The 72,089-nt window shown below is 43.2% G+C and overlaps 1 long non-coding RNA gene across 1 annotated transcript; it reads right to left on the bottom strand.

Annotated features, from left to right (window-relative positions):
• Positions 1–35,301: 35,301 nt before the first annotated feature.
• On the bottom strand, positions 35,302–51,991 carry LOC134357612 (uncharacterized). Its single transcript, XR_010020680.1, has 3 exons — positions 51,931–51,991; positions 51,410–51,467; positions 35,302–35,445 (listed from the first exon to the last, which is right to left on the bottom strand). It is a non-coding gene; the product is annotated as an uncharacterized LOC134357612 (long non-coding RNA).
• Between the last annotated feature and the right edge of the window lie 20,098 nt (positions 51,992–72,089).

The following is a 72,089-nucleotide window of genomic DNA, read 5'->3' as shown; positions in this document are numbered from 1 at the left end:
ACATTCCAGCTTACCCATTTACCTCTAAACACATTATTTACAAAGGAATATTTTAAATCATAAAATAGAGTGTGCAGCATCACATAAAGTGACTGCAGAAGTAGCTTTCATTTGCTGGACTGAGTTAGACTATCTTTATTATGTGCATGCTGATTCCAAGACTCTACTATCTGTTTGTTTAAACTACTAAACCTATAGCACTGTTTAATTGATCTCACTCATTGCGTGACAGTAGGGCTCAAGGCCAATATCCCAGCGAAAGAGAGAAATAAAAAGGGAACTGCTTATTGGACATTAACACTTCCACATAAATCAAAGCTCTAGGCACTTTTCATTATGAAAGCAAAGTATTTATCAATCGTCAATTGACACAAAAGCCATAATATCTTGTTCAACTTCAATGAATGGTTTATTTGTACAGTATAATGAACATTATAGGACGGGTTACACTTAAATCCTAGGGGGACCAATATCCTGGCAGGGAGATTAGCGGGGGCTACTGAGGTGACTTTAAACTAGAATGGTTGGGGGGTGGGAATCAAATTAAAGCGGCTAGGTGTGAGGAGGTTAGTTCACAACAGAGGGATGGGAACCAGTGCAGAGAGACAGAGGGGTGTAAAGTGAGCGTAGAAGCAAAAAGTACAAAGGGGAAAAGTAAAAGTGGCAGGCCGACAAATCCAGGGCAAGCATTAAAAAGGGCTAAGAGAGTTGTAAAAGAGCGCCTGAAGGCTTTATGTGTCAATGCAAGGAGCATTCGTAATAAGGTGGATGAATTGAAAGTGCAGATTGTTATTAATGATTATGATATAGTTGGGATCACAGAGACATGGCTCCAGGGTGACCAGGGATGGGAGCTCAACGTTCAGGGATATTCAATATTCAGGAGGGATAGACATGAAGGAAGGGGAGGTGGGGTGGCGTTGCTGGTTAAAAAAGAGATTAACGCAATAGAAAGGAAGGACATAAGCCGGGAAGATGTGGAATCGATATGGGTAGAGCTGCGTAACACTAAGGGGCAGAAGACGCTGCTGGGAGTTGTGTACAGGCCACCTAACAGTAGTAGTGAGGTCGGAGATGGTATTAAACAGGAAATTAGAAATGTGTGCAATAAAGGAACAGCAGTTATAATGGGTGACTTCAATCTACATGTAGACTGGGTGAACCAAATTGGTAAAGGTGCTGAGGAAGAGGATTTCTTGGAATGTATGCGGGATGGTTTTTTGAACCAACATGTCGAGGAACCGACTAGAGAGCAGGCTATTCTGGACTGGGTTTTGAGCAATGAGGAAGGGTTAATTAGCGATCTTGTCGTGAGAGGCCCCTTGGGTAAGAGTGACCATAATATGGTGGAATTCTTCATTAACATGGAGAGTGACGTAGTTAATTCAGAAACAAAGGTTCTGAACTTAAAGAGGGGTAACTTTGAAGGTATGAGACATGAATTAGCTAAGATAGACTGGCAAATGACACTTCAAGGATTGACGGTGGATATGCAATGGCAGGCATTTAAAGGTTGCATGGATGAACTACAACAATTGTTCATCCCAGTTTGGCAAAAGAATAAATCAAGGAAGGTAGTGCACCCGTGGCTGACAAGAGAAATTAGGGATAGTATCAATTCCAAAGAAGTAGCATACAAATTAGCCAGAGAAAGTGGCTCACCTGAGGACTGGGAGAAATTCAGAGTTCAGCAGAGGAGGACAAAGGGCTTAATTAGGAAGGGGAAAAAAGATTATGAGAGAAAACTGGCAGAGAACATAAAAACGGACTGTAAAAGCTTTTATAGATATGTAAAAAGGAAAAGACTGATAAAGACAAATGTAGGTCCCCTGCAAACAGAAACAGGTGAATTGATTATGGGGAGCAAGGACATGGCAGACCAATTGAATAATTACTTTGGTTCTGTCTTCACTAAGGAGGACATAAATAATCTTCCAGAAATAGTAAGGGACAGAGGGTCCAGTGAGATGGAGGAACTGAGCGAAATACATGTTAGTAGGGAAGTGGTGTTAGGTAAATTGAAGGGATTGAAGGCAGATAAATCCCCAGGGCCAGATGGTCTGCATCCCAGAGTGCTTAAGGAAGTGGCCCAAGAAATAGTGGATGCATTAGTGATAATTTTTCAAAACTCGTTAGATTCTGGACTAGTTCTTGAGGATTGGAGGGTGGCTAATGTAACCCCACTTTTTAAAAAAGGAGGGAGAGAGAAACCGGGGAATTATAGGCCGGTTAGCCTAACGTCGGTGGTGGGGAAACTGCTGGAGTCAGTTATCAAGGATGTGATAACAGCACATTTGGAAAGCGGTGAAATGATCGGACAAAGTCAGCATGGATTTGTGGAAGGAAAATCATGTCTGACGAATCTCATAGAATTTTTTGAGGATGTAACTAGTAGAGTGGATAGGGGAGAACCAGTGGATGTGGTATATTTGGATTTTCAAAAGGCTTTTGACAAGGTCCCACACGGGAGATTAGTGTGCAAACTTAAAGCACATGGTATTGGGGGTAAGGTATTGGTGTGGGTGGAGAATTGGTTAGCAGACAGGAAGCAAAGAGTGGGAATAAACGGGACCTTTTCAGAATGGCAGGCGGTGACTAGTGGGGTACCGCAAGGCTCAGTGCTGGGACCCCAGTTGTTTACAATATATATTAATGACTTGGATGAGGGAATTAAATGCAGCATCTCCAAGTTTGCGGATGACACGAAGCTGGGTGGCAGTGTTAGCAGTGAGGAGGATGCTAAGAGGATGCAGGGTGACTTGGATAGGTTGGGTGAGTGGGCAAACTCATGGCAGATGCAATTTAATGTGGATAAATGTGAAGTTATCCACTTTGGTGGCAAAAATAGGAAAACAGATTATTATCTGAATGGTGGCCGATTAGGAAAAGGGGAGGTGCAACGAGACCTGGGTGTCATTATACACCAGTCATTGAAAGTGGGCATGCAGGTACAGCAGGCGGTGAAAAAGGCGAACGGTATGCTGGCATTTATAGCGAGAGGATTCGAGTACAGGAGCAGGGAGGTACTACTGCAGTTGTACAAGGCCTTGGTGAGACCACACCTGGAGTATTGTGTGCAGTTTTGGTCCCCTAATCTGAGGAAAGACATCCTTGCCATAGAGGGAGTACAAAGAAGGTTCACCAGATTGATTCCTGGGATGGCAGGTCTTTCATATGAAGAAAGACTGGATGAACTGGGCTTGTACTCGTTGGAATTTAGAAGATTGAGGGGGGATCTGATTGAAACGTATAAGATCCTAAAGGGATTGGACAGGCTAGATGCGGGAAGATTGTTCCCGATGTTGGGGAGGTCTAGAACGAGGGGTCACAGTTTGAGGATAGAGGGGAAGCCTTTTAGGACCGAGGTTAGGAAAAACTTCTTCACACAGAGAGTGGTGAATCTGTGGAATTCTCTGCCACAGCAAACTGTTGAGGCCAGTTCATTAGCTATGTTTAAAAGGAAGTTAGATATGGCCCTTGTGGCTACAGGGGTCACGGGGTATGGAGGGAAGGCTGGGTTCTGAGTTGGATGATCAGCCATGATCATAATAAATGGCGGTGCAGGCTCGAAGGGCCGAATGGCCTACTCCTGCACCTATTTTCTATGTTTCTATGTTTCTATATTATGCCAAGGTTCTTATTGGGGAATACATAAAGTGACTGAATTATTTTGATTCAGGGTGTCTCAGGGGACTTTTTTCTTTTCCAACATTGAAACTGCATCCTTCTTTTCTTCTTAGTGATTAAATCTGATTAACATTTGATTTGGCAATACAGGTATGAATATAAAATTTAAAAGTGACTTCTATTTAACCTTTTGTTAAACCTGAAGTGAATTCTTCACAAGGGTGCGAAAACACTTGCAGCATTAAAGTTGACTTGCTACCTTTTGTACTCATACCCCAAAGGAGGGTTCAGATTTTGAGCCATCCAGCAGTTCTTTGTTTCTGACTTGGTAAATATGATGACGATCAGATGCTTTATGATCACACTTTCCTGCTAGAATCATCTTTCAGACAATTCATATGAACACCCAGAGGAAAGAGGTGAGAGCAGAAGGCGAGCAGATATTCAGTGCCGTCTACCTGCAGGTGAGCGGTCTCTCTCTCTCCCTCTCATCCACTGCTCCTGGAGGAAGGTTCTTGCGTTTGACTGGTCACTCTCTCCCTCTCACTCGACTCAGCTGGATGATGGGGCCAGAGTCCTGAGTCTTGGGCAAGGTTTAATCAGCACAGTTGTGGATTGGACTCTGCAGTTGATGCTATGGTCGTTCCTTTTTTGTTGCTATTTTGTGGGATGTTGATGGGGGCGATGTTGATGTTGCATGAAGTTAATGAACAGCACGGCGCTAGATTGAATTGAACTGAATATGCCTGAGCTGCTTTGATGATTCGTGGTTTGGTGTTTTATGTTCTGTACTTTGTGCTCATTTTTTGCTATTTGTGAGACTTGTTCTTTTTTCATGTTGAGGGTTTGATGTTTTTCTTTGAACAGGTTCCATGTGTTTTTTCTTTGTTTCATGGCTGTCTGTGGGAAGACAAATCTCAGGGTTGTACACTTCATACAAACTTTGATAATAAATGGACTTTGAATCTTTGAAATATCCTCGGATTGTGATATCAGTTGCAAAACTTGGAGTTGACAGTGCACTTACCAGAGGCAATTTCAGATCACTGTCTGATGGCAGTATCCTTTTGGGGTTGGAAATTGTAGACTGACGTTCTATGGTCATTTGGAGGCACAATTCCAAATGGAGCATTCAAAGCATAATTTGGCGGAAGTAGAATTTGCACAAGGACAGGCAGAAGTTACATCATAGATTTTGAACATCTGTCTTCTTTCCTGGTGATGGATTTGAGTTATTCCTCCCCAGACAGCAAAGAAGGTATAGCTGGAGGTGTCAGCAGAATTCAGTGCAGGATGCATGTTAACAGTAAAAGTTAACAAGGGAAGTTCACTGCACTTGTATATTCATCACCCTTTCACTTGGCCTTATAACATCAACTTCATTACATCAAAGTTTCAAAGGTCAAAATCAAGTTTATTGCCATGTACACAGTACGCTTATGCACTGGTACAATAAAAAAAAATTACCTGCTGCAACATCATAGGCATTTAGCATCATATAAAGAGCAATCACAGGAAAAACTAAAATTAAACATAAATTATATACATTTTTTGCGAAAAAGAACATAATTAGAATGAAAAAAGTCCATCTTAGTGCAAAGTGTTCGAAATGGTCATAGTTTGGATAAACTGTAGTGTTTAGGGTTTTACTGGTTGGTTCAGATTCAGATGGTTGAAGGGAAGTAACTGTTGTTGAAGGTGGTGGTGTGGGATGTCAGGCTTGTGTAGCTCCTGCAGGAAAATGGCACACTCCTTTGTCTTACTCATCAGAGTATACAATTTAATTAGGTGGCATGCCAAAAATGTTGTAGTATCCAATAAGATTTCTAACTTCTTGTGACTGCTTTCACACGAGTAGAATATCCGAGACACAGAACTAATATTGTAGTGTAGTTCTGCAATAATAGAGACACATAAGCACATGGAAACATCTAAAAATACACTAAATGTCTTAACAACGAGTCATCAGGACTCACCTGGACTGTCAGGTTTGAGCAGCAAGATAGCTGGAGAAGGAAGGTAAATTTATCTGGTGCCTTTCACATCCTCGGGATTTTGTAAAACATCTAACACTGACAAATTATTTTTAAGTGCAGTTACTGTTTCACAATTGACAGGGCATTCAACTGGTGTACATATTCTTTATTCCCTGTGCTTCTACTCTCACCCACTCTCCTCTAAGCCAAAAGAAGAATAGAGTTTCATTCTACCTCATTTGTCTTCACAGTCAGTTCAATCATCTCCATAATTTCAACCATTTATTATATTGCATTCAGTGTTCATAATGTGGTCTCCTCTAGATCGGAGAAAGCAAAAGCAGGTAGAGTGAACTGCACTGCAAGACACCTCCATTCAATATCGAAAACTGAGCAAGTTCCTGTTTATCACACTTCACTCTGTCTTCCCTGACTTCTACCTTACAGCATTAACCGCACTACCATCCATCCAATCCATCACAGGTTAATTAACTTAAGAATTAGATCTTTTAAAAACCTTACATCATCCTGTTTTCATTTCCTATTCTTATACACAAAATAGAGTATTATTTATAAGGAGAAATTGGACAAACTTGGATAATCTTCTCTGAACTGTTCAGAGCGGACAAGAAGTATATAAAACTATGAGGGGCATTGATCGGGTAGATTGTCAGAGTTCTTTTTCCCAGACCAGATGTAGGTTTAAGATGAGAAGAGGGGAATTTAAAGAATACACAAGGCGTGTTTTTTACATACAGAGCTCTAGGTGACTGGAACACACTGCTTGGCAGCAAATTTTCAGAGGCATTTAGGCTCTCACAGGAAATGGCAGGGAATAGAGGGATTACAAACCATGTTCAGCCAAAAAGGATTAGTTAGACTGGCATCATGGTATGGATTCTGTGGGTCTGTACTGTGAGCAAATGATCCAAATCATCTGTCGTTGGCGATTAACTGGACTCTGAAAACTTGCACCTCCTCCTCAATCACACTTTATTCACTTGAGCACAACCAGTAGCACCCAACTGTTCTGATGCTTGAACAAAGAAATGCCATTTTGATACAAAAATACCCTAGTTGGATACAGATATTGACCAATTGGTAACCCTGCGGATGTTCAAATTTCCTACTTATATAATCAGTCACCAATCACTATGCAATTATACAGGTATTAATAACCAATATAATCTGCACATTAAAGGCCAATAATAGTTCTGAATTGATAAAATAACTGACCAATAGTAAGTGTCATCCTAGAATCTTTTGTTTGTGTGCTTATCTTGTCTTAATTTGCCAAATGACTCTGGTTCCATGCTGTGCAAAGGGAAGTTATGCTCTTCAACGATTGTCTTGCCAGGATTGACTGCACACTATCTGTAAACTATCCCTTGCTGAACATTATCTTAACCTTTGCCTTGCTGCACCTTTCACACTTCCCCTTTTTGTCCTGGAAAGGACAACACAAATCTTACTGAATTTCAACAGCACAGAATCTCTGAAGCTCGTTAACAGTTTCATCAGGGGCAGTATCATGATGGAAACAGCTGCTCTCTCAGCCATCACTCCACAGGGTGATCTCAGGCAAGGGATGAAAATAAATATCACAACTAGCAAGAATATACTCCTCATTGTCCACTACTCAATAGAGTTAATTCAGCTTGCCAGCAGGGAATGGGTCATCTGATGACAGGGTCCTGTGTAACTCCTAGATTCTTCTGGACCTTACCGGATTCTAATTGGATAAGGATGGCGATATTCTCGGATATATCTGTGATTTACGTGCAATATTCCTGGCCAGTGCCACCCTTCCTGGCCAACATAAAGTCTCATTCTAGTTGATTTTGAAGGGACACCATTTGAATTGCCGCTATTTCAGCAGTAATGTCATTATTAGCCTGACTCATGTTGTACAGTGCTAAGTGGTGCCATTAGCCAAGTTAGGTGGAATGTTGAACTATCATTAATGGGATTTGGAAGGTTATTGACGGGATAAGCATTGCATGTGGTGTTACCTAACCAGCCCCTGATGGTTGTAACTTAAGACTTCAGCCTGATCTTCCTGGACCAGTATCAGAATTGGTTTATGCAATCTGTTGTAGGAAGATTGATACCATCCTTCAAAGCAGTTTACATTGGCAAGACATTTCTATGGGCACTGCCATCCAATGCTCCTTCAAAGCTCTAGTCTCATTATCAAATTAGAAAAGAGAAACAATCTCATTATAAGTCGGGATAAGGCTACACTGGCACCCACCTTCCCAAAGGATGTACCCTTTAGAGCACTTTCAACAACCTGACCAGTCAGAACATGCCATGTATTCAAAACTAAGACAAAGAGGAGCATTGGGAGTGTTACTGTCATGGGGTAGTTCTGTACACAGGCAGAAAACAGACATACCAGACTACCCAAAACTTATAATGCATAGTGATCACTTAAGGTCAGAAATAACAATGATCAAAAAATTCAGTTAATCAGTCCTTGTCATCACAATTCTTCTGGCCACCGGATTCCCTGGTCCAGTGGCATCACTGGCTTAATGTTTGATGCATAGATCCAAGTTGGTTTCCCCTGGACCTTCAAAGCAGTACATAAATTTAGCAGCATTTGAAATAGGACTTCCTGCCAGGGCTCAATGCAATTCTTTCATCAGCAGGATCCCGTCAGTTCCCAGTCTTCCAGCTGGTACGTTTGACATGCTGCAGCTATCACAACCTTTTGAGCTTCAAGCATGGGTCAATGGGAACATTTTAGAGTTTTCATCAGTGCCACACAAACCATGTTTTCATTCATAGTATCGATGTCTGTTTGATTAACCAAAAGGGATGAGTATTGAATGTCCCAATACTATCTCCTGAGGCGTAGGCCTATTACATGGTTTGGAGTAAACCGGGCTGGTGCCTGTGGTGACACCTGTGGCCACCTTAGCCCAGTTTCCTCAAACAGTTTAGCCAGCTTGCTTTTCGGGGCCCCGTTCTGTCTTTCATCCGCCCCAGTAGATCGTCTGTGATAAAGGTGGGACAGGTGAGGCATTGCATTCGCTGCAAGGTCAGTGTCAGTTTCTGCACTACCTTGCCTGTAAAGTGTACTCCTTTATCACCAGAGATCTTCACAGGGATTCCAAACCAGGAATAAATTCTTGTAATAGAAGTTTAACAACAGTCATAGCATCATTTCTACAATTTACTTGAGTGGCTGCATTAAGTCCATTTGGAGAAATACAAATGGCCCCGTGGGGAGAGCCCAATACACGCAGATACTGACGCTGTTTTTCGGGGATTATATCTCTGTCAAATCATACAATTTGCCCCCACTTTTCTTGCTGAAGTCAGGAATCCTGACAAATCTATTTTCAATTTAATTCGTAGCCATCATCCCCACCCTTTACTGCCTGTGTCAAATCATGAGGGAGCCAAGGACGAGAAGCAGATGATGCCACAGGGCAACCATCAGGGTAATGCCAGATGTTCTGTGAATGCTGTGCTCAGTGTGCTTTAGTCCAGGAAGTACTTTCAGCCTCTTAAGCACCGCACAGTAATCGTATAAATTCATCAATAGAATTGGAAGGAGAATTGGCATCTGAGCACACCGAGGCACACCTGCCCATAAAGATTTATTGCTGGCACCCTGGCAGTGGAATCTGCCCATTTCTGAGCTTTAGATATTTCACACCAGTGTGAAGCCCTAATCATTTCAATAGCAGAGGGAATTGAAAGGCAGAAAGATGACTAGCAATCAATTCACTCTGCATTATTGGAGTTCCTGAAGAGATAAGGAAGCCATACCTGTCCATTGTAAAGTGTCAGTGTAGCAGCTGCAAGGATGAGACTCTTGTAAAGGCAACAGTTCAGCTGCTGGAATGGAACCGGACGAATGGAGTTGTACTGCCTGAGCTATTACACGAGATGAACACACTTGCAAATCCATTAAAATATTTTTGATATCAGATTTGGAAGAAAAGTCGTCGACAAAGAAAAGTCACGTGCGGCCTTGCATCAAGTGGGATTTTACAGTAGGTAGAATTACAATTATACAATCTCTTCAGTACAGTTCGAGAAAGAATTACTTAAAGCAAACTTCATAGTCTGTGGTGCTGGTGGTGGAGGAGGGAAAAGCCAATTATTCTCAAAGTTGCCGTGGTGCTGAGGGTATCTTTGAGTGCAGTGGCCAGGCTGTCACAAATAAAACAAACCCTTTGCAGATGTAACCATATTTTACTCCTATCATGTCCGCAACCCAATCCGCATGCTTGTTGGCGTGAACCAAAGAACTGTAGAAACCACACATTTAGAATAGTATTATCTAAATAATGTGTTGGGCACGTGGCCAAGTGATTAAGGCATTTGTCTAGTGATCTGAAGGTCGCTACTTCGAGCCTCAGCTGTGGCAGCGTGTTTGTGTCCTTGAGCAAGGCATTTAACCACACATTGCTCTGGTCAAGTCAAGTCAAGTCACTTTTTATTGTCATTTCGACCATAACTGCTGGTACAGTACACACTAAAAACAAGACCACGTTTTTCAGGGCCATGGTGCTACATGAACAATACAAAGACCACACTGAACTACGTAAAAAGCAACACAAAACTACACTAGACTACAGACCTACCCAGGACTGCGTAAAGGACACAAAATAGTGCAGGCATTACAATAAATAATAAACAAGACAATATGCACAGTAGAGGGCAGTAGGTTGGTGTCAGTCCAGGCTCTGGGTATTGAAGAGTCTGGTGACTTGGGGGAAGAAATTGTTACATAGTCTGGTCGTGAGAGCCCGAATGCTTCGGTGCCTTTTGCCAGACGGCAGGAGGGAGAAGAGTTTGTATGAGGGGTGCGTGGGGTCCTTCATAATGCTGTTTGTTTTGCGGATGCAGCATGTGGTGTAAATGTCTCTAATGGCAGGAAGAGAGACCCCGATGATCTTCTCAGCTGACCTCACTATCTGCTGCAGGGTCTTGCGATCCGAGATGGTGCAATTTCCGAACCAGGCAGTGATGCAGCTGCTCAGGATGCTCTCAATACAATCTCTGTAGAAAGTGGTGAGGATGGGGGGTGGGAGATGGACCTTTCTCAGCCTTCGCAGAAAGTAGAGACGCTGCTGGGCTTTCTTTGCTATGGAGCTGGTGTTGAGGGACCAGGTGAGATTCTCCGCCAGGTGAACACCAAGAAATTTGCTGCCCTTAATGATCTCTACGGAGGAGTCGTGGATGTTCAGCGGAGAGTGGCAGAAAATTAGAAGTGCAGTTTATGACCCTTCCATTAAGTTTGAAAAAACTTGGAGGCCATTCATTCAGCATTTTCATTTGATGTAATTTGATCATTTCCAAACTTGTTTTATTTCTCTGTACTGTTGTTGGAGGGGAATGGAGTCGTTGACACTAAGGTTTTCTTCTTTTCCATTTTTAAGTTGTTAGTTTTGCCCAAGTCTTTTAGTTTAGTTGATTAATTTTGTTTTTCCTTGGGGATGGGGTTTTTTTTTGTTTTGTTTTTTTTTCTTTTTCATGTTTTTTTTCCAGTTTTTTTTTTGCTTTGCATTATCCGTGGTTAGTTCTACATGTATGGGAGCTTTGTTAATTTCCACTACTTGGCTTTTGCAATTACTTTTTTTTAGTGTAACAATATATCTCCTATTATTTGTATTATTGCTATGTTTTGTTTCTGTATTCTGAAATTAATAAAAAGATTGAAAAAGAAAAGAAAGAGAGTGGCCATTCCGTGTCTTCCTGAAGTCAACAACCATCTCTTTTGTTTTGTTCACATTCAGAGACAGGTTGTTGGCTCTGCACCAGTCCGTTAGCCGCTGCACCTCCTCTCTATATGCTGACTCATCGTTCTTGCTGATGAGACCCACAATAGTTGTGTCATTGGTGAACTTGATGATGTGGTTCGAGCTGTGTGTTGCAGCACAGTCGTGGGTCAGCAGAGTGAACAGCAGTGGACTGAGCACACAGCCCTGGGCGGCCTCCGTGCTCAGTGTGATGGTGTTGGAGATGCTGCTTCCAATCCGGACTGACTGAGGTCTCCCAGTCAGGAAGTCTAGGATCCAGTTGCAGAGGGAGGTGTTCAGGCCCAGTAGGCTCAGCTTTCCAATCAGTTTCTGAGGAATGATTGTAAGGAATGATTGTGTTGAATGCTGAACTGAAGTCTGTGAACAGCATTCGTACGTACGCGTCTTTTTCGTCCAGGTGGGTTAGGGCCAGGTGGAGGGTGATGGCAATGGCGTCGTCTGTTGAACGGTTGGGACGGTACGCGAACTGCAGGGGGTCCAGTGAGGGGGGCAGCAGGGTCTTGATGTGCCTCATGACGAGCCTCTCGAAACACTTCAAGACGACGGATGTGAGTGCGACGGGACGGTGGTCGTTGAGGCAGGACACTGAAGACTCCTTTGGCACGGGGACGATGTGGCGGCCTTGAAGCACGTAGGAACAACGACGCTGCTCAGGGAGATGTCAAAGATGTCAGTGAGAATCTCAGCTAGCTGGTCTGCACGTCCTCTAAGTGTCCGTGCGAGGAGTGGCGCCCCACACAGACTTCCAATCAGCACCTTGTAAGGCATGAAAATGCCCGACGCAGGCCTCTCATGGTCTGAGTTGACGTTCCCTCCCACCTATCTAAATATAATAACACTGTTCAAAACAAAAATAATGCCAATCACATGAATTAAATGCATGCAAAGCAGGTAATGTTAAAACGAATCTTACAGTGAAATTGTAAGCACAAGTTAATCTGGTAATGATTAGCCAAAACTTGACAACTGTCATTTTAGACCATAAAACCATAAGATATAGGAACAGAATTAGGCCATTTGGCCCATCGCTGATCAATTTTATCTCAGCCCCAATCTCCTACCTTCTCCCTTTATCCCTTCATGCACTGACTAATCAAGAATCTATCAACCTCTGCCTTAAGTATACCCATTGACTTGGCCTCCACAGCCACCTATAGCAACAAATTCCATAGATTCACCACTCTCTGGCTAAACAAATTCCTCCTCATCTCCATTCTAAATTGTCGTCCACTTATTCTGAAACTATGTCCTTTGGTCTTAGACTCCCCTACCATAGGAAGCATCCTCTCTACATCCACTCTCTTAGGCCTTTCAACATTTATTGGAAAATGTAAATGCATACATTGTATTTTCTATGTATTTACAGTATTTACTTAACAGTATTTCAGTATTTACTCAAATGCACACATTATATTTTCTATATTTACTATGTAACCACTGCTAGCTGAATAGAGGGTATTCACTATGTAGCCATGACTTTTGACCTAATCACTATTAATTCATGAAGAGAACTAGAATGAAACCAAGTAGGAAGATAACGGTGGAGAGTAAGGTAATGAAATATGTGGCAGTATGTCAAAACAAGACCAATTAAGAAATAACTGTGGTTAGGGATGAGGGGACACCTGGTCTAAAAAGTAAACTAGGCCATAATTAAATTGGGGAGTAAAACAATAGTGGAAGGTCGAGAGCGGATGTATTGATGATATGTGATCACAGGCCGTCTGGATATGACAATGTAGCTAAGATAGGAGATTGCTATAAAAAATGCTGTGTACAAGCCTCGATGGGCAGTCAGCTACTAGCTTTCTGATTGTCTCAGCTTTGATTTGCAAATTAAAGTTTAAAACGTCTTGAAGGATTTTCTGCGTCTCCTTGTTGTTTGTAAGAAACGAGAAACCACGACAAAATTGGCGTCACGAACAGGATCGGATAGAGACCCGCGAGGAAGGGAACGGCAGATTGGGATGCTTCCCGGTCCCTCGGGGACCCTCACGGGGCTAACAGAATTAAGGATGCACCCAAAAGAAAAATGGTGAGCGTTTTTTGCGATAATTCGGACTAAGAATTCTGTTGGTTTTGGGGGGTCTCGGGGACTCAGAAGTGTGAAGCAACTGCCGAAGGGTCTCTCCGATCCAAAGAATCTGGCAGAATTGGGGATAAAAGGAGGCTCAGAGGATTAATCAAGAGCACGGCAGTGGAGGTAAGTACGAATAAAGTAATAGTAAGTTAAGTAAGAAAATTCCACGTGGTGTTGGTAAGTCCCTGTGGATACCGCTTCGCACGAAACGAAGGTCTGAACAGGCAGGGAAGGAGAATTAAAAATTCTCGTGAATACCGCCTTAAGGAGTGTAAGGGTCTGCATAGGCGAGGTGCAAAAGGAAAAGGTTCTGTGGATACCGCCCTAAGTAGGGGTCTGCACGGGCAGAACGTAGTAAGAGACAAAGATAGTTTGATAGAGAATTAAGACGCAGGTGAGATAAACCATAAGACTAGGCATAGAAATAGAGTTAGAAAAATAGTACTATTAAGTAGGCAAGTCGTGAGATTCTAAAAATACCATAATAGAAAAAGGAAAAAGAGAACAACATGACAGAGAAAGGAACAGCAGTAGAAATATTGAGCAGAAAATTCCCGGTGTGTCAAGGTAAGATCGTGGAAATTTCAGAAAAATGGGAAAAAAGAACTAAAGAACTGGTCACGAAATGGCCAAGAGAAGGAACGTTTGATGTAAGCTTATGTGAGGAAATGGAAGCGCTAATTAAAAATCACAAACCCAAAGATAAATCTGAGAAAAGAGAAGGAAAAAGGGAACAAGAAATTGAAGTATTAAAATTCTTTAGGATGGAGGGAGAAAGGTTAAGAAAGACGGGAAGTATATTAATAGTAAGTAAAAAAGACACTGAAATGAAAAGAGCAGTCTGATAAAGAAAAGGAAAAGCATAACAGGGAGCCGGCTTCGGCTCTATACCCAGATCTGAAAGACGTAGAAAAACCTCCTCCCTATTATGAGAAAGAAACCCTTGAGCAGTGTCTGATGATAACAGGAAGAGTGGATCTAAATGGAGAAATTAAAGTCTGGGATACCGAGGAGGAAAGAAAGAATCACCAAAAGGAGTAGGAGAAAACGGAAATAGAAGAAGAGATCAAAGGGTTACAGGAATTAAAAGTGAAAAGGGATGAAGAGAAATCCTTGTTACATGGACACGGAACTGAACAGGCTAGAGCAGAAGGTGACTTGTCGGGAGAGCAAGAGTTAAGTAGCAAAAGAGAGGGTGCAGGAGAATGTAGCCAGAGGATAGGAGATAGGAGCCTTGAAGGGGAAAAAGAGAGTGAAAAGGCAGATATTAGAAACAGAGGGAGAGATTAGGGAATTACAGCGGAGACTGAATTTCCAAGGGGAGTTTGAGGATTTCGCATGGGCCAAAGCAAATGCTAGCTCAAGGCAGAAAGAAAGAACTCCACGAAGAGGCCAAGGGAGAAAGGAAACCCCGGAAAGAATCATGTGGCAGCCAGTGAAAACGTGCTCAGAAACAGGTGGGGAGTCAGGTGAGGAGGAGAGTCAGGAGATGTGGGAAAGGAAAGGGAGAATGATGCTGTTGTTAGTAAAAGGATTGGGACAAGTACAGTATATTCCTTGGGGATCCCAGGACCTGGAAGGGCTGAAAAACACCCTGCCCAGCCTACATGAGGGTGCAGGGAAGTTGATTAGGGCCTTTGAGGAAGACACCACGGGACGAACGCTGGCTATGGGAGATTTGAAGGTGCTGCTGATAAGGCTGATGGGAACCTCCAAACTACAAGAGCTGATGGAAGCGGCTGGCATACAGAATGCGGACAGCGCACTGATTGACGGGGCCAGATTTGACACAGTGAGGCAGAGGGTATGGGGGACCCTCAGGGAGCTCTATCCACCCAAAATGGACCCCAAAGCCATGAAAGGGGATCCACTGGGAGACACTGAAAATCCAGCAGCCTATATAGAAAATCAGTTGAAAAGGTGGAGACTGGAAACCGAATAAGAGGTGGAAGGCAACCCGTTTATGACCTTGATGTTCCAAAATACCGTTTTGGATGCAATGCCTCCCCAAGTTAAGTCTAAACCTGAGGAAGTGGTTGGACTGATGTCAATGACCCCACAGGAATTCAGGGACCATGTAGTCCATGCGGTCGAAAAATACCGAAAAGACAAACGAAAGTTGACTGAGCAGCAAGAAGTGCAAAGAAAGCTGATACAAATGCAGCTTGAAGAACTTAAAAAGAAGGAAAAAGAAAAAGGCAAGAAGATGCTGCCAACAGTGACCGATTTAAGCACAGCCGTTGAAATGAATGAAATGCCATTATATGGAGGGACCGGTCATGCAGTAAGACAGAGCCCAGAAAACCCCATGCCAATAATAAACGTCTTTGGGGGAGCTTTTCTGCAAATGCCCTATCAGGGACAGGATAAATTTAAACAGCAGCACAGACAGGACTGGAAATCCCAAGGAGGGGGGCAGAGAGGTTATGGGCAGCAAGGACCAGTAAGGAAACAGCGGGGAAGAGAGATACAGAGACTGTGCTGGGGATGTAACCAACCAGGACACTGAGAAGGGACTGTCCACTTAGGCCATGGGCCGTCACATACCAGCGGGAATCAATGAGATGGGAACCACAGTCTAGCCAAGGACCAGTCCCCGCAGGGCCTAATGGACCCGTGAACCCCTATGCAAGACATTAGTGGTGCCCAGAGAACCCAGGTGGGAAGGGACACTACCCAGTGATAACAAGGGAGGCAGAAGAGGAACCCATTGTTCAGGTTGTGTTAGAAGGGCAGCTGACACCAATGATGATAGACACTGGAGCCACGTATACTTGTGTACAGCCGCAGTATGCCCTTCACCTTCCCATGTCAGGAAAATTTATTAAGACTGTAGGGTTCTCGGGAAAAACACAGTTGACACAATGTACAGCTCCAGTGAGATTAAGGATGGGCAGCAAAGGAATGGTTTTGCCGATATGAGTGTCCAAAGGAACTCCGGTGAATTTGCTAGGCAGAGATGCCCTATTAAAACTAGAATTAAAATTAGAATGTACCAGAAGTGTGTTGAGTGTGGAAAGAGTAATTGCTCAATTACTAGTGCGGGAAGTCAAGAAAGCTAATGTCTTTTGGATAGGAGACATAGAAGATCAGATCTGGGAGATCTGGGAAAAATGGAAAAAGGACATGCAGGCTATATTGCCCCAGGCCGTAGCGCCCAAACCCGAGTTACATTGCACAATGATTTTTGACGAAACTCAGAATGAAGAGCTAGAGGAGAGATGGCACAAGGAGGCAGGCAACCGGTGGCACCTAAGAGGAGAAGCTATAATAATTGGGAGACAAGGGGCAGCCCTGCAAGTCAGGTGGAATACTTCCTTGGAGAAATGGTACAAGATACCGGAAGCTGAGCCCCACATAACGCTGCTAGTAAATGAGGGACATCAGTCTAAAGACCTGGGACCCTTAGTAAAGCATGCTGGAATCGTGGCAGTGTGGAGGAAAATTACGTCACAGGTGTGGGTATCGGGAGACAAAAACTATTTTAAAATAGAAGTAGATATAGTTATGGTAGGAACAGCAAAGGAGGTCGAAGTAACTCCCCAACCACACCTGACGTTATTGGGTAAGGAGGAAGGCCAGCAGAGAGATAACAAGCTGGATAGGTTACCATCTATCCTGTGGTCACAACATGACACGGATGTAGGGAAAATAAGAACAGCTAGTCCGGTAGAAATAAAGCTGAAAAAGGGAGCAGTTCCACCCAGGAGACCACAATATCCCCTGAAACCAGAGGCAGAAGAGGGAATAGCGCCAACGATACAGGGGCTATTGGAGGCAGGAGTACTTAAGGACAGACAGCCCATTAATACCCCGCTGTTACCTGTCCTTAAAGCGGATAAATCTAAATGGAAACTGGTACATGACTTGCGAGCGGTGAATGAGGTAGTGGAGGACTGGCCAGCGGTAGTTCCCAACCCACGCACACTCTTGACTAATGTTCCACCAGAGAAAGACTATTTTTCGGTGATTGATTTGTGTTCGGCTTTTTTTTCAGCGTTCCCCTGGCAGATCAATGTCAGTACCTATTTGCATTTACATACAGAGACAACCAGAATGCCGCAAGGATTTAAACATTCACCACACGTAATTAATCAAGTGTTAAAGGCGGACCTAGAGGGCATATCGTTGGAAAGTACATTGATACAGTATGTGGATGATTTGTTGATTTGCTCCGAAAGTGAGGGATAGTGTGAATAGGATACCATAACCCTTTTAGAGAGACTGGCGCATGGAGGGCATAAGGTATCTAGAAAGAAGCTGCAATTTTGCAAGCAACAGGTGAATACCTAGATAGAGTGATATCCAAGGGAGCGAAGGCGATAGCGCCGGATCAAATTGAGGCTATAACTAAAGCTCCCAAGCCCCAGACAGTGAGACAGATGATGACGTTTCTGGGACTGACAGGATATAGTTCAGATTGGATTGGGGAATATGCCGAAATTGTAACGCCACTGAGGAAAATAATGAAGGGAGCAGGACATACAAGCTTGGGGAGTAATCTACAGTGTGGAAACAGAGAGGTTTTAAAAAGAGCAATGGAGATCCCATACAGCACTGTCAGCAGATTTTAGATCTAATAAAAGCACTGATGAAACCAAAAGCACTGGCTATAGTAAAATACCAGGCACATAAAAAAGGAAACGATACAGTAACAAAGGGAAATCAAGCTGCAGATGAAGCAGCCAGGAAAGCGTCAGGGTGTACATCCGTTGTCAGCGCACCCCAGGTAAGTCTAGAGCCGGAACCTATAGTAGAGGACCTAACTGAAATACAGGGAAAGGCAACTTTGGCAGAACAAACACTGTGGAGACGAAGGGGGGGGCCAAGCAAATCCCAGAAGGCCTATGGACCACGGAAGATGGCCTACTGGTAGCTCCCACCCCTTTACTGACTATCCTGATCTCAGAAGCACATGGGACGGATCATTGTGCAAGGGGGGAAGTAATAAGAAAAATAAAAAAGGATGGATTTTGGTCGCCTTATTTACAGGCTTCAGTAGACCATGTGTTGTCACAGTGCGAGGTATGTGTGCAGAATAATAATCGGAAAGGAATTACAACCCCAATAGGTCATATACCCATACCTGAAGGGCCATTTAAACACCTAGTGATTGACTATGTAGACATGATAAAAACAGTAAGAGGGAAAAGATACATGTTGATGGTAATCGACAGATTCAGCAGATGGGTAGAGGCAGTACCCTCGAAAGATCAAGGGGCAGGAACAGTGGTGATATTCCTGACAAACGAAGTGATCCCAAGATTTGGGATACTGACAGAAATTAGCTCAGACAATGGTTCAGCTCTCATTCAAAAAGTGGTCAAGTTAATACTGCAAGCACTGAGAATAAAGCAGAGATTTGGATGTGTGTATCACCCTCAGTCGCAGGGTATGGTGGAAAGAATTAACGGGACCTTAAAAACCAACCTAAACAAAATCTGTGCAGATACTAAACTTAATTGGGTCGATGCACTACCATTAGCATTAATGAGTTACCGCACGCAGACTAATTGGATGACGTGTCTAACACCACATGAAATGCTAACCGGAAGGCCCATGCCAGTGCCCCAGTGGAGAGGACCATATAAAGGGCCTAGTTTGGAACAACTGGAATTAGAATTAAAACAATACATGCGGCAATTAACTATGATACATAAGTCTATTTATGCACAGGAAAAACAGAAAGAGCCAGAGATCGATGGAGGGGAAGGACCAATCAAGCCAGGCAATCAGGTCTACATGCGAGCGTTTCGAAGAAAGTGGAACAAACCCAGAAGGGAAGGGCCCTTTACAGTAACCAGAGCATCACCCACTGCAGTTTCAAGTGGAAGGACGCGCCACCTGGTATCATCTCAATCACTGCACTAGAGCAATCCCGCAGGTACAGTCAGGTGGGTCACCCGAGGTAAGTGGTGAAGAGGAACAAACAGTAGGGGACAGATAAGAGCAACAAGAAGCTGACACTGACCCGCAGGAACTTGACCAAGTAATAAGGGAAATTTTTGGTCCTGAGGACAGGCCCGAAGACCCTAAGGATGGGGTTATGGATGGTAGTACTCTTTCAGATAATGGGGACGACTTGGGGGCGACCAGTCCCGCCCCCCGGGATGATACACTCAGATACCCTTGTGCAGATTTGGAGACCATTAATTTGGTAGATATGGCATGAGACTGTTAGGATCCCACAAAACCTGAGAGAAAGGAGTAAGAGGAGCACAATGGTTACCTCCGTACCATGGTACCAGAACATGTGGTACCAATGGGCAAATTATACAGCAGGAATGATGAAGAGACAGAATTGTTATCTATGCTCAAGGGCAAGTCCAGTGCAACACGTAGCCCCCATGCCTTATAACTCCACCTGCACGCAAGGGCGAAAGGAGCGGAGGGGGCAGTGTGCGCAGCAGTGTCCAAGTATAGTCAAGACCTGCAGTATGGGAATTTGTAGCAGGATAGATCCTTGTTATCGGAAATGTATTGATAACACACCAATGTGCCCTTATTGGTGTATGTTATACCAGGCTTCCTCGCAGTATGATCAAAACAAGCTTGCCTCTAACTGTAATTACAGCAGACCATGGGCTATGAATAAAAGAAGCCAGACACCCACTTTGGGAAAGCTCAAAGTGCAGGAGCATTTGAGTTATGAATGTTTCACACGGACGGGTGATCTCTTAGTTGGACATTTCAGTGGTAACTGTGCTGAGACTTGGGATGTAACCCCAGGCCAGAGATACAAGACAGGTACCCCTCCGCCCGATGGTGCACTGGATGCCCAGACCATCCCGTTAGCAGATACCTGGTGGCTCTGTGGGAAGGAGGGAGGTCTGAGATCCACGCTCCCCCTCGGTTGGACAGGTACATGTACACGAGTTATGCTGATTCAAGAAGTTGTAGTATCCCCTGAAGTACAATTTGACGTTCTGAAGCAGCAGATACTGCGACAAAGGAAGAGAGAAATATGAACCTGATCCAACAATCCAAATCGACAGTATAGGACAGCCGAGAGGTATACCTAATGAATTTGAGGCAAGAAATGAGATTGCTGCGGGCTGGGAAGCACTTATACCTGTAATAGGGGTTAGTAAAAATGTTGAATGGATAAATTATATATATTATAATCAACAGAGATTCATTAACTACACCGATGATGCACTAGAGGCTTTGGGACAGCAGCTAGATGCAACCAGTAGAGTGGCGTGGCAAAATAGACAGGTACTAGACCGGCTATTGGCAGAGAAAGGAGGAGTTTGTGTAATGTTTGGGGAACAGTGCTGTACTTTTATACCGAATAACACTAGTCCAGAGGGATCGTTTACCAGAGCAATGAATAAACTGAAAAATTTAAGAAAGGAAGTTAAACAAAATGCAGGGTTTGGACATCAGTTCTTTGACTGGTTAAATAGTAAACTAGGAGGATGGGGAGCATGGCTGACCAAGATTGCAGTAACCATTGGTATTGTATTGCTAAGCTGTGCGGTCATTCTGTGCTGTTTTCTTCCATGCCTCAAGTCGCTTGTAGTGCGAGCTGCAATGAAACGGTTTCCGATGCTCCTGGAAATTGTTGGGTCGAGCCCTATGGAGAAGGAGGCACCGATGATGTATTTGTACAGTCTACGAGACATGCAAGACGAACAGGAGAGAGATGAGATATGTGGGGATTAGGCTGTGAAGGCTCCTGAGACTTTTTTCCCGTCTCAGTTACGAAGGGATGGGTTTTTGGCTCAGTGGCCTAGGGAGTTAGGGAGAGAACACTTTGAGTCTTACGCGCAGAAAACTATAGTTGAACCCAAATTTGGGATTAAATGCGTGGCTTTATTTGAGCTTTTGTGCATAGACTCTCAGTCCTCTCTCTCTCTGTATGAGACCCTGTGGGTCTCAAAGGGAGGATTATATTGGAAAATGTAAACGCATACATTGTATTTTCTATGTATTACAGTATTTACAATATTTACTCAACAGTATTTCAGTATTTACTCAAATGCACACATTATATTTTCTGTATTTACTATGTAACCACTGCTAGCTGAATAGAGGGTATTCACTATGTAGCCATGACTTTTGACCTAATCACTATTAATTCATGAAGAGAACTAGAATGAAACCAAGTAGGAAGATAACGGTGGCGAGTAAGGTAATGAAATATGTGGCAGTATGTCAAAACAAGACCAATTAAGAAATAACTGTGGTTAGGGATGAGGGGACACCTGGTCTAAAAAGTAAACTAGGACATAATTAAATTGGGGAGTAAAACAATAGTGGAAGGTCGAGAGCGGATGTATTGATGATATGTGATCACAGGCTGTCTGGATATGATAATGTAGCTAAGATAGGAGATTGCTATAAAGAATGCTGTGTACAAGCCTCGATGGGCAGTCAGCTACTAGCTTTCTGATTGTCTCAGCTTTGATTTGCAAATTAAAGTTTAAAACTTCTTGAAGGATTTTCTGCGTCTCCTTGTTGTTTGTAAGAAACGAGAAACCACGACACATTCTATAGGTTTCAATGAGATTCCGTGACCCCCCCCATATTCTTCTGAATTCCAGTGAGTACAGACCCAGAGCTATCAAATGCTCTTCACATGATAAGCCTTTAAATCCTGAAATCATTTTTATGAACCTCCTTTGAACCCTCTCCAGTGTCAGCTCACAGTACTCCGAGTGAGGCCTCACCAGTGCTTTTTAAAGTCTCAACATTACATCTTTGGTTTTATATTCTAGTTCTCTTGAAGTGAATGCTAATATCACATTTGCCTTCCTCACTACCAAATCAACCTGCAAATTAACCTTTATGGAATCCTGCACAAGGACTTACAAGTTCCCTTGCACCCCAGATTTTTTAATTTTCTCTGCATTTAGAAAATAGTCTACCCTTTTACTTCTTCTCCCAAAGTACAAAACCATCCACTTCCCAACACTATAGTCCATCTGCCACTTCTTTGCCCATTCTCCTAATCTGTATAAGTCCTTCTGTAGCCTCTCTACTTTCTCAAAACTGCCTTCCTCTCCACTTGTCTTCATATCATCTGCAAACTTTGCCACAAAGCCATCAATTCCATCATCCTTTTAGATTAAAGATAAAAAGAATTCTATGTTAATAGCATTCAAATTGTAAAGGACAAATGTCACAATGGATTTTTATAAAACAATGTATGTACAGTATTGCCCAAAAGTTATAGCGGAGCAAATAGGACAGCATCCAGCGCTTATGAAAGTATTTCAGCCTCATTCCCCTGAACAGTTTTAATCCTTTGATTCTGTAATAGCCTCAAGAAATATTGTAAAACATTTACAATTTTACTTAAGTCTTCTCTTCCCACACAAGTAACAATATACATTTCCGTTTACCCACTTCTGATAACATTTATTAAGATGGGAGTACCCTCCTCTTGCAACTAATCCAGAATAGTTTTGAAATACATTACTCAGACTTTCTGTATTCATTAACTTCAGTCTGTATTTTGTATAACACTGTATCTTGTACCCATCTACAATGCAAGGGAAATATTGTCTGTATTTTGTATGCCACTGTGTATCTTGTACCAATCTACAATGCAAGGGAAACATTTTCTTAGAGCCTCTATGAGATTAGGTCAGAGTATACTTAAATAAACATATCGCTCATCTGCAGCCTCTGGTACAAGTTGTTTCTTTTTAAACGTTGAGATAGACACAATAATCCTTTGCTTGTCTTTCAGTGTCTTTTCTTTCTCTAAGCTTTGTTCACTTTCTCTGCTCTTTAAATTAGATTATTATTCAAATGGTGTGGGCACGTGGCCAAGTGGTTAAGGCATTGGACTAGCGACCTGAAGGTCGTGAGTTCGAGCCCCAGCCGAGGGAATGTCCTTGAGCAAGGCACTTAATCACACATTGCTCTGCGATGACACTGGTGCCAAGCTGTAGGGTTCTAATGCCCTTCCCTTGGACAACATTGGTGTCATGGAGAGGGGAGACTTGCAGCATGGGCAACTGCTGGTCTTCCATACAACCTTGCCCAGGCCTGCACCCTGGAGAGTGAAGACTTTCCAGGCGCAGATCCATGGTCTCGCAAGACTAACGGATGCCTTTATTTATTTATTATGTATTTAAATGGTAAAAGATTGCAGCATGCTGCTGTGCAGAGGGACTTGGGAGTGCTTGTGCATGGATCACAGAAGGTTGGTTTACAGGTGCAGTAGGCTATCAAAAAGGCAAATGAAATGCTGGCCTTCATTGTTAGAGGAATTGAATTTAAGAGCAGGGAGGTTGTGCTCTAACTGTACATGGTAATGGTGAGCCATATCCAGAGTACTGCAAGCAGTTCTGGTCTCCTTACTTGAGGGAGGATATAGTCGCTTTGGAGGTGGTGCAGAGGAGGTCCACCAGGTTGATTCCAGAGATGAGAGGGTTAGACTACGAGGAGAGATTGAATCACCGGGGACTGTACTTGCAGGAATTCAGAAGAATGAGAGATCTTATAGCAACATATAAAATTATGAAAGGGATAGACAAGATAGAGGCAGGAAAGTTGTTTCCACTGGTAGGTGAGATAGATCTAGGGGACATAGCCTCAAGATTCAGGGGAGTAAATTTAGGACAGGATGAGGAGGAACTGCTTTTCCTGAAGAGTGCTGAATCTGTGGAATTCTCTGCCCGGTGAAGCAGTGGAGGCTATCTCAGTAAATATGTTTAAGACAAGGTTGGATCGATTTTTGCATAGTAGGAGAATTAAGGGTTACGGGGAAAAGGCAGGTAGGTGGAGATGAGTCCATAGCCAGATCAGCCATGACCTTATTGAATGGCGGGGCAGGCTCGATGGGCCAGATGGCCGACTCCTGCTCCTATTTCTTCTGTTCCAATGTTCTTTCTACAGGATTCAACTAACACTACATTTCACTCTTCCAGTGAACAATGCAAGCCACCCTACTTTTCTCACATATCCCTTTTTCTATCAGCACCTTCTGCAAGTGCTACAGATGACCTGTATCTGCATGTCAGCTCCCTTAGTCCATTCCACCCACATCTCGACATTCTGGTCCATAATGTATAAGCCTGCACACTACAGAAGTCTGCTTAGAGACTGGGACAGGGGCTCTCACACTACCATTCACACCCGTTCACACCCATACTTTGGAATTCCTTTTTTTACTCACATTCTTCTTTGTTCACTCATGGATCCTACCTAACCTGAGGTACCCATACACCCACAGAATCCAATCTGGCCCAAGGCATTCTTTCTATCCCGTACACACGTGGAGTCCAAACCAGCCTGAGGCACTATCTTTTGCCGCTGCGGCTTTCCTGTGTTGGTGAAAAAGGTGCCAATTCCACACAGGAGGAAACTTGCATTCCAGCAACAGACTCAGTCCTTTTCTTAAACGTGAACTGCCTGGGATTTAGACTGATCAGCTACTAAGGCTTAATTTCTGTGTAACATAGTCAAGGTTTAGCCATCTCTCCATGAACTTCATCAGCAAAGTTGACCAACAAGCACCAAAGCCCCCATTTAGCTGGCAGAGAGAGATGCCCTCCCAGTCACAGCTCTTCATGTCATGGGCCGGTCCGTGAAGTCCATGTTCCGGTTCACGGTCCGGGCCGTGGACTCCGGACTCCAGGTCTTCCGGCTGTCCCTTGTTTCAGTTGGGCTTAATCATAGGCACCTGATGCTTGTCTTGGGGCTGGGAATATAAGTGGCCCTGGGATCAAGTGTGGGTGCTGGTTTGTCTCGTCAGTATCCCCTTGGACCAACCTGCCGGTGGAAGGCTAAAGCAGCCATTCATGATCTCTAGGCCTGGTTGGAGGACCACCACTTCATGGAGCCTTGTTGTCTCTAGTCAGAGCAGTCATCATGGTGTGGATTTGGCTGTTTCCGGGGCCAGCTGAGTGGCCGTCTGCCACTCCGAGCTAGATATGGATTCGGCTGTTTCCGGGGCCAGGTGAGTGGCCGTCTGCCACTCCAAGCTAGATATGGATTCGGCTGTTTCTGTAGCCAGCCAAGGTTGCTGGCCGCCCTGAGACTCAGAGCCACCCTGGATTGAGCTCCCTTCCTGTCCTTGCCTCCGTGGGGTAAGTCAGGCCGTCCTTGCCGTTACCCTGTGGTTGTATCTGTCCCTTCCTGTCCTTGCCTCCATTGGGTAAGCCAGGCTGTCTTTGCTGTTACCCTGAGGCAGGACTGTTCTCTTCCCCTCTCCATCTGAATTCCTGACAGTTTGCTCGGCGGTTTACCTCAGCAGTCATCTCGGTCCCGCATCCTAGTAAGCATCCCGGCCCAGCATCCAAGGAAGGGGCCCGGCCCTGCGAAAGCATCCCAGCACTGTGTTCTAGAAAGGGTCCCAGCCCTGTGTTCCAAGAAGGAGTACCTCGTCCTGCCCAGGCAAGCCTCAAAGAACCCTAGCCACGTCATGTCCTCACCTAGCTCCAGAGTCCGAGCCTGAGTCAAGACCCAGGTTCTGGGTCCTTGTCCAGTCCCTGGCTCGGAGTCCAAACCCAAGTTCCTAGTTCCCAGTTCCTCGTCCTGGTCTCGCTTTCCTAGCCCAAGTCTGCATTTCTGTCCCAGTTCCTAGTCTGTGTCTTGCATTTGGGTCCACCTTCAGCGCCCCCACTTATGACACTTCGCTACAGATGATATACCACTGCCCAGTTATGCTGCTCTCAGGATCGCTGCAGAATGGAAGAAACATTCACCCACCCCTTTGCAGGCAGTGGCTTTGGAAAAGTGGATATAGAGATGATGTAAACATCTGTGTCCTGTTCATACCCAGTCATTGTGTTAGAGGACTCGGTGATCTAAAGGCTGTTCCCAGAGGTCACACACCAAGACAGGTATCGAGCGCTGCTGGAAGGTCATCAACGCAGTGAAGGGTGCTCTTTGATCTTTCAATGTGACAAGAGGTCCATAAGAGTATTCTGCCAGCTGGCTCAGTCCAGGCTGTAGGTGAATATGCCGAGGGGCATACTGAAGCTCAGTGCAGCCAAATCCTAGGCCCTGTGGAGCACAGTATAGGCCCCTTCTACTACCACACATGGAGGGGTGGGAGCCAGTTGAAACCATTCGAACAATGAAAGGGAGTATCACTCTAAGAGGCCACCTAAGTGGCAATGATGCTACATACATTTACATTCTTTCACTCTCTTTAAAGTTTACACGAAGTAATGTATGGAACAAGAATGTAAAGGTTTTGTAGTTTCTTCCTTTTGTTTCCATTTTTAATCATGAATAAAATCTATGTTTGAAAGTTTTAAAGAAAAACATGGCTGGGCAGACATGATTGACTAAAGGATTTGTCCCTCTGCTCTACTCCAACCCTCAGCTTAGATTGTTCAGTAGATAGGCTCCAATCTAATAAAATCATTAGACATAGGAGCAGAACTAGGCCGCTCAGCGCCCCAAGCCTGGTTCTGCCATTCAGTCATGGCTGATTAGATGAATGGTGGATTCCAGTAGTTCAGTGCAGATGTTGTCAAGTAATTTATTGTAGACCACGAAATAAAGTTTACACATAAACTCCAAGATTAATTGTGTTTGCTTTCTTGGGCAAACACTGTAATAAATGTATCCAAAATCCTGGCACGCAACAATTTACTAACAGAATCTATTCAAACATGAAGCTCTGGTCAATTCTTCTTCAGCAGAAACATTCTAGATTGGAGTTTCACTGACTGAAAATGAAATGATGTGTGTTCAAATGAAATGATTTGCACTTCTGTGCACGTAACAACAGAGAAAACCATTCTCTCTGCTAGACAATCAAAAAACTGCATATGCAGGAATCTGACATAAAAACAAAATGCTGTAAGCATTCAGCAAGTCAGGCAAGGTCTGTGGAGAGGTAACATTTCACATTAATGACCTTTCATCAGACTGTCTAGAAGTATAATAGGTTCTGATGAGATCTGTCAATCACATATTGTGGAACTGTACCATAAAACCAATAAACCACACCATACCTATTTTAAGGTTGTGTAAAACAAAAGGAAAAGTTAGATCTGATTAGTAGGCACTGCAGTAAGACCTTCAAAGTCTGGGTCTTCTACTTTAATGCTGCTCCTAGATTGTTTTGGTTATGACGTGTGGCGATATGAGAAATTTTGCTTAAGGATGATCTGAAATAAGCTTACATTTCCTGCTACACACATCTAAGTTGCTGGTGAATGCAGCAGGCCAGGCAGCATCTCTAGAAAGAGGTACAGTCGACATTTCAGGCCGAGACCCTTCGGCCTGAAACGTCCACTGTACCTCTTCCTAGAGATGCTGCCTGGCCAGCTGCACTCACCAGCAAGTTTGATGTGTGTTGCTTGAACTTCCAGCATCTGCAGAATTCCTCGTGTTTACATTTCCTGCTTTTCATGGATGTACTCTATTTGAACCTTGAGGAGGTTCATGCACTGTGCTTATCATTGTAGCCATTATTTATGTAATCTAGGGGTTGCCAACCCATCAATCGTGATCAACCGGTCGATCTTTGAGACTTTCCCAGTAGATCCCAAAAAAAAATCAAAAATAAATACACAAATACTGTTGTAATGTGAGCATTATAAAAATAAGTAATACTAAGTAGGATAATGGTAATATAGCACACTTTGCTACAAAGCTGTTTGTAAAGAGAGATTGTTTCCAGGTTGCGGGGGTCTTAGTTCCATTCTTTCTGCCCAGTGCACGTGTGTGTAGCACTCCCGCCATGCACCGCGTTTTCAGCGTAGCCTGTGCTGCATCGAAGTGACCAATTAAATTAGATACGTAGTGGTCTCCAACCACCGGGCCATGAGGGATGCAGTGGTACAGCGGTAGTCGGAACGCACCCAGCACATCTTTAAGAAAAAAGCCGAAATAAACAAGCTAATTAATTAGGTGCCACCCAGCACGTAAATGTCGGCCCAGATCAGAGGCAATTGCCGATTGAAGGCGAAAACGTACAAATTCCATCCAGAATGGGAAGAGGAATTTCTATTTACCTTGGTGAAAGACAAGTGTGTATGTATGTTGTGCCACCAAACACAAGCACTGACTAAAAGAGGGAATCTGGAGCGGCACCACAACACCAACCACCAGGAATTTAAAGACACCTACCCCCCAGAGAGCGCAATTCGTGCCTGGAAAGTTGAGGAGCTGAAATCAGAGTTGAAGACTCAGCAATTGTTTTTCACAAAACATGCTGCTCAGAATAAGGCTACTATTGAAGCATCATTTCGTGTAAGTCACCTTTTGGCTAAACACATGAAACCTGTTACAGATGGCGATTTATTCAAGGAAACAATGGCCATTACCACAGAGACTGTTTTTAATGACTTTAAAAACAAAAACGGCATCACAACCGCAATACATAATATACCACTTGGCCCTGCAGCAGTGACAAGGAGGGTAGAGTCACTGTCAGAGGACGTGGGTATTTTTCACAACAATTCGATGAATCCCTGGATGTAATGCAAATAGCTCAGCTTGTTGTTTTTGTCAGAATGGCTTTCCAGGATTTTACAACAAATGAGGACTTCCTCACTCTTTTGCAATTAAAGGAGAGAATGAGAGGTGAGAATATTTACAATGAGTTTAAAAAATATGTCTGTGAAAATGACATCCCCATTCATAAACTGGTGGCAATTACTACTGATGGGGCCCCAGCAATGTGCGGTGTGTGCATTGGTTTTATAGCACTAAAAGTCAGTGCCTACTTCGGGTCAACTTATCTATGTGAAATTGCATTTTCACAGATGAAAAATTATTAAATCCAAGTACAGGAGCTTCTTACTGACAGACAGCTCACAGACTGTCTCAGACTGGCTGTCTGTAGTTATGAGCCAAATTTCAGGGAACTAGCAATAAGTATTCAGCCCCAGTCATCGCACTGAGTGCAATAGTCAATTTTTATTCATTTATTTTCCATGATGAAATAAAATTAAATAATGAAACTTAGAATTAAAGGTGTGAAGCATTGTAATATTCTTAAAGAAAGATATGCTAGTTACAGTGTCTTCTTGTTTGAATTAATTTGAAAGTTTGACAGAAGTATTTTGTGCATTTCAAATACAATTAGCCCAAATAAAATTGGCAGTACAATCTGAGCTGTTTTTTCTCTAAATGATTTAGTAGGTAGATCTTGCCTTTCACTAAGGTGTCGAGGTAGGGGATCTTGGGCTTAAAAAGGTTGGTGACCACTAATGTAATCCATTCCATTCTCTATCATTTGTACAGTATGTGGGTTTGACACTAGTTTAAGAATTGTTCAGCATAATGTAAAGAGTTGAAAAAGAAGTTTTGCATGGAAAAGAAGTGAATAAAGTCAAGAAACAGTAAGGCCAGCTGAGTCTCCTGATGAATGTAGACAGCAGAAAATCGAAGCAAATCAGCAACCACTGATGAGCTGAGTTAAGGTCTAGTACAGTCTTCAATACCTGTGTACTACTACAGAACTGATTCCCTCAACCTCTGCGGGAAGCAAGTGAGTGAAACAATGAGCCCTGAGACTGGAGCTTATAGATAATTATTGCTCTTCCCCTGAAAGGTGATCATGCTTTCTTTCTCTCTGTCCCTCTCGCTCTCTCTGATTGTCTGCCTGTCTGTCTGTCTCTCCCATACACTCACTTCAATCATTATATAGAGGTAGGGAGGAGGGAGGAGAAGATGGTGGTGCAACACAGCGCACACGGCCGTTCCGAATGATATCGTATTTGTAAAGTAGGATGCCGTGCACAATCCTGATTTGATGGAGACAGACGTGAAGAAGCACGGAGGAACATCTGAAGAAACTTCTGAAATGCCTGCTTCGCTGCCACTGCTACTGTGCGATCGAGAATCTCCAGAGGGGAAGGCCCCAAGTCCTCGGCTTTGCCTATTGCCTGTTGCCGGGGCCGGGGTCGAAGCGCTTAGCAGAGATGGTGCTCGGTGCTCGGTGTCAGAGAGCTGGTCGGAGGCTCGGAGTTTTCGGATGGATTCGAAGTCAGACTGTGGTCGGATGCTTCCAGGATGCTGCATTGGCAAGTTTGCAGCGCTGGAGGTTCACTGTCTGCGTGAGATGGTGGGACTTTTGAGAGACTTTGAGACTTTTACAGTGCCCATGGTCTGTTCTTATTAAATTACGGTATTGCTTTGCACTGGTTGTAACTGTATGTTATAATTATGTGGTTTTTGTCAGTTTTTAAGTCGGTTTGTCATGTTTCTGTGATATCATTCTGGAAAAACATTGTATCATTTCTTAATGCATGCATTACTAAATGACAATAAAAGAGGACTGCGTGTCCTCATAATCTAATCTAATCTAATATAAGAAGCAATCACTATCTACTTGCTCAATTCTAACAGCCATCATTTTCATCCTGGAGGCTTATGCATATGTAACGGGATGATAGGAGTCACCTTTTACCATGGTGCATGCATCATTTCACTGCATCTCCAGTTCTTTGAACTTGCTGCAGAAGTCCATGGCTCAGAAACATGCAGGATGCAGAAATAATTCCCCCCATTGTTCAATGTTCAAAGTACGTTTATTATCAAAGTGTGTGTGCAGTCTGCAACCCCAAGATTCGTCTTCCTACAGGCAGCCACAAAACAAAGAAACACCACGGAACCCGTTCAAAGAGAAACGTCAAATATCCAAGGCGCAGAAAAAAAAGAACAAATTGCACAAACAGCAAAAAGTAAGCAAATAACACAGAGAATATTAAATATCAAACTGCAGAGGCTGTAAACCAGTCTAGCAATGTTCAGTTCAATCTAGTGCTGTGTCGCTCACAGACAGCAGATCCAGCCTGCCCTTGCTGCACCGTATGCTCTCTGGATTAGATCTGTGGCACACCCTGCGATTAAGAATCTGTCAGCATTCTCGATAATCCCACTGACTTTCGGACGTTGGAGCTTCTATGAGGTCAAAAAAGACCAAGGCCTGTGGTTGTTTTTTTTGTTATGTCCACCTTGGGTTTGTTGTACAAAATCCACATTGTAGCTTTGGAAGAATATTTTAGTGTTTGGGAGGGGAATTTGCAAATGCAAAGACAGGGATTTTAGAAGGAGTCAGCATGGTTTTGTACGTACGAGGAAATCATGTTTCACAATTCTAACTGAGCCTTTTAAGGAGGTAACTAAGGAAACTGATGAATTGATGTAGTACAGCGGAGATGATTTACATGGACTTCTGTGAGGCTTTTGGCAAGATCCCAAATAAAACCATAAAACATAGGAGCAGAATCAGGCCACTCAGCCCATTGGACCTGTTCTGTCACTCCATCATGGTTAATTTATTATCCCTCTCTACCCCATTCTGATGCCTTCTCCCTGTAATCTTTGATGCCCTTACTAATAAGGAACCTATCAACTTCGGCTTTAAATATACCCAATGACTTAACCTCCACAGCCATTTGTGGCAATGAATTCCACAAATTCACCATCCTCTGACTAAAGGAATTCCTCCTCATCTCTATTCTAAAGAGATGTCCTATTCAGAGGCTGTACCCCCTGGTCCTAGTCTCCTTCACTATAGGAAACATCCTCTCTATTTCCACGCTATCTAGGCCTTTCAATATTCAATAGGTTTCAATGAGATCGCCTTAATTCTTCTAACCTTTTCATTCCTGGGACCATTCTCATGAACCTCCCCTGGATCCTTTCCAATACATCCTTTCTTATGGAAGACCAGGCAAAAGGTTAAGACAGGAAAAATCTGAGGTATGTTGGCAAACTGACTAGGTGAGATGGCTGAGTGAGAATGTTGTAATTATGAGGATTGATTAGATATGCTGAGTTTATTTTCACTGGAATATTAGAGGCATAACAGAGATTTATACAATAATGAGGGGAACAGAGAGGGTAAATACAGTCTTTTCCCAGGAAATGGAAATCAAAATTAGAGGGCACATCATGAGGGGCATAGATGAGGAGGGTTAACATGATGCATTTCCGTGCTGTATCATTCCATGGATAGAAAATTGGTTGGCAGACAGGAAACACAGAGTAGGGATTAATGGGTCCTTTTCAGAATGGCAGGCAGTGACTAGTGGGGTACCGCAAGGCTCGGTGCTGGGAGCGCAGCTATTTACAATATACATTAATGAGTTAGATGAAGGGATTAAAAGTAACATTAGCAAATTTGCAGATGACACAAAGCTGGGTGGCAGTGTGAAATGTGCCGAGGATGTTGAGATGACTTGGACAGGTTGGGTGAGTGGGCAGATGCATGGCAGATGTAGTTTAATGTGGATAAATGTGGGGTTATCCACTTTGGTGGCAAGAACAGGAAGGCAGATTACTATTTGAATGGTGTCAAGTTAGGACAATGGGAAGTACAACGAGACCTTGGTGTCCTTGTTCATCAGTCGCTGAAAGTAAGCATGCAGGTACAGCAGGCAGTGAAGAAAGCTAATGGCATGTTGGCCTTCATAACAAGGGGAGTTGAGTATAGGAGCAAAGAGGTCCTTCTGCAGTTGTACAGGGCCCTGGTGAGACCACACCTGGAGTATTGTGTACAGTTTTGGCCTCCAAATTTGAGGAAGGACATTCTAGCTATTGAGGGAGTGCAGCGTAGGTTCACGAGGTTAATTCCTGGGATGGCGGGACTGTCATATGTTGAAAGATTGGAGCAACTTGTATACACTGGAATTTAGAAGGATGAGAGGGGATCTGATTGGAACATATAAGATTATTAAGGGATTGGACACGCTAGAGGCAGGAAACATGTTCCCGATGTTGGGGGAGTCCAGAACCAGAGGCCACAGTTTAAGAATAAGGGGTAGACCATTTAGAACAGAGTTGAGGAAAAACTTTTTCACACAGAGGATTGTGGTTCTGTGGAATGCTCTACCTCAGAAGGCAGTGGAGGCCAATTCTCTGGATTCTTTCAAGAAAGAGTTAGATAGAGGAGTGAAGGGATATGGGGAGAAGGCAGGAAAAGGGTACTGATTGTGGATGATAAGCCATGATCACAGTGAATGGTGGTGCTGGCTGAAGGGCTGAATGGCCTACTCCTGCACCTATTCTCTATTGTCTATTGTCTATTATGACTGCAGATTCTGCAGTCAGAGATGTAGGAACACAGGTTAGTGCAGCTCCCCATGACAAGTTTCCAGACTCCTCACCATTGAACTCCTGAAATCAGGCCTCTCATCCACTGTGTACCCTCTATGAGAGATCAATGGTACTTTTGACTATCACAATTCATAGCAAGGCTGTTCAATTGCACTTTAGTTCTTCCTTAACCAGACAGTGCTCAATATTCTATCTCATGTGAAACCCATTGGAACAGTTCTGTGTGGACCCTCCTCTGTACATGAGTGATTTTATTGAGTGTCTGCTTTGTAAGATTTTATGACATTCAGAGCTTGGGTCGTGGGTCTTAAGAATCCTGATTTACATTAATGGGCCATGATTTCAGGAATCCCACGTTAGGTGTAAACATACCTGTGGGAATTCTGTCCTTGTTTAAAGCTTCCAACTGGATCCGCTGGCGAAGGCTTTGGGGTGGATTGGATGACCCAAGCCAGTGTGCCATTTCATGATTCAACATCATGGCAGCAGATCTGGGGAATGGATTCTACTCTTTTATGGTGAAACTATCACTACTACTATGGCGGATTCTCCACCAGCATATGATCTGCATCAGTAAGAATTGTTGCAATGACTTGTTATTTCCTGATTACATTCAGTGGCCAATTGATTAGGCACCTCCTGTACCTAACAAACTGGCTGCTGAGTATGTTTGTGGTCTTCTGTTGTTGTCGCCCATCCACCTCAAAGTTTGACATGTTCTGCATTCTGAGATGCTCTTGTGCACACCTCTGTTTTATGTTTATTATCTGAGTTGCTGTTGCCTTCCTGTCAGCTTGAACCAGTCTAGTATTCTCCTCTGACCTCTCTCATTACAAGGCGCTTTCACCCACAGAGCTGGCACTGACTGGATGATTTTTGTTCGTCGCACCATTCTCTCTGTAAACTGGAGAGACTGTAGTGCACGAAAATATCCTGAGATCTGGAGTTTCTGAGATACACAAACACACCCACTTTGGCACCAATCACAGTCAAAGTCACTGAGATCACATATCTTTCCCATTCTGATATTTGGTCTGAACAACAACTAAACTTCTTGATCATGCTTGCATGCTTTTATGCATTGTGTTGCTGCCACATGCTATAATCAGACATATGTTTTGCTGTTGTTCAGGCAGTCCAAGTTCACTCAATAGCCAGTTGTATCCACTGCAGATAAATTGTGCAGGTCCAGGCCCTTGCTCAGGCAGAAGTTAATTCTAGGCATGACCAATCTCTCAATGCACTTCAACACAGGAATTGTGAGTGCTACTGGGTGATAGTCATTGAGGCAACCCACCCCGTTATTCTTGGGCACGGGTACAGTATAATTAATGCCATTTTGAAGCAGGTGGGAGCCTCCCAGCGTAGAGGATGGAGAGGTCTAATTCAGCCCCTGTGTTTTATGCTGTTGAACACTTTAGCCAGTTAGTTGGCACAGGCCAGGTCTAACACCTTGCAAGAGTTTACTCTCTTGAAGGGTGTTCTCACATTGGCCTCTGAGACAGAGATCACAAGGTCACCAAATGCTGTGGGGGGTTTGCACAGATACAGTTTTATTCTCCCTTTCAAAGTGTACAAAAATCATTGAGATTATGATACAGCTTTATTCTCCCTTTCAAAGTCATTGAGATTATGAGGAGTAAAGTATCACTGCTGTTAGGTTTCACCTTAGAGGAAGTAACAAAATGCAAACCATGCCACAGCTGCCAAACATCGGACTGTGTCCCTGACTTCACACACAATTGCCTTTTCCCTCTCACAATGTCCTTCCGTAGGTCGTACCTGGACTTCCTGCAGAGTTCTGGTTCGCTAACCTTAAAACACCACAGATGTAGACTTCTGCAGACGTTGAATCTTCTGATCCATCCACAGCTTCTGGTTTGTGTATATCCAGTATGTTCTCAAACAGGCACGCTCATCCACGCAGGTCTCAATGAAGTCAGTGACAACTGTATCCCTGGCAACAACGTACCAGGTCGGATTACCTTGACTAATAATCAAGAACATGAAAATGTGAAATGCTTTAAGTAAGCAATGCTTCCTCTCTTCCTTTCTTCATATGGTTACACTTAAAAATTCCACAAAACTCTCAACATCCAATCTACTGCCACACCTCTTGATATCCAGCCAGTCTTTAGCACCACTCCATCCTCACCCCACAGCCCCTCCCACCACCTTACCTTCTGGTTTCACTGAAACTACAGCCATGTGGTTAAAGTTCAAAGTAAATTTATTTTCAAAGTACATACCTACGTGTCACCACATACAACCCTAAGATATGCTTTCTTGCAGGCATACACTGTAAATCCAAGAAACGCAATAGAATCAATGAAAGACCACATCCAACAGGACAGAAAAACAACCAGTGTGCAAAAGGCCCCAACTGTGCAAATACAAAAGAGAAAAATAATAATCATAATAAATAAATAAATAAACAAACAAACAAACAAACAAACAAGCAAGCAAGCAAGCAAGCAAGCATGAGATGAGGAGTCTTTAAAAGTGATTGTGGGATCGGTTCAGTGACAAGGCAAGTGAAGTTGAGTGAAGTTATTCTTTCCGGTTCAAGAGCCTGATGATTGAGGAGTAATAACTGTTCCTGAACCTGGTAAATTAAAAATTTACTCACAACAACATCACATGGGATACTATAAAAGGTTTTTGCTGTTTTACATTACTACAGAAAGTCTGTGTGAAGAATCGTCATATTCTCTCAGAGGTCTTCCATTATAATAAAGTCGAAGACAAAGTCTCCATGTGGCAATTCAAGGTGACACTTACCTCTCAAATTGAATATGAGCGGCTTTATGACATTAAAAAATACAGAAAATTCCACCCCTCAGTACCTTTGTAGCAACCAGGTGTTAACCATGAACAAGCTCTACAGAACTGCTTCAAGAAAACACTGCAACTTACTAAACTTGACTTCACATAGTTACTGTGGTTATTTTCAAAGATTGGAGTCCATTCACACAATCAAACTGTTGAAGCGACCTCTCAAATGCTAGAGATGAATTCTCGATCTCCCAGTCTCCTTATTTATGGCACTATCTGCCTGGATGGCACAAAACAAGTTTCTTTTCCACTGTATCTTGGTACACAACATAATGATTAATCAATTCCAATTATGGTAAGTTGTGATTCAAAATTCTGTTTCACTCGGCTCTGAAATACAAAGGAGGTATCAGCAAAAGTACAACAGAGTTGTTGCATAACTGTATAAACCTAACTATTTCATCAATGTCCTTATTTGGTCTGAGACTTATGTGACTCCTGTCCAGCCATAGTCATTATGAAGTTCCTCGAAAATATAAATGTGCATTTTTAGTTAAGGCCTAACATGCTATCCTGAATAAAAAACATCAAAACATCTGCATCAAAAATATCCCTCCCCCCCATTTTGACAGCTGCCCTAATTGAGGAAGTTCACCCAGTTCCCAGAACTCCTTTTCCTTTACGCCTTTCCACCAAGTGGCCCCGATCTGGGAAAGAAAATTCTCTCTCTGCTATCGACTGTGACAACAATTTTGAAAACTCTGTGTTAAATTCCTTTATTGTCAGAATACATTATCTTCTTTCACTTGTAAAAATCTGCTTCAGTTTTTGAGATCTTTAAAACAAATATTGCCTTTCTCTCTTGTTTTATTCCTTTCCTGACACCATTAGTTGGACAACTTTTCCAAACCTGACAGTTGGCACACTTCCGCACTCTGAAACCACATTGCATTTTTGACCACTGTTACATCTTGGGAAATAAACAATGAAATTCTGCCATTGAATGTTGCAAAATATTCTAGTAAAGCTATCTTTCTTCACAGGAAATGCAATGCAGGATGTGTTTTCTTAAACTAATAACTGAGGTATGCACTCCAGTGGTTAAAAAGGTTAAAATAAATTAAAACCAATAAATTTCAGGTAATTTGACATTCATTAGAAAGAAAATATTGTGATTGTTCAGTGCAAAGATTGTATTAAAAATAATTCGATTCAAATTCATTGCATTGAATTATTAGAGAGCTGCAAGATAAAGATAGATCAAGTGAGTGTGAGAGAGACTGAGAAAGGAAAAAAATGGAACAAGGGATTTAGAGATGTAGACAGAAGACAGATACAGAGGATGACAGTCAGAAAAGAAAAAGGATAAATTGAGTATTGCTCTGACTTTTTCTAAGCACTTTGACGAATGTTCCTTTAAGTGTGTTTTACTGTAATGTTTTTTACTTTCAAGGTAAGCAGAAGGACAATCTGGATCCCAGTGGAAAACAGTTTTTTTCACAGACCCAAGCACTATCCTTCACAACTGCAGCTGCTCACAGGCATCTTCGCTGGGCACCTGGAGCCCAGTCTTCTCTGCTCTTCTGCAAGATTTGTCTCCTGGGTCAGATGGTGCTGATGCCATCTTTCACTCCCTTGGCTGAGCCCTCAAGGCAGACATTCACTGACTGGGGTCCTCATGGCAACGTTCCTCACTCCACAAGGGTGGAGATATCACTGCTCTGGCTTCTAGATGAATCAGAATCAGAACAGGTTTAATATCACCCGCATCATCGTCATCATCAGGTGCCATGCCGAATTTGAGCTTTGACTGCCATGGCCCACACACCCCTGTTTTGGGTCAAGCGGATCAATTCATTGGTATTCATTTCCAGTTCTCTGGCTGCTGTCTCCATCATCATTTGTCTTTGCCTTCCTTTTGCTTTCTTCCTTTCAATCTTCCCCATAATTACCGTGCATTCTAACTTCTGTTTCCTAATCACATGTCCAATGAAGTTACGTTGCCTTTTCATGATCTCATACATTACTTCTCTTTCTGTGCTTGCTCTATTCATGACATCCTCGTTAGATATTCGTTTCGTCCATGATATTTTTTGAATGTTCCTCAAAAACCACATCTCTGCCACTTCATTTCCCCATGTTACTAGATATTGTCCAACATTCTGAGCCATATAACATAACTGGATAAACGTAATATTTCAGTGCTCTGAGGTGGGTTGTCATGCCTAGTTTAGTGTTGGTCAGTATACTCTTCATTCTCATAAAGGTGTCTTTTGTCATCCCTATTCTTTTTTTGATGTCCATGTCGCATCTGCCATCTGATGTCACCCAGCTTCCTAAGTAGCAAAAGTTCTGTACTTGTTTTATGTCTTCCCTGTTTATTCTCAGCCTGCAGATAGGATTCTCCTTCTTTTTGGATATCACCACACGTCCTGTCTTTTTGCAATTGATAGACCCATTTTCACCTGCATATGTCATAAAATTTGTTAACTTTGCAGCAGCAGTACAATGCAATAGATGATAATAGAGAGAAAAGAACTGTGAGTTTCAGTAAGTACGTTTCTATTAAATAGTTAAATTAAATAAGTAGTGAAAAATTAGAAATTGAAAAGTAGTGAGGTGGTGTTCACAGGTTCAATGTCCATTCAGAAATCAGATGGCAGAGGGGAAGAAGCTGTTCCTGAATCACTGAGTGTGTGTCTTCAGGCATCTGTGCTTCCTTCTTGGTGGTAACAATGAGAAGAGGGCATGTCTGGGGTGATGGGGATCCTTAATGATGGGCACCTCCTTTCTGAGACACCGCTCCTTGAAGATGAAATGGATACTACGGAGGCTAGTACCCAAGATGGAGATGACTAATTTTACAACTCTCTGCAGTTTGGCTGGCTGGTGGCGTAGTGGCATCAGCGCCGGACTTCAGAGCGAAGGCTCCTGAGTTCGAATCCAGCTGGCTCCCTTGCACGCTTTCCATCTGAGCTGGGTTGAGCGTCGAGCTAGCAACTCGGCCTCATAAAAATAAGAAAGCCTGCTAAAAAAACGCTGTTATGAGGACGCCCTGATGACTCCACTCGGAGCTAAGGGCTTTCTTCTTCTTCTTGTTCTTCTTCTGCAGTTTACTTCAATTCTGTACAGTAGCTCTCCCATACCAGACAGTGATGCAGCCAGTTAGAATGCTCTCTATGGTACATCTATCGAAATTTGTGAGTGTTTTAGGTCAGTAGTCCACAACCTCCGGGCCGCGGAATGAGACATTACCGCGAAGAATGCAGTGGTGCGGCGGTAGTCAGAACACACCCAGCACATCTTTAAGAAAAAAGCCAAAATAAGACCTTGTAGCGATGTACTACACACAGCGCTAGAATAACCACACGGAGTCGGTGAGTTAGAGTTGCGATGAAAGAGATTTATCCAAACTTCGCGGCCCGCTTTAAAGCCTTCCCGTTCCCGCCCTCCCTGGGCGGGACTACTGTGGGGAATGCATATTCCCAGACCCTTTCCGCGTGCGGGATTTTCCGCTGGTGAAGATGGCCTGGCGCCCTTTTTGGTGCCGGCCCTCTGCCTGCGCGCGCTGTTGTGAGCCGGTTCGTGGGTGCCAGAAAGTGGGTCGCCACATAACCCCACCCCCAGAACCGGCGATACCTCCCCCAAAGTCCACAGTCTGGATCGGCCTCTGTTTGGGAGGTCTGCCCCTGCGCCGCGGTGCCTGAGCCTGGACCGGTTGCGCCAAGTCCACATGGGCCAGTTTGAGTCGGTCCACCGTGAAAACCTCCTCTCTCCCCCCAGTGTCCAGCACGAACGTGGACCCGTTGTTCCTGATCACCTTAAACGGCCCCTCGTAGGGCCGCTGTAGCGGTGCCCGGTGTCCGCCCCATCGTACAAAAAGAAACTTACAGTTCTGCAGGTCTTTGGCTACGCAGGTCGGGCTCTGTTCGTGCTGTGAAGTGGGTATGGGGGCCAGGTTACCGAGCCTCTCCCGTAGTCTGTCCAGGACTGCTGTGGGTTCTTCCTCTTGCCCCCTTGGGGCTGGTATGAACTCTCCTGGGACGACCAGGGGCGCGCCGTACACAAACTCGGCCGACGAGGTGTGTAGATCCTCTTTGGGCGCCGTGCGGATTCCGAGGAGGACCCAGGGAAGTTCGTCCACCCAGTTAGGCCCCTCCAGGCGGGCCATGAGAGCCGATTTCAGGTGACGGTGGAAGTGCTCCACTAGTCCGTTCGACTGTGGGTGGTAGGCAGTTGTGTGGTGTAGCTGTGTTCCTAAAAGTCTGGCCATAGCCGACCACAGGCTGGAGGTGAACTGGGCGCCCCTGTCGGAGGTATTGTGGGCCGGTACCCCAAAGCGTGCTACCCAGGTTGCGATCAGTGCTCGGGCGCAGGATTCGGAGGTGGTGTCGCTGAGCGGGACTGCCTCTGGCCATCTGGTGAACCGGTCTATCGTAGTTAGGAGGTACCGTGCTCCTCGTGTCACTGGCAGGGGCCCCACGATATCCACATGGATGTGGTCGAACCTCCGGCGGGTGGGTTCGAACCGCTGCGGCGGAGCCTTGGTGTGCCGCTGCACCTTGGCCGTTTGGCACTGCATACACGTTTTGGCCCATTCACTGACCTGTTTACGAAGTCCATGCCACACGAACCTGTTGGAGACCAGCCGGACAGTTGTCCTGATGGAGGGGCGCGCTAAGTTGTGAATGGATTCGAACACCCGCCAGCGCCAGGCTGCTGGGACGACGGGGCGGGGTTGGCCAGTAGCTACGTCACATAGTAGGGTCCTCTCACCTGGGCCTACGGGGAGGTCTTGGAGCTGCAAACCGGAGACTGCAGTCCTGTAACTGGGGATCTCAGCGTCTGCCTGCTGTGCCTCTGCCAGTGCTGCATAGTCCACCCCCTGGGACAGGGCCTGTATGGTAGGTCTGGATAGTGCGTCTGCCACGACATTGTTCTTTCCAGAGACATGCCGGATGTCCGTCGTGTACTCGGAGATATAGGACAGATGTCACTGCTGGCGGGACGACCAGGGGTCGGACACCTTAGTGAACGCAAAGGTAAGCGGTTTGTGGTCTGTGAACGCGGTGAAAGGCCTACCTTCTAAGATGTACCTGAAATGCCGGATTGCCAGGTATAGTGCCAATAGCTCCCGGTTGAAAGCACTGTATTTGAGTTCGGGTGGTCGTAGGTGTTTGCTGAAGAACGCCAGGGGTTGCCAGCGACCCTCGATGAGTTGTTCCAGCACTCCACCGACTGCTGTGTTGGATGTGTCCACCGTGAGGGCAGTAGGAACGTCTGTTCTGGGGTGCACTAGCATCGCGGCATTTGCCAAGGCTTCTTTGGTTTTAACGAAAGCGGTTGCGGCCTCTTCGTTCCAGGTAATGTCCTTGCCCTTACCCGACATTAGAGTGAACAAGGGGCGCATGGTTCGGGCTGCTGAGGGGAGGAAACGGTGGTAGAAATTCACCATACCCACGAATTCCTGCAGGCCTTTGATTGTGTTGGGTCGGGGGAAGTGGCGGACCGCGTCTACCTTGGCGGGCAGCGGGGTTGCCCCGTCTTTAGTAATCCTGTGGCCCAGGAAGTCGATGGTGTCGAGTCCGAACTGGCATTTGGCTGGATTGATTGTAAGGCCGAATTCACTCAGGCGGGAGTAGAGCTGGCGGAGGTGGGACAGATGCTCCTGCCGACTACTGCTGGCTATGAGGATGTCGTCCAAATAGATGAATGCAAAGTCCAGGTCGCGTCCCACCGCGTCCATTAGCCGCTGGAAAGTCTGTGCGGCATTCTTTAGACCAAGCGGCATTCGGAGGAATTCGAAAAGTCCGAACGGGGTGATAAGTGCTGTTTTGGGGATGTCGTCCGGATGTACAGGGATTTGATGGTATCCCCGGACGAGGTCTACCTTGGAAAAGATCCTTGCACCGTGTAGGTTTGCTGCGAAGTCTTGAAAGTGCGGCACAGGGTAGCGGTCTGGCGTTGTAGCCTCGTTCAGTCTGCGGTAGTCACTGCATGGTCTCCAGCCCCCCGTTGCCTTGGGCACCATGTGCAGGGGGGAGGCCCATGGGCTGTCGGACCGTCGTATGATCCCTAATTCCTCCATCTTCTTGAACTCCTCCTTCGCCAGTCGGAGCTTGTCCGGGGGAAGCCTTCGAGCACGGGCGTGGAGGGGTGGTCCCTGGGTCGGGATGTGGTGCTGTACTCCGTGTCTGGGCATGGCTGCCGTGAACTGCGGTGTCAGTACTGATGGGAAATCCGCCAGGACCCTGGTGAATTCATCGTCGGACAGCGTGATGGAGTCCGGGTGTGGGGCTGGCAACTGTGCTTCACCCAGGGAGAACGTTTGAAAAGTCTTGGCGTGGACTAATCGCTTCCCTTGCAAGTCGACCAGCAGGCTGTGGGCTCGTAGAAAATCTGCCCCCAGCAGTGGTTGGGCCACGGCGGCCAGTGTGAAGTCCCACGTGAACCGGCTGGAGCTGAACTGTAGCCGCACCATGCGGGTGCCGTAGGTTCGTATTGTGCTGCCATTTGCGGCCCTCAGGGTGGGTCCCGGTTCTCTGTTGCGGGTGTCGTAACTCGTTGGAGGTAAGACGCTGATCTCTGCTCCGGTGTCGACCAAAAAGCGGCGTCCCGACTGCTTGTCCCAGACGTACAGGAGCTGTCCTGATGGCCAGCCGCCGTAGCCATCAGCGGCGGCTGGCCCTGGCGTTTCCCGGGAATTTGCAGGGCGGTCTGCAGCGGCGGGCCTCCGTGCCCCACCGCTGGTGGTAGAAACACCATTGTTCGTTGGGCTCCTCACTCCCATCGCCGGGTTTTGTAGGCTCTGCTGCCGGGCCTGGTCTGGTCTGTCGTTGGGCACGCGGCTTGGTGATCTGTGCGACGGATGCCCCTCTCTCTTTCCTGGCATTCCACAGCACATCTGCTCGGGCCGCCACCTCCCGGGGGTTGCTGAAATCTGCGTCGGACAGCAGCAGGCATATGTCCTCAGGCAGTTGCTCTAGGAATGCCTGCTCAAACATGAGGCAGGGTTTGTGTCCTTCAGCCAGGGCCAGCATCTCGTTCATTAATGCTGACGGCGGCCTGACTCCCAATCCATCCAGGTGCATTAAGCGGCGTGCTCGTTCGCGCCGTGAGAATCCGAAAGTCCTTATGAGCAGGTCTTTGAATGCTGTGTATTTGCCGTCCTCCGGGGGCGACTGTATAAACTCCTCAACTTGTGCAGCAGTCTCCTGGTCGAGGGAGCTCAGCACGTAGTAGTAGCGAGTGGACTCCGAGGTTATCTGCCGAATGTGGAATTGTGCTTCTGCTTGTTCGAACCATAAATGGGGTCGCAGCGTCCAGAAGCTTGGCAGTTTTAACGAAACTGCGTGAACAGATGCAGCGTCGGTCATCTCTGGTCCAAATATCATTTGGGCCGTCGGGGTCACCAATTGTAGCGATGTGCTACACACAGCGCTAGAATAACCACACGGAGTCGGTGAGTTAGAGTTGCGATGAAAGAGATTTATTCAAACTTCGCGGCCCGCTTTAAAGCCTTCCCGTTCCCACCCTCCCTGGGCGGGACTACTGTGGGGAATGCATATTCCCAGACCCTTTCTGCGCGCGGGATTTTCCCCCTGCTGGTGAAGATGGCCTGGCGCCCTTTTTGGGGCCGGCCCTCTGCCTGCGCGCGCTGTTTCGTGAGCCGGTTCGTGGGTGCCAGAAAGTGGGTCGCCACAACCTGATCTGGGCTGACATTTACTTGCCAGGCATCACCTAATTAATTAGCCTGTTTATTTTGGCTTTTTTCTTAAAGATGTGCTGGGTGTGTTTCAACTACCGCTGCACCACTGCATTCTTCACGGCAATGCATCAGTCCGTGGCCCGGAGGTTGGGGACCACCATGACATGCCAAATCTCTAAACTCCTAATGAAATTTAGTCACTGTCTTGCCTTTTTTATAGTTGCATTGGTATGTTGGATCCAGGTTAGGTCCTCGGAGATATCAACATTCAGGAATTTGAAGTTGCTCACTCTCTCCACTTCTGATCCCTTGATGAGGACTGGTTTGTGTTCACTTGTCATACCCTTCCTGAAGTCCACAATCAGTTCTTTGATCTTACTGATATTGAGAGCAAGGTTGTTGCTGCAACACCACTGAATTAGCTGGTATATCCCGCTCCTGTATGCACTCCCGTCACCATCTGAGGTTCTGCCGACAATGGTTGCATCGTCAGGAAATTTATAGATGGCATTTGAGCTGTGCCTAGCCACAGTCATGGGTGTAGAGAGAGTAGAGCAGTGGACTAAGCTCACATCACTGAGGTGCGCCAATTTTGATTGTCAATGAGGTGGAGATGTTATTTCCAATGGAGACTTGCTGTGACCTTCCAGAAACTCATCTTGTTGGCAAGGTGGGAGGGTCACTGCTAGTCAATTCAAAGGACAATAAATCCAGAGGAATGCAACTCTCCCAGTCAGGACCAGACATAAAACCAAGTCTCAATCCAGTCTGTCACTCTACTGTTTCTCTTTCCCTGAAGTGATACTCACGTAATGTATTTTTCACTCATTGATGGAACTATAATACCTGTTCTTGCTGTAGTATCACTAACATGTGAGCTCAGAGTGGAAGTCTGGCCCAGCTAGTTCTGTGGATTTCTGTTTTCCACTGGCCGAAGGTCAGATTGGTTAATCTTCCCATGATTCCCAGCTCCCACCTCTGAAGAGCTCCTTGTCCTCAGGAGAAAGACACACAGTGAAGAAATGGGAAGAAGTATACCAATCCACAATCAGAGAAATAAAGGGCAGATTTTAACTTTAGTCTCATGGAATCACAGCTGCTTCCCTACCCCAAAACAGTTTATTTCAGAAAGCAGTGTACTTTTGTGTGCCCATAGTACTTGAAAAGGCTGAGTGGGACTGGTTTCTGGACCTGCCAGGCATCTGTCTGGATTTGGCAAGAGAGGGGAATGTGGTGACAAGCCTGCAACAAGGAATAGCTAACTTTCCTTCTACTATCTGAAGCCCATTTCTTTGTCTTCTATCCCCACAGCGAAAGTAAAAATTAGGGATAAAATTGGATCTGTTTCAGTTCTCTTGGGTATTCTCATCACCTTGCTGCTTTTCTCAAGGTGTAATGAGGTTAAAATGCCAGCTAAATCCTAGGCAATTACCACAGATAAATAGATAATTTATTGATCCCTAAGGAAATTACAGTGTCACAGTAGCATTACAAGTGCACAGAAATAAATATTAGAAGAGAAGTAAGAAGAATAAAAAAATGAGTTACCACAAACAGTCTAACAGAAAGGGGGTCGTCACTTCCTTGGCCATAGGTTAACTCATTATAGACCTAATGGCCAAGGGTACGGATGATCTCTGTGGAGCAGTATCGTTGTCTCAGTCTATCACAAAAAGAGCTCCTCTGTTCAGCCAAGATGGCATGCAGAGGGTGAGAAACATTGTCCAGAATTGTCAGGATTTTCCATAGGGTTCTTCCTCAGACTCCACTGAGTCCTGTTTGACTCCTATAATGGAGCCTGCCTTTCTAATCAGTTTATTGATCCTGTTGGCATTACCCGTGTTTATGCCATCGTCCCAGCATACCATCGCATAGAAGATTGTACTAGTGACATGTGGTAGAACATGTGAAGGAGGGGCCTGCATACTCCAAAGGACCTCAGTCTCCTCAGACAGTAGAGGCAACTCTGACCCTTCCTGTACACAGCCTTGGTGTTGGTGCTCCACTCAAGTCTGTCATCTAGGTGCACCCACTGATACTTGTAGGTCCTTTCCACATCCATGTCCTCACCATCAATAGTAACAGGGAGCAATGCAGGCTTGGTCTTCCTAAAGTCCATCACCAACTCCTTTTTCTTTCTAATGTTGAGCTGCTGATGATTCAACTTGCACCATTTGACAAATTCCTCCACCAGGGCCCTGCATTCATTCTCCCATCCTCCCTTTAGACACCCAACTCTTGTTGAGTCATCAGAGAATGCCTGCAGCTGACATGACCCAGCGGTGTACCTGAAGCCCGAGGATGGGAACATGTATGGGTATAAAGAGACTTGCCATTTCTGAGTCACTCCACACATTGAGCACATTAGGATCAGGGGCTTTCGGTTCCAGCATCTTGAAGGTGGGTAGATAGCTTAGGCAGCTTAACTGCCTACTTCTTACTTGAGAGAAGGACAATAATGGAAAGAAAGCAAAAGGAGGGAAAGAAAAGATCAATTACTTTCGAAATCTTGGGACACAATAAATTCCTCTACTGTCAATTAAACATTTCTGAAGAGCAGTCTCTGATGTAATTTGAATCTAGTTAGTTTATTTGCTCCTTGTACTTATTCCTGACAGGTATAAAATGAATACTTCTTCAATCTGCCCTTTCCTAATTTCCAATTACAGTGTTCCTGTATTTTATTTAAATATTACTTTCAGCCAATTTCTTTCTAAACACTTGTGTAAAAAGTGTTTAATAATTTGCAGTTTGTATCACTTTCTGAGTAACCCAATGAATTTCTTTCTCTTCCTTTAACTTGCATTTTCCCTGCACTTCCCTGGTGGATCAAGCATTATGTATGCAGACTTTCTGCTTTTCAGGGACAAGTACTGTTCCTCTGTACACTAAGGTAAAATTCCAGCGTTGATGCACAGTTTGATCAGATACCAGTTCAGTCCAATCTATTATGCTCAAAAATCTAAGAGGCTAGTTCGTCACTCACGCTTCTCTCTATTGTTTCCATGCACTGTAGAAGGCCCATACAGGAACTTATATTTGCACTGCTCAGGAGATCACAAGTAGAGTGTCTCAGAATTTCTTGGTAGGCGCAGTTTTCCCACCACAAGTATACACAGAATATTACCGAATTTCACTACTAATAACCATACCCGTGCCCTCCCTACCCGCCTCACACATGCACACAGGAAACAACATTTAAGAAATAATCCAAAAATTCACATGGACAGAATCAATACAATAATATGATCTAAAATGTGGCCAGTACTTTAAAGAGAGTGAAACAATGCATATAATACAATGAAGTAATGGTTGCCTGGAGCCAAAAATAGCTAATTCAATAGTGGGAGAACGAAGTTAAACTAGATTTGGACCCACAGCATTTTCCAATTTTTTTCTTTGAAATAAACATTAAAATAAATGGAGATGTCAAAAAAATGCCTTTTTGCCCAGGTAGTTTTACATCCCTTCTATAGAAACCATAGAAACCATAGAAACTACAGCACAGGAACAGGCTTTTTGGCCCTTCTTGGCTGTGCCGAACCATTTTCTGCCTAGTCCCACTGACCTGCACACGGACCATATCCCTCCATACACCTCCCATCCATGTATCTGTTCAATTTATTCTTAAATGTTAAAAAAGAACCCGCATTTACCACCTCATCTGGCAGCTCATTCCATACTCCCACCACTCTCTGTGTGAAGAAGCCCCCCCTAATGTTCCCTTTAAACTTTCCCCCCTCACCCTAAACCCATGTCCTCTGGTTTTTTTCTCCCCTTGCCTCAGTGGAAAAAGCCTGCTTGCATTCACTCTGTCTATACCCATCATAATTTTATATACCTCTATCAAATCTCCCCTCATTCTTCTACGCTCCAGGGAATGAAGTCCCAACCTATTCAACCTTTCTCTGTAACTGAGTTTCTCAAGTCCCGGCAACATCCTTGTAAACCTTCTCTGCACTCTTTCAACCTTATTTATATCCTTCCTGTCATTTGGTGACCAAAACTGAACACAATACTCCAGATTCGGCCTCACCAATGCCTTATACAACCTCATCATAACATTCCAGCTTTGATACTCAATACTTTGATTAATAAAGGCCAATGTACCAAAAGCTCTCTTTATGACCCTATCTACCTGTGATGCCACTTTTAGGGAATTTTGTATCTGTATTCCCAGATCCCTCTGTTCCACTGCACTCCTCAGTGCCTTACCATTAACCCTGTATGTTCTACCTTGGTTTGTCCTTCCAACGTGCAATACCTCACACTTGTCTGTATTAAACTCCATCTGCCATTTTTCATCCCATTTTTCCAGCTGGTCCAAATCCCTCTGCAAGCTCTGAAAACCTTCCTCACTGTCTACTACACCTCCAATCTTTGTATCATCAGCAAACTTGCTGATCCAATTTACCACATTATCATCCAGATCATTGATATAGATGACAAATAACAATAGACCCAGCACTGATCCCTGTGGCAGGGATCCACTAGTCACAGGCCTCCACTCAGAGAAGCAATTCTCTACCACCACCCTCTGGCTTCTTCCATCGAGCCAACGTCTAATCCAATTTACCACCTCTCCATGTATACCTAGCAAGTGAATTTTCCTAACTAACCTCCCATGCGGGACCTTGTCAAAAGCCTTACTGAAGTCCATGTAGACAATATCCACTGCCTTCCCTTCGTCCACTTTCCTTGTAACCTCCTCGTAAAACTCCAATAGATTGGTCAAACATGTCCGACCACGCACAAAGCCAAGTTGACTCTCCCTAATAAGTCCCAGTCTATCCAAATGCTTGTAGATTCTGTCTCTTAGTACTCCCTCCAATAACTTACCTACTACCGACGTTAAACTTACTGGCCTATAATTTCCCGGATTACTTTTCGATCCTTTTTTAAACAACGGAACAACATGAGCCACTCTCCAATCCTCCAGCACCTCACCTGTAGACAGTGACATTTTAAATATTTCTGCCAGGGCCCCTGCAATTTCAACACTAGTCTACTTCAAGGTCCAAGGGAACACCCTGTCAGGTCCTGGGGATTTATCCACTTTAATTTTCCTCAAGACAGCAAGGACCTCCTCCTTTTCGATCTGTACAGTTTCCATGATCTCACTACTTGTTTCCCTTAATTCCATAGACTTCATGCCAGTTTCCTTAGTAAACACAGACGCAAAAAACCTATTTAAGATCTCCCCCATTTCCTTTGGTTCCGCACATAGCCGACCACTCTGATCTTCAAGAGGGCCAATTTTATCCCTTACAATCCTTTTGCTCTTAATATACCTGTAAAAGCTCTTTGGATTATCCTTCACTTTGACTGCCAAGGCAACCTCATGTCTTCTTTTAGCCCTTCTGATTTCTTTCTTAAGTATTTTCTTGCACTCTTTATACTCCTCAAGCACCTTATTTACTCAACCAACATACATCAAAGTTGCTGGTGAACACAGCAGGCCAAGCAGCATCTATAGGAAGAGGTACAGTCGACGTTTCAGGCCGAGACCCTTCGTCAGGACCTTATTTACTCCCTGCTTCCTATATACGTCATACAACTCCCTCTTCTTCTTTATCAGAGTTGCAATATCCCTTGAGAACCAAGGTTCCTTATTCCTATTCACTTTGCCTTTAATCCTGACAGGAACATACAAATTCTGCACTCTCAAAATTTCTGCTTTGAAGGCTTCCCACCTACCGATCACATCCATGCCAGAGAACAACCTGTCCCAATCCACGCTTTTTAGATCCTTTCTCATTTCTTCAAATTTGGTCTTCTTCCAGTTAAGAACCTCAACCCTAGGACCAGATCTATCCTTGTCCATGATCAAGTTGAAACTAATGGTGTTATGATCACTGGAACCAAAGTGCTCCCCTGCACAGACCTCTGTCACTTGTCCTAACTCGTTTCCTAACAGGAGATCCAATATTGCATCCCCTCTAGTTGGTCCCTCTATATATTGATTTAGAAAACTTTCCTGAACACATTTTACAAACTCTAAACCATCTAGACCCCTAACAGTATGGGACACCCAATCAATATATGGAAAATTAAAATCCCCTACCACCACAACTTTATGTTTCCTGCAGTTGCCTGCTGTCTCTCTATAGATTTGCACTTCCAATTCTCTTTGACTATTGGGTGGTCTGTAATACAATCCCACTAATGTGGCCATACCTTTCCTGTTTCTCAGCTCCACCCACAAGGACTCAGTAGACAAGCCCTCTAATCTGTCCTGCCTGAGCACTGCTGTAATATTTTCCCTAACAAGCAATGCCACTCCCCCACCTTTCATTCCTCTGCCTCGATCACATCAGAAACATCGGAACCCTGGAATATTAAGCTGCCAGTCCTGCCCCTCCTGTAGCCAAGTTTCACTAATTGCTACAACATCATAATTCCACGTGTCCATCCACGCCCTCAACTCATCCGCCTTCCCCGCAATACTCCTAGCATTGAAATATATACACCTCAGAAGATTTTTACCACCACTAACAACCTTTCTATTAGTGGATTTGCTTGAACTTTTAACATCATTTATTTTCACCCCAGCCACACTGTCAGCTCTGGTACTGTGCTTACTATCCCCCTGCAAATCTAGTTTAAAGCCCCCCCAATAGCATTAACAAACCTCCCTGAAAAGATATTGGTCCCCCTGCAGTTCTATCTCCTGATTCATTGGGTGTTGTGATTATCTAGACACCTTATTTGCAAGAATATGAAAAGGAATCCACATAAATGCATTTTTTTTCCACTGTGAAGTGGAATTGAAAGATGAAAATCCCTCAGTATAGACACTTCCAAGGTTATAAGACTACAGAATATTTCCCTGGTATGATAAGATGGACTCAATCCATCTTATTGTGACTGTGTTCAAGAGTGACTACATTTAAAGAAATATTTTTGTTAGATGTAAAGAACTCAGCAATGTCCTGAGTCCCTGAATTACGCCGTGTGAGTACAAGACTTTATTTTTCTTTGATTGAGATGTTCCCCTTTCCATTAACTTTGGCAAAATATACTCAATTGTAAATGTAAGGATTTTGTTTGGATTATGTTTTCATTGATCTGAAATGTTAACTAGTTCTTCATTCCACAGATGCTGTGTGACTATCTGAACACTTTCAACATTTCTGTTTTTATTTCTGATTTCAGCACCTGCAGTTCTATTTGTTTTCCGGTCCAACATTATTGTTGTTCCCCAAAGTAGATCGAAGTTACAAAGGTTATAATGGTTCAAGAAAGTGCTTCCAATATCCACAGAGCAAATAAGGGCGGATGGAACCCACAACTCAAGTATGAATAAAACAAAAAGGTGTCAATCAATTTCGTTATTGCAAAGTTCCTCAAGCAATTCAAAAGATAAATATCTAGATTGATTATGCAGTCAAGTTGCTAGCTTGATGCGCCAACCCAACATGGATGGAAAGTGTGCAAGGGACTGGCCAGATTCAAACCCAGAACCACTCACCTTAAAGTCCAGTGCGGATGCCACAACACCACCAGCCAGTTTATTTGAAGAGAATACGCTATGATAAAGCAAACAAGAACTTAACTTATTTTCCATCACTTCCTAAAAACTTTCAGAAATAGTTGTGTTTCATACCACATTCCATTACTTATTAGTAAATCTGGAAAGATTTGGAGAAGAACCGATTCTGCCAGCAGTAAGAGAGGTTCTGAGTACAGTTTTGCATATTTCGCCAGACCAAATAATTAGAGATTCAACTCAGCCACAACACTCTTTTCAAAGATGAATAGATGAAATGTCTAAGAATATGGAAGGCACATTGGAAAACAGAATTTGGCTGCAGTTAGATGAGTCAACTTTGCTAGACAACAAATCTTTGCTTCTTGGTTATGTTTGCTTCATAAAAGATGAAAGCATGGTTCAAGAGTTGCTATTTGTTTTGGACTAGAAACAGATACAAAGGTGGAGTCAACATTTCAGGTTGTTGAAAAATTTTTCAAAGAGAAGGATATTCCACTCACCAGCATTCTTGCATGTGCACCATCAATGACAGGACACCAACGTGGAGTTATGACGTTCTTGAAAAAAAGCTGTAAGTGAAATATTTAGCATTTACTTTATAATTCACGGACAACATTTTGTCACAATTGGCTGCACAAAGCATTAAATACTATTACCACAGGGGTAAATAAAATCAAGTCCCATGCTCTCAATTTTCAACAATTTTGAGAGCTTTGTATTGAGAATGATTAACAGATTAAATGCTTGCTGTTACACACGGAAGTCAAATGGCTCTCAAAAGGAAACTGTTTGAGATACTTCTGTGCACTTTTTGAATCTGCAATAAATTTCTTTGAAGACTTGAATACTTCCTCAGTAATTACTCGAGAATATTAGGCATTCCAGTGCTTATTTGTCAAAATTATTCTCTAAGTTTAACAAAATCAATCTTCAGTTGCAAGGAAATTCTGTGAATCTTATAAAAATCAAATTAGTCATCTCCACATTTCTGTCCAAGTTAACCTTATTTAAATGCAACATTGGCCATCACAAACTTTTCCAATTTCTGAGCTCTCTGAGTTGGAAGATCAACAAAGAATATCAGATGATGAACTTCAAGTATACTGTTCGTGGGTACGTTGTACAAAGACATGCCAGAGAGATTTCAGGATTTTCTTTCAATCCAAATTCCAGATTTGGTAATGAGAAATTAACAGGAAAGATGGAGGAAGAACTGATCTCACTACAAAATCACTCTGAGCTGAAGCTGAACTTCCAAACATCACATTAAGACTTTTGGTTGCAGAAAGGAATCTGAACATTATCCTGCACTGTGGAAAAATGTCAAGATGCTCTTCATTGCCTTTTCAACATTTAGTGGAGTGCAGTTAAGTGCAGTTGCCCAATTTCTTTCAAAGCAATGAATCAGACTGTAAATTACTGAGTGAGGGGATCTGAGACTCCTTCTGAGTGACGTTCAGCTGATGTTGAGGAGCTGATATCACCGCACCAAGCCCGTCAACCTCATTGAAAGGTGAAAAAGCAATGAAGTAGTAAATAGTTGGACTACTAATGTACACTCTAAAATTGTTGATGAAAAGTATTTTGTACTGTAATTAAATAAATAATTTTATTTATAGCTTTAAATGGATTTTTTTTGCAAATATTTGTCACCGCTTTGAGTTTGCAGGTCCTATTTTCTTTCACTGTGCATCACAAGTCAAAATTCTTTGTAGTTTTATGCAATGGGAAAAAAGTGGGCGGGCAGCACTGGGGAGGAGGTCTGGGAGCCAACAGGGTGGTAACCCAAAAAAGTTTGGGAACCATTGCTCTGGATGGATCTGATCTGGAAAAGAAAAAAATTCCCTCTGCTGTTCTCTGTGATAATTACCTCTGTCCATGTCAACTTCCATTATTGCCAAGAATACATAATAATTTATCATTTTATGTACATCTACAATAGTTTTAAAAATCTTAGTAACAAAACTGCTTTCTTTCTTGCTTTATTTCCTTCCAGACACTAGTTAATTGGACATCAATTCCATTCCTGCCAGCTGACACATTTTCCCACAAACCATGCTGATTATGCCCCAGCCTTACATATTGGGGAAAAGAATCAGAGCAACTCTGCCACTGAATGTAGTCAAATATTTTAGTAAACCTATCTTTATTCATGGGAAATGTAATGCAGGATGTGTTTTTTTAAACTAATAATGGAGGTATGCACTCCAGTGGTTAAAAAGGTTAAAATAAATTAAAATCTATCATTTTTAGGTAATTTGACATTCATTTGAAAGAAAATATTGTGATTGTTCAGAGCGCAGATTATACTAAAAATAATACAATTCAAATTTAGAGCATTGACTTTTTAGAGGACTATAAGAGAATGAAAAAGTGAAGGAGGGAGAGACCATGAGAAAGGAAGACAGTTGTAAAGAAATATAGAGATATAAACCGAAGACAGATACAAAGGTTGACAATGAGAAAAGAAAAATTCAATAAATTAAATGTTGCTCTACTCTTACTGTGCACTGTAAGGAAAGAGTTAATTGTGATTCTTCCTTGGTACATGCCAAGATAAGATGAAAGTTCAAAGATAAATTGGTCTCAGGTTGAAATGTGGTGATGGCCTATTTTCTCTCTCATTGGCCAACGTTTGGTCTCTATTTTGAATGCACGTCATTAAGATGAGATACCAGTGAGGAATTTTTTCCTCCATACAGAACCGTTGTCTTCTTTTTTCCTAAATTATGTGCCTTGGCTGCAAGTCATAAGAAAGGAGGAGGTGCAGCTGGTACCACCAAGGGATGGAAAAGTGCTGTGGTGATAATTATATTATGCTTTGAAGGAATCTTAAAGGGATATAAAGGGACACTTATGTTGTTAAAAAAAAAATGGGGAGAGCATATCTAAGGCTAGGTTGCAGCTGGTACTAGTGGTAAAAGTCAGAGTCAGGGAGCGAAAAGGCTGCATGAAGTTTCTTGGATCTGTGGCTTCTCTCCAACATTGCAAAAATTGGCTCTTTTACTGGATGATAAGATTAATTTGATTTCTGTACTGCTCCTGCTGTAGATATTTGCTTTTCTTTCAGTATTGCATTTGTGCTAGTTCTAATAAAGTGTATTCTTTTGGCCATGAACATATATGCAGTGTCTCCTTTGTTTGCGAATGCCCTGAACTAAATCAGAAAAGAATACATAACAAGTTTTGAAACAATTTTAAAATTGGCACTTCAACCTACGTCTGTTTAAGTATGTTTTACCCAAGTATTTCATTACTTTCAAGAGAAACAAAAAGATGCATAGTGCAAAGCCATATTTATTCACAGAGCTACACACACAGAGTTAATAATGCAATATTTAACTTGGGCTTTAAGTATAAAAGGGAAAAAAAAGCTGAAGAAAGTGATGGACAGGCAGAAAAGTAGATGTGGGAAATGGTATAACAAAGCACAGTGAGAAAGAGATAGAACAAAGCAAACCAGACACCTAATATTAATTCTATTCTAGAGGAAGCACTACTGCTTTCCTACCAATATGGGTTATTTCATAGAGTAGCTGACTTTTATATGGTCATCGTATTTAGCCAAGGCTGGGTGAGAAGGTCATTTCATTTCCCACTGTCCCCACAATAGAAATGAAAATTAAGAATAAAACCTGATACATCAGAGTGACCTGAATTCTCTTCGGTACGCTCATCACCCTGCTGCTTTTCCCCTGGTGCAATGAGGTTAAAATGCCAGCTGGATCCTAGACAATTAACATGTACTGGTACAAACAGTCTCTGTCGTTTCTGAGATACCAGTCAATTGCTGCCTGTTCATTGAGCACATTAAGACCAGAAAATTTCAGTTCCAGCATTTCAGAGGGATATAGATAGCTCAGACAGGTTAACTTCCTACCTTTTACACGATAGAGGAACAGTAACTGAGACAAAATGAAAGAAAGGAATGGAAAGATCCTTTACTGCTATTTCAATAGTTTTGAATTTGTTGCCAATTAAATACAGCACATGATAAAACACAACAGTCAGTGACTTTACCCAACACCAATACTTTGTTATTGATCATAATTGACACATCTTTTTCTCTTATTAGGGAGAGAGAAAGCCTGTGGTATGTTGATTTACTGGGTGAACGAGTAATCTTTGGGGTATTCCAAGTCTGTGTCTTTACTGATACTTTGCTGCACACTTGAGTGCTTGGCGTGGGGTGCCGATGCTTTTTGCTGGTGGGGGGGGGGTGTCATTGCTTGTTGCTGTTTATCCATAGGAGGGTGGAGCTGGGTGGGGGGTTTGGGGTTCTAACATTTAACTGCCATTCATTCTTTGGGGCACTCCTCTGTTTTCGTGGACGTTCACGAAGAAAAAGAATTTCAGGATGTATATTGTATACATTTCCCTGGCATTAAATATACCTATAGAAACATATTGAATTGATAAACAATTGAAAGATTCACCACATAGCTTCAAACAACCAATGAATCCCCCTGTCCCCCGGGTCCCTGAGTGATGGTCTTCCTGTATAATGGCTGGTCTCTGGCGTCACTGATTGCTGGTCATCTTGTAAAGCAATTTCATCTACATTTCTTTGCATGCCTCTCAAACATTGTTTAGTTCTGTATTTCTATTATCCTTATTCCAATTCTTATTCATATCAGCATGTTCTAAGTAAATTTATTATCAAAGTACGTCACCTTATACAACCTTGAGATTAATTTCCTTGCGGGCATTCACAGTAAATACAAGAAGCGTAATGGAATCAATAAGAGGCCACATTACTGACAACAACCAATGTGCAAAAAAACACAAACTGCGCAAACACAAAAAGGAAAAATGAATAATAATTATTATTAATTAATAAGCAATTAATATCATGAACATGAGATGAAGCGTCTTTCAAAGAGAGTCCATATACTGTGGAAACAGTTCAATGATGGGGCTAGTGAAGCTGATGCTGGAGTGGTAATACCTGTTCCTGAACCTGAATGTGTGGATCTTGAGATTCCTGCACCTTCTTCCTGATGGCAGCAGTGAGAGGAGAGCATAAACTAGAGAAAATCTGCAGATGCTGGAAATCCAAGCAACACACGCAAAATGCTGGAAGAACTCAGGAGGCCAGGCTGCATCTATTGAAAAGAATAAACAGTTGACGCTTCAGGCCAAGACCTTTCTGCAGGACTGCTGAAGGGTCCCGGCCCGAAATGTCGACTGTAATCTTTTCCATAGATGCTGCCTGGCCTGCTGAGTTCCTCCAGCATTGTGTGTGTGTTGCAGAAGAGAGCATAGCTTGTATGTTAGGGGTCCTTGATGAAAGATGCAGTTTTCCTGCAAAAGTGCTCCATGTAGATATGTTCAATGATGGGGAGGGCTTTACCCATGATGCACCAAGCTGAATCCACTACTTTTCATCAGGATTTTCCATTCCAGGCCATGATGCAACCAGTCAATATACTCTTCACCGTACATCTATCAAAGTTTGTCAATTGCACTTACTTGCTGGGCCCAGAATAGATCCTCTGAAATGATAATACCAAGGAATTTAAAGTTGCTGACCCTCTCACTTCTGATCTCTCCACTGCCTCGTGAACCTCTGGTTTCCTCTCCTGAAGTCAATAATCATTTCCTTGGTCTTGCTGACATTGAGTGAGAAGTCTTGTGATACGACACAGCCAGGTTGTCAACCTCCCTCCTATATGCTGATTTGTCACCATCACTGATTTAGCCAACGACAGTGGTGTTGTTGGCAAACTTAAATATGGCTTCGGAGCTGTACTTAGCCTCAGAGACATAAGTATAAAGTGAGTAGAGCTGGGGGCTAAGGACTGAGCATCGTGGTGCTCCTGTGCTGATGGAGACTGTGGAGGAGATGGTATTGCCAAACTGAACTGAATGGGGTCTGCAAGTGATTCATTCTTCCATTTGCAGCAGGCGCCATCCTGCAACTAATCTGGTTCCTAAATTGCCAGGGTGTTTATCTGAGATTGCACTCTATTACCCCACTATACCCAGAGTAATTTTTTTTTCAAAATGTTCCACCTGATCAGCCAGGCGAGGATTGACTTGGAGGTGTGAATGGAACTTGGAGCAGTGCTGAGCCTATCACTGGCAGCCAAGGTGTTTACAGTCAATACGCAAATACCACATTCTCATACTAAGCTCAAGGTTACCAGAGCTGGGAGGGATGTTCCACAAGGGTCTGTGTTAGAACCGCTTCTTTTTATGTTATGATTTGGATGACAGAATTGATGGCTTTGTAACCAAGGTTGCATTTAACACAAAGATAGCTGGAGGGGCAGGTCATTTTGAGGAAGCAGAGAGGCTACAGAAGGACTTAGACAGATTAGGAGAATAGGTAAAGAAGTGGCAGATGGAACTCAGGTCGGGAAGTGTATGGTCATGAACTTCGGTACAAGAAACAAAAGGGTAGACTATTTTCTAAATGGCTTATCATATGAGGAGCATTTGATGGCTCTGGGCATCTACTCACTGGAATTCAGAAGAATGAGGGGTGACCTTATTGAAACCTATCAAATGTTGAAAGGCCTCAATAGAGTGGATGTGGAGAGTATGTCTCCTATGGTGGGGAAGTTTAACACCAGAGGACACGGCCTTTCAAATAGAGGAGAGTCCTTTTAGAATGAAGATGAGGAGGAATTTCTTTAGGCAAAGAGTGGTGAACCTGTGGAATTTGTTGCCACAGTCAGCAGTAGAGGTCAAGTCATTGGGTATGTTTAAGGCATAGGTTGATAGACTCTTGATTAGTCAGGGCATGAAGGGATACATGGAGAAGGTAGGAGAATGGGGCTGAGAGGGAAAATAGATCAGCCATGATGAAATGGCAGAGCAGACTCAATGGCCTAATTTTGCTTTTATATCATATGGTGTTATGCTAATTGGAGGAAAAATTAGCTGCAAGTCATGACTATAAGTTACCTAGTTATGGATTCACACCCTCAAGCTATCAAGTTCTGAAGATTTGAATATAAAAATCTAATCTGACATTTTAAAACTGAACCAAGAAATTACTTCACTGTCAGAGCTATCTCCTTCAAGAAGAGGTGATTAGCCAACATGCTCTGACTGTTCTTTAGATTCCCTTCACACTGATTCACATAGAACAAGGAAGTCCATCTTGAGCCAATATTTATCCCTAAACTGACATAGCAAAATCTAACCTTGGAAGCAACTAATGGTCGTGTCTTTTGTTGCTTTGCAATTTCCAAAAATTATGAAAGGAGGCATATAAATTCAATAAGTTTCTTGGTTGGCCTCCTGTCTAATTATACTGATATTAATTCAGATGATTGTGTAAAATGGAAAGAAATTCAGATATGAAGGATAATGAGCAGTTGATCCATCATCACCTATACTTACACGGTTGTGACTGTGAATGCGGCATAAGAGACTGAAATTTGGTCTGGCAGAGTGATGATTGACAGTTGTTTGGGTGATTGGACATCTCTGACTAGAAGTGTTTGTAATGTACATGATTGATTGGATGTGAATGATCAGTAAGTCCACAGATGACACGAATATTGGTAAGAGTTGTTGGCAGCATGGTGGGTGGTCTTAGTCTACAGGGAGGTACAATGGGTTGCTGAAGTGGGCTGCAAAATGGCAGGTGGAAGTTAACACTAATAAACCTGAGATGATGCATTTTTGGAGTGCTTATAAGGCAAGGAATGGTAGGGTCTTAAGGGGTATTGAAGAACAAAGAAGCCATGGTTTGCAAGATCTTTAAAAGTGGATGTATAGGTAGATAATGTGTTTAAGAAAGCATATCGAGTCATTAACCCTTATTATTCCACAGCAAACAAATCCAATATATCCAATCTCTGCTCATGATGAAACTTCCTCAGGCAACATCTTGTTGAATCTCCTCAGCACCTTCTCCAGTGCAATCATGTACTTTTATAGTGTGGCAACCAGAAATATACAAAAATATACCAGAAATATACTCACCCAACCAATTTTTTTTTTTTTTTTTTTTTTTACAAAGTTATACCAAGACTCTCTGCTCCTATTCTCTATGACCAGGCTAATGAAGGAACGCATCCTGCGTGCCTTCATCACAGCCTTTCTTCCTACAGAGATCTGTGGAAGTGTACACCAAGATCTCTTTGCTCTTCAATAATCCCTCTGGTACTACCATTTAGTGCACATATTCTGCCATATCCTTCTTAAACCTCCCAGAATGAATCACCTCACACTTATCAGCATTAATTTCCATCTGCTAATGCCCTGATAAGCTCATCAGCCAATTAATTTCATTGTTTAGCTGCAAGTCCTAACCTCTTCACTCTCAACAATATCTTCAGCACACTTACCCCTACATTCATATTCCAGTCATTAGTGTATATAACAGTTGGAATCACATCCCTATGGTACACCACTGGTCAAAGACTTCTAATCACAAAGGTAACTGCCCACCAGTACCCTGTCTCCTATTGTTAAGTCTACTTTGTATCCTATTTGCCAACATGTCTTAAATCCCATGGGGTTTGACCTTTTGGATCAGGCTTTATATGGAACCTTCTCAAAGGCCAGTTCCATACTGAAGGATTGCAGTAGTTCTCCAAAGCTGGAACTGTCTGCATAAACCTCTTCTTTTTTCCTTCTATAAAATAATAGTCATTCATCAAGCACTCAGCTTCCTATCCTAAAGTCTTGCTTGGCATTGTAGCAATTATTCTGTCTGATCGTCCTTATGTGAAGTCCATTACATTATTTTACAACATTAAATAAGCCATATAAATGTGACATCTAGTGTCTAATGTACCTTCTGTAAATTCACCATCTCTTCATTTATACCTTATAGTCCAAGGGTAATCACAGCTATTTAAAGTTAAAGTAAATTTATTATCAAAGTACATATACTGTATGTCACCATACACTACCCTGAGGTCCATTTTCCTGTGGGGAATACCAATAAATACAAGAAACACGGAAGAATCAAAGACCACACCAAACAGACAGACAAACAACCAATAAGCAAAAACACAATAAATTCAGCAAAAAGGGATAAGAAAAAAATAATAAATAAGCAATAAATATCAAGGACATGAGATGAAAGTGAATTCTTAGATTGTGGGAACAGTTCAGTGATGGGGTGGGAGAAGCTCAGTGAAGTTATGACGCTCTGGTTCAAGAGACTGATGGTTGAGAGGTAATAACTGTTCCTGAACCAGGTGGTGTGAGTATCTGAGGCTCCTGTATCTTCTTCTGATAGCAGCAGCAAGAAGAGAGCATGATCTGGATGGTGGGAGTCCCTGATGATGGATGCTTCTTTCCTGCGACAGTGCTCCATGTTGATGTGCTCAATGGAGGTGAGGGCTTTACCAGTGATGGACTGGGCTGTATCCACTACTTTTTGCAGGCTTTTCTACACAAGGACATTGATTTTTCAATACCGGGCCATGATGCAGCCAGTTAATATACTCTCCGCCACACATCTGTAGAAGCTTGTCAAAGTGTCAGATGTCATAGAAACCATAGAAAAACTACAGCACAGAAACAGGCTTTTTGGCCCTTCTTGGCTGTGCCGAACCGTTTCCTGCACATGGACCATATCCCTCCATACACCTCCCATCCATGTATCTGTCCAATTTATTCTTAAATGTTAAAAAAGAACCCGCATTTACCACCTCGTCTGGCAGCTCATTCCATACTCCCACCACTCTCTGTGTGAAGAAGCCCCCCCTAATGTTCCCTTTAAACTTTTCCCCCTCACCCTTAACCCATGTCCTCTGGTTTTTTTCTCCCCTTGCATCAGTGGAAAAAGCCTGCTTGCATTCACTCTATCTACACCCATCATAATTTTATATACATCTATCAAATCTCCCCTCATTCTTCTACGCTCCAGGGAATAAAATCCTAACCTATTCAACCTTTCTCTGTAACTGAGTTTCTCAAGTCCCGGCAACATCCTTGTAAACCTTCTCTGCACTCTTTCAACCTTATTTATATCCTTCCTGTCATTTGGTGACCAAAACTGAACACAATACTCCAGATTCGGCCTCACCAATGCCTTATACAACCTCATCATAACATTCCAGCTCTTATACTCAATACTTTGATTAATAAAGGCCAATGTACCAAAAGCTCTCTTTATGACCCTATCTACCTGTGACGCCACTTTTAGGGAATTTTGTATCTGTATTCCCAGATCCGTCTGCTCTACTGCACTCCTCAGTGCCTTACCATTAACCCTGTATGTTCTACCTTGGTTTGTCCTTCCAACGTGCAATACCTCACACTTGTCAGTATTAAACTCCATCTGCCATTTTTCAGCCCATTTTTCCAGCTGGTCCAAGTCCCTCTGCAGGCTCTGAAAACCTTCCTCACTGTCTACTACACCTCCAATCTTTGTATCATCAGCAAACTTGCTGATCCAATTTACCACATTATCATCCAGATCATTGATATAGATGACAAATAACAATGGACCCAGCACTGATCCCTGTGGCACACCACTAGTCACAGGCCTCCACTCTTTGGCTTCTACCATTGAGCCAATGTCTAAACCAATTTACCACCTCTCCATGTATACCTTGCCACTGAATTTTCCTAACTAACCTCCCATGCGGGACCTTGTCAAAGGCCTTACTGAAGTCCATGTAGACAATATCCACTGCCTTTCCTGGTAACCTCGTCGAAAAACTCCAAGAGGTTGGTCAAACATGACCTATCACGCACCAAGCCATGTTGACTCTCCCTAATAAGTCCCAGTCTATCCAAATGCTTGTAGATTCTGTCCCTTAGTACTCCCTCCAATAACTTACCTACTACCGAAGTTAAACTTACTGGCCTATAATTTCCCCGATTACTTTTTGATCCTTTTTTAAACAACGGAACAACATGAGCCACTCTCCAATCCTCCGGCACCTCACCTGTAGACAGCGACATTTTAAATATTTCTGCCAGGGCCCCTGCAATTTCAACACTAGTCTCCTTCAAGGTCTGAGGGAACACCCTGTCAGGTCCCGGGGATTTATCCACTTTAATTTTCCTCAAGACAGCAAGGGCCTCCTCCTTTTCGATCTGTACAGTTTCCATGATCTCACTACTTGATTCCCTCAATTCCATAGATTTCATGCCAGTTTCCTTAGTAAATACAGACACAAAAAACCTATTTAAGATCTCCCCCATTTCCTTTGGTTCTGCATATAGCCTACCACCCTGATCTTCAAGAGGACCAATTTTATCCCTTACAATCCTTTTGCTCTTAATATAACTGTAAAAGCTCTTTGGATTATCCTTCACTTTGACTGCCAAGGCAACCTCATGTCTTCTTTTAGCCCTCCTGATTTTCTTGCACTTCTTATATTCCTCAATCACCTTATTTACTCCCTGTTTCCTATACATGTCATACAACTCCCTCTTCTTCTTTATCAGAGTTGCAATATCCCTTGAGAACCAAGGTTCCTTATTCCTATTCACTTTGCCTTTAATCCTGACAGGAACATACAAACTCTGCACTCTCAAAATTTCTCCTTTGAAGGCTTCCCACCTACCGATCACACCTTTGCCAGAGAACAACCTGTCCCAATCCACGCCTTTTAGATCCTTTCTCATTTCTTCAAATTTGGCCTTCTTCCGGTTCAGAACCTCAACCCTAGGACCAGATCTATCCTTGTCCATGATCAAGTTGAAACTAATGGTGTTATGATCACTGGAACCAAAGTGCTCCCCTACACAGACTTCCGTCACTTGTCCTAACTCGTTTCCTAACAGGAGATCCAATATTGCATCCCCTCTAGTTGGTCCCTCTATATATTGATTTAGAAAACTTTCCTGAACACATTTTACAAACTCTAAACCATCTAGACCCCTAACAGTATGGGAGTCCCAATCGATATATGGAAAATTAAAATCACCTACCACCACAACTTTATGTTTTCTGCTATCTCTTTGCAGATTTTCTCTTCCAATTCTCATTGACTATTGGGTGGTCTGTAATACAATCCCACTAACGTTTCTTGTTTTTCAGCCCCACCCATAAGGACTCAGTAGACAAGCCCTCTAATCTGTCCTGCCTGAGCACTGCTGTAATATTTTCCCTAACAAGCAATGCTACTCCCCCACCTTTCATTCCTCTGCCTCGATCACATCTGAAACATCGGAACCCTGGAATATTAAGCTGCCAGTCCTGCCCATCCCGTAGCCAAGTTTCACTAATTGCTATAATGTCATAATTCCACGTGTCAATCCATGCCCTCAATCATCCACCTTCCCCGTAATACTCCTAGCATTGAAATATATACACCTCAGAAGATTTTTACCACCACTCACAACCTTTCTATTAGCGGATTTGCTTGAACTTTTAACATCATTTATTTTCACCCCAACTACACTGTCAGCTCTGGCACTCTGGTTCTCATCCCCCTGAAAATCTAGTTTAAAGCCTCCCCAACAGCACTAACAAACCTCCCTGAAAGGACATTGGTCCCCCTGTAGTTCAAGTGTAACCCATCTCTCTTGTACAGGTCCCACCTGCCCCAGAAGAGGTCCTAATGATCCTGAAATCTGAAACCCTGCCCCCTACACCAGTTCCTCAGCCACTTGTTCATCCTCCAAAGCATCCTATTCCTCCCCTCACTGGCACCTAGCACAGGTAGCAATCCTGAGATTACCACCCTGGAGGTCCTGCTTTTCAACCTCCTACCAAGCTCTCTATACTCACTCTCCAGGACCTCCTCACTCTTCCTTGCTATGTCATTGGTACCGATGTGCACCACGACATCTGGCTGATCACCCTCCCACTTCAGAATGTCATGCCAAATCTTTGCAGACTTCTTAGAAAGTAGAGGAACTGCTATGCTTTCTATATAATGGCACATGTGCTGGTCCCAGGACAGATGCTCTGAAATGATAACCAAGGAATTTAAAGTTGCCGACCCTCTCCACCTCCGATACCCCAATGATTAGGATAAGGAAGTAATCACAGGAGGCAGGCAATGAAGGATGTTTCTTATTCCAGCAAATGGAACCATTATTTACATATAACAGATCTCTGTGCAGCCAAGTCAGAGGAAAATCCATGAGCTATATCTGCTATCTGAGAACAGACCTGGTTCATTAATATTCATAGTCTGATGTGGAGGCCTAATCATGGAGCACAGATGTCAAGTGGAATATGCTAAGACTATTGCTAGGAACCAATGCAAATGACATATAATCTGTTGGCACAAAAGAAAAATCTATATTTAGAGCATCCCTTCATCTGTGAGATACAGAAGCCCTTGCCCTTCAGATTATGTGTGCAGTCATCAATAACTTGAACTGTAGTGAAATCTGAAGTGCAGATGAAGCCAAATGCATTTACCTAATAAAGAAGACTTTTAATTATACCTGTCCATGGCTCCCATTCTGATATGTCTCTTCCTCTGTTGTGATGAGGCCACATTCAGGTTGGAGAAACAACACCTTATATTCCATTTGGCTAGCCTCCAACCTGATGGCATGAACATTGATTTCTCAAACGTCCAGTAATGCCTCCCCCACCTTCACCATTTCCCATCCCCTTGTCCCTCTCTCATGTTACTCCTTGCCCGCCCATCACCTTCCTATGGTGCTCTTCCCCCCTTTTTCTCTTTCTTCCATGGCATTCTGTCTCTTTCATCGATCAACCTCCTAGCTTTTTGCTTCATCCCTCCCCCTCCAAGTTTCACTTATTGCCTGGCATTTCTCTCTCCTCTCCCCCTACCTTTCAAATCTACTTCTCAGCTTTTTTCTCCAATCCTGCCGAAGGGTTTTGGCCCGAAACGTCGACTGTATTCTTTCCATAGATGGTGCCTGACCTGCTGGCTTCCTCCAGCATTTTGTGTGCATTGCTCAGATTTCCAGCATCTGCAGATTTTCTCATTTGTGTTTTAATTATACCTGATCACTTGTTTACTCAGAAATCAAACTGAAATTGACAAGGCCATTCCAAAAGTTCTGCAAGTGCTGGAACTTCAAAACAAAAGCTATGATTGTCTGAAAAAACAAGTTAGAAAGCACCTAATGCGAGTGGGAAACAGAATTAATGCTCACTTTAATTACCTTACATCACATTATCAACCTAAAGTACAAGAGATTCTGCAAATGCTGGAAATCTTGAGCAATACACACAAAACACTGGAGGAACTTAGCAAGTCAGAGGGGAATAAACAGTTGACATTTTGTCCCAAGATCCTTTATCAGGATCAATCTAGACAGCGATGCTTTGCATTTCTCCACAGATATAGTCCAACCTGCTCAGTATATCCAGCATTTTCTGTCTCTGTGTTTCATTGGGATATCATTATTTCAGATGTTTTTTTATTTCTCACCATCAAAATATGTCACCTGAGAAAATGCAAAGAAATATTTGTAATCCTGTACTGCCATCAAGTGGTTTATTATTACAAGTAAGCTCTATAACCAGTGGCTTTCAATGAAACATTCAATGAAGTTTAACCAGTTCAAGGCATAATTTTAAATTTAAGTTGTATTTACAACACTCTGCTACTTACTTGAAAGCACTTTCATGGGGGTAGGGAGGGGAAGGAGTAGCTTCCTGTCTCTGAATCAACGGGTCATGGTTTCGTAACCTAATGACTTAATATAATACTGACTGAGTTCACACAAAGTGAGGTTCTGTCATTCGGATGTTCAGATATTACACTGAGGCCCCTAGTACTCCCTCAAGTAAATGAGAAAGGGCTCTGGGAATCTTTCAGAAAACCTGTAATGCGCACATATAAACCTTTAAAGATGTTAGATCAGCAGCAGAAGGCTAAAAATGTTAGTGAATTTGTTTAAAGTTCAAAGTAAAATTTGGTTTTATTAATGGAGCCAGAAGGAGAAGAGCAGAATCAGAATGGCATTAGGTAACTCCACGCATTTTTTTTAAATCTCTATTCTTTTTAAATGTTTCAGTGTCCATTCATTAATTTGGTTGTTGTTCAATGTTAAGAGTTTCTTTCCCCCAATGATATTTTGAAGAAAAAGCCCCTCTAGTCCAGGGTTGTCACTGGTCCCTGCCTGCCCCTGACTTCAAAAAATAAAGTAAGCTGGGCAAATTAATCTGTTCTCATACTTGCTGTTGTCCTTACTGCTTTGTAACTAAAGTGCAGGATCTCTTTGGAGCTTTTTAATACTACAGATTTTTTAACCTTATTTTTATATAATACTGTTCTTTATTTGCAAATGAATACTACATAAAACATTTTAAAATATTTAATTACTCAAGATCCTTCCTTGTGTGTTACCAATAAGAGTTATTTAGGCTAAAGAAATTTGATGAATATAGATGAGTGGTAAGGATGTAATCAAGAACAACCAATGTTGGGGCAACAATAGAAGTGGGTGACAGATGATTAAAGGAGCTAGTGTTGATGTTCAAGGCCAGTTCAGGTGTGGCTTGATAATATATGTAGATTGGGCGAATGAGTTGAAGTTACTCTTCCAGGACTTGCATATACAAAGCTTTGAAGCATTTTTAAGTATATCTTAATGAGTCATTTGCCTGATAAAGTTCAATTTCATCTTGATATATTTCAGTTCAAGTTCGTTCAGTTTATTGTCATTCAAACATACACATGTATACCACTAAACAAAACAGCTTTCCTCCGGACCAAGGTGCACAACACAGAACAAATATCTCACACACATAAAGAAATACTACCACTAGTAAATTAACAAATAATAAGATACATACATGACACGTTAAAAGGTAAACAGTGTAATGCCACTGGCGTGACGTAAGACCTGAGTGGTGGCAGGGAATTCAGTAGTCTTACAGCTTGGGGGAAGAAGCTGTTTTACATCCCAATAGTTCTTGTCCTCATGCTACAACACCTCCTGCCTGATGGTTGGTGGTCAGAGAGACTGTAGGACCAATGGGAGGGATCATTGCCAATACTAAAGGCTCTGCAAACACAATGCATCTGATAAATATCTCTGATGGATGGAAGAGGGACCCCAATGAACCTCTCATCAATCCTCACAGTCCTCTGTAGGGGTTTACAATTATGTGCTTTGTAATTTCTGCCCCAGGTGGTGATGTGGCTAGTAAGGACACTCAATGGTGCTCCTGTAAGAGCAGATTGAAATGGGGGGGGGGGGGGGTGAGGACTTTATTCACCTCATTCTCCTCAGGAAGCAGAGATGCTGCTGTCCCTCCTGACCAAAGAAGTGGTGTTAAAGTGGTGTTGAGGGACCAGGTGAGATCGTTCATTATGCATACTCCCAGAAACACTCTCCAAAGAGAAGCAGTGTATGTGCAGTGAGGAGTGGTCAGCCCACACCTTCCTAAAGTCCACAATCTCTCTTTGCTCTTATGCATGATGAGTCTCAGATTGAAGGGATTCTCAAAGCCCAAACATGCAAACTTTTAATATTTTCAGAACATAGGTCCAGAACATTCAAATAATATGATTAAGCAAATAACAAAATCAACCACTTTAGAAATAAAAATACGACCATAAAATATAGGAACAAAATTAGGCCATTCAGCCCATCATAACTGCTCCGCCATTTCATCATGACTGATCAATTTCCCTCTCAACCCCATTCTCCTGCCTTCTCCACATAACCTTTCACACCTTGACCAATCAAGAACCTATCAATCTCTGCTTTAAATGCACCCAATGACCTGGCCTCCACAGCCACCTGTGGCAATGAATTCCAGAGATTCACCACCCTCTGGCTAAAGAAATTCCTCATCATCTGCATTCTATATGGATGTCCCTCTATTCTGAGGTTGTGCCCTCTAGTTTTAGACTCCTCCACCATAGGAAACACCCTCGATACACCCAATCTATCCAGGCATTTCGCCATTCAATAAGTTTCAATGAGATTCCCTCTTCATTCTTCCAAACTCCAGCAAGTACAAGTCCAGAGCCATCAAACGCTCCTCATATGATAACCCTTTCACTCCTGAAATCACTTTCATGAACTTCCTTTGAACCCTCTCCAACGTCAGCACATCCTTTCTTAGATAAGAGGCCCAAAACTGCTCACAAAACTCCAAGTGAGGCCTCACCAATACTTTATAAAGTCTCTCCATTACATCCTTGATTTTATATTCTAGTCCTCTTGAGATGAATGCAAACATTGCATTTGCTTTCCTCACCACCAACTCGACCTGCAAGTTAATCTTTAGAAGTCCCTTTGTAACTCAGATTTTTGAATGTTCTCCATTTAGAAAATAGTCAATTTGTTTATTTCTTCTACCGAAGTGCATGACCATACACATCCTGACACTATATTCCATTTGCCACTTCTTTCCCCATTTTCCTAATCCAGGAGTTCTGAACCTGGGGTCCACAGACCACCTGTTTAATGGTATTGGTCCATGGCATAAATCAACACTACCTGCCCCTCCACCCATCTTCATATTGTCCGCAAACTTAGTCACAAAGTCATCATTTCCATCATCCAAATTATTAAAAAGCAGCGATTCCAACACCAACTCCTGCCAACCACCACTAGATACCAGCAGAGAATCAGAAAAGACTCCCTTTATTCCCACTCTTTGCCTCCTGCCAATCAGCGAATCTTCTATCCATGCGAGTATCTTTCCTGTAATACCACGGGTTTTAATTGCTAAGCAGCCTCATGTGCAGCAGCTTGTCAAAGGCCTTCTGAAAATCCAATTAAACAACATCCCCCAATTCTCCTTTGTCTATCCTGCTTGTTATTTCCTCAAAGAATACCAGAGCTGCCAGGCAAGATTTTCCCTTAAGGAAACAAAGCTGACTATAATCTATTTTATCATGTGCCTCCAAGTACCCCAACATCTTATCTTTAACAATCGACTCCAACATCCTTCCAACCACTAGTTCACAATTTCTTTTCGTCGGCCTCCCTCCTTTCTTGAGGTGTGGAGAGACATATGCAATTTTCCAATCCTCTAAAACCATGCCAGAATCTATTGATTCATCAAAGGTCATTATTAGTACCTCCACAATCTCTTCAGCTACCTCTTTCAGAACCCTGGGGTGTAGTCCATGTAACTGATCTACCTTCAGACCTTTCAGTTTCCCAAGCACCTTCCCCCTAGTAATAGCAACTACACTCATTTATGTCCCCTGACACTCATGACTATCTAGCGTACTGCTAATATCTTCCACGGTGACCACTGATGCAAAATACTTATTCAATTCGTCCACCATTTTCTTGACCCCATTACTACATTTTCCAGCAGTCTGATATCTACTCTGTATGTAGCAGAAAGAAAAATCTTTGGTATTGTTTTTGATATTATTGACTCACTTACCCCCATATTTCATCTCACCCCCCATGGCTTTTCTAGTTGCCTTCTGTTGGCTTTTAAATGTTATCCAATGCTCTAACTTCCCACTAATCTTTGCTCTATTATATTTCCTCTATTTTGCTTTTATGTTGGCTTTGACTTCTCTTGTCAGCCATGGTTGCATTATCCTGCCTTTAGAATATTTCTTCTTTGGGATGTATCTATCCTGCGCCTTCCGAATTGCTCCTAGAAACTGAAGGTATTGCTGCTCTGCTGTCATTCCTGTTAGTGTCTCTTCCAGTTGATTTCGGCCAGCTCCTTCCTCGGGCCTCCGTAATTCCCTTTACACCACCATAATATTGATACATCTGACTTTAACTTCTCCTCCTCAAATTGCAGAGTGAATTCTATCATATTATATTCACTGTCTCATAAGGGTTCCTTTACCTTAAGCTCACTAATTAACTCCAGTTCATTACATAACACCCGAACCAGAATAGCTGATCCCCTGGTGGGCTCAACCATAAGCTGTTCTAAAAAGCCATCTCATGAGCATTCTACAAATTCTGTCTCAGGAATCCAGCACCAACCTGATTTTCTCAATCTACCTGCTCATTGAAATACCACAAATTTTCCAAAAAATTAAATGTTAGAGAATTTTTGTATTTCTTTAAAGAAAGTAACATTAAATAAGAGACCACTTTCAAATTGATTATTTAGTAGATAAATAGCCCAGTGCATGATTAAACAAAGATAAGAAACAGGAGCTAATGATCAATGACATAATGAGTTGAATGAAGTAAACTGATTAACTGAAACAGAAACAGATGTAGAAGGAATTTATAGCGAGAGGATTCGAGTACAGGAGCAGGAAGCTGGCTGTGTTTTGGAACCTGTTGAGGGAAAGAGAGTGGGGAAGGAACGGAAATTGCTGGGAGGGGGTCGTGTGGGTCCAGTAATGGCGGACAAGATAAGAGGCGGGGTTGAGGGAAAGAAAGTGGAGAAGGAGAGGGATAGAGACTTGGGACCAGAGGTAGGCAGCTGGGGAGAGGTAGATTATTGTGAAGGGAGAAATAAAGGGAATGAGGAGGTAGTGAGGGGTCGGATGAATAAAAACCAAGACAAAGGGAATAAAAGAATAAGAAATGATAGTGGAGAAAGCTCTGAAAGTGAGGAAGATGAACAAGCTCAGAGAGGAGGTGTTGTCATAATTAGGTTTAATGAGAAGGCTCAGGGACATATGAAGAAAATTAACCCGTTTGTGCTAACAACAACTCTGACAAATAAGATAGGGGAAATAGTATTCGCAAAAGTCCTTAATGATGGCAACTTATTGGTAAGATGTGCGAATGAGGAACAACTTGAGAAAGCACTCAAGCTAAAAGAGATAGGAAAATGCAAGGTGGAATACACTGGGAGGGTGGGAGCACAAAACAGTGGTTGTAAAGGAGTGATCACGGGGATACCAATGAGTATAAATATGGAGGAGATAAAGAGGAATATCAAAGGAGGGAAGGTAATGAATGTTCAAAGACTGAAAACAACAAAGGAGGGAGTGAAAAAGGAAAGTGAATCAGTATTGATTGAATTTGAAGAAGGAGGAGTGCCAAGGAAGGTGTTCCTGGGTTTCATGAGTTACCCAGTAAGGGTGTATGTGCCAAAGCCATTGAGGTGCTATAATTGTCAAAGGTTTGGACACGTGGCTAAAAACTGTAAAAGGCAGAGGAGATGTGCTAGATGTGGGGGTGATCATGAATATGGAAAGTGCGGAACAGGAGTTCAACCAAAATGCTGCAATTGTGGAGGAGCTCATAATGTTGCATATAGTGGGTGTGAGGTTGTGAGACGGGAGACTAAAATTCAAGAAATAAGAGTGAAAAGAAAGATCACTTATGCAGAAGCTGTAAGAATGTCAAGAGAACAGAATAATGCTCCTAATGAACAGGGAGCAATAGGGATACAAGAGATGCAACAAAGAACAAATGACAGGATTTATGTAGACAAAAAGGCTCTAGTAACATTCACTGCAGGAGTGATTAATAGTACTGCTGAGGTAAAGTCAAAAAGTGACAAAATTCAGCTGGTGGTAAAAGCAGCAGTAAACCATTTAGGGTTAGTAGGACTGACATGGGAGGAAATGAGGGAGAACCTCAGTAATCAGTCAAGCCAGGAAGTGTCATGTGTTGGTTAATACTAATTATGGTGATTCTTTTACAATGGAATGCAAGGAGCTTACTGGCCAATAGCCAGGAATTCAAGCACTTTATTAAAGAAATGGTTGTAAAACCGGATGTAGTGTGTATTCAGGAAACTTGGTTGAAACCAACTTTAGACTTTGTGGTATATGGGTATACAACGATAAGGAAAGATAGAAATCTAGGGGGAGGAGGGGGTTGTGCTATGTTAATCAAGCAAGGTATACCATATAGGGTACTGGAGAAAGGAGATTATCAGGAATAC

The sequence above is a fragment of the Mobula hypostoma genome, chromosome 16, assembly GCF_963921235.1.
Source record: "Mobula hypostoma chromosome 16, sMobHyp1.1, whole genome shotgun sequence".
Classification (NCBI taxonomy): Eukaryota; Metazoa; Chordata; class Chondrichthyes; order Myliobatiformes; family Myliobatidae; genus Mobula; species Mobula hypostoma.
Note: the sequence above shows the minus strand (reverse complement) of the source record. Positions and strands in the feature narration are given on the sequence as shown.